The 56,416-nt window shown below is 34.3% G+C and overlaps 8 protein-coding genes across 14 annotated transcripts; 3 read left to right on the forward strand and 5 right to left on the reverse strand.

The window, feature by feature from the left end:
- Positions 1–333: 333 nt before the first annotated feature.
- On the forward strand, positions 334–5,590 carry LOC137815195 (E3 ubiquitin-protein ligase RGLG5-like). Of its 6 annotated transcripts, none has more exons than XM_068618272.1 (13): positions 334–513; positions 751–1,059; positions 1,957–2,041; positions 2,131–2,271; positions 2,372–2,485; positions 2,561–2,658; positions 3,234–3,313; positions 3,379–3,484; positions 3,576–3,703; positions 4,258–4,441; positions 4,956–5,012; positions 5,107–5,242; positions 5,325–5,590. In XM_068618272.1, the coding sequence occupies exons 1-12, from the start codon at positions 502–504 to the stop codon at positions 5,185–5,187; spliced, it is 1,395 nt and encodes a 464-aa protein (XP_068474373.1). In that variant the 5' UTR covers positions 334–501; the 3' UTR covers positions 5,188–5,242; positions 5,325–5,590. The 6 variants fall into 6 exon arrangements, with proteins under 6 accessions (XP_068474373.1, XP_068474378.1, XP_068474372.1 ...); XM_068618274.1 differs by having other exon boundaries at positions 409–662; XM_068618276.1 differs by having other exon boundaries at positions 473–659.
- Positions 5,591–5,871: 281 nt separating this feature from the next.
- LOC137815197 (mRNA export factor GLE1) lies at positions 5,872–13,089 on the reverse strand. Its single transcript, XM_068618278.1, has 15 exons — positions 12,902–13,089; positions 12,623–12,802; positions 12,392–12,544; positions 11,921–12,044; positions 11,624–11,772; positions 10,415–10,577; positions 9,959–10,199; positions 9,158–9,267; positions 8,812–8,882; positions 8,454–8,535; positions 7,383–7,457; positions 7,192–7,275; positions 6,574–6,705; positions 6,368–6,490; positions 5,872–6,294 (listed from the first exon to the last, which is right to left on the reverse strand). Coding segments are annotated over exons 1-15 (1,914 nt in total). The 5' UTR covers positions 12,904–13,089; the 3' UTR covers positions 5,872–6,069.
- A 2,038-nt stretch (positions 13,090–15,127) lies between these two features.
- LOC137815199 (protein SIEVE ELEMENT OCCLUSION C-like) lies at positions 15,128–18,369 on the forward strand. Its single transcript, XM_068618280.1, has 7 exons — positions 15,128–15,426; positions 15,599–15,706; positions 15,799–16,244; positions 16,403–16,515; positions 16,606–16,733; positions 16,973–17,461; positions 17,586–18,369. Exons 1-7 carry the CDS (start codon positions 15,223–15,225, stop codon positions 18,201–18,203), a joined length of 2,106 nt encoding a protein of 701 aa, XP_068474381.1. The 5' UTR covers positions 15,128–15,222; the 3' UTR covers positions 18,204–18,369.
- Positions 18,370–18,443: 74 nt separating this feature from the next.
- On the reverse strand, positions 18,444–24,435 carry LOC137815198 (putative multidrug resistance protein). The gene is made up of 7 exons (XM_068618279.1): positions 24,155–24,435; positions 23,951–24,005; positions 23,426–23,607; positions 22,883–23,340; positions 21,584–22,124; positions 19,318–21,290; positions 18,444–18,894 (listed from the first exon to the last, which is right to left on the reverse strand). The coding sequence occupies exons 1-7, from the start codon at positions 24,338–24,340 to the stop codon at positions 18,525–18,527; spliced, it is 3,765 nt and encodes a 1,254-aa protein (XP_068474380.1). The 5' UTR covers positions 24,341–24,435; the 3' UTR covers positions 18,444–18,524.
- Positions 24,436–29,895: 5,460 nt separating this feature from the next.
- LOC137815200 (protein terminal ear1 homolog) lies at positions 29,896–32,911 on the reverse strand. The gene is made up of 5 exons (XM_068618281.1): positions 32,072–32,911; positions 31,279–31,909; positions 30,817–30,936; positions 30,589–30,730; positions 29,896–30,491 (listed from the first exon to the last, which is right to left on the reverse strand). Exons 1-5 carry the CDS (start codon positions 32,631–32,633, stop codon positions 30,195–30,197), a joined length of 1,752 nt encoding a protein of 583 aa, XP_068474382.1. The 5' UTR covers positions 32,634–32,911; the 3' UTR covers positions 29,896–30,194.
- A 5,770-nt stretch (positions 32,912–38,681) lies between these two features.
- LOC137815201 (D-cysteine desulfhydrase 2, mitochondrial) lies at positions 38,682–42,609 on the reverse strand. Its single transcript, XM_068618282.1, has 7 exons — positions 42,512–42,609; positions 42,145–42,438; positions 41,832–41,874; positions 41,376–41,723; positions 40,711–40,840; positions 40,429–40,605; positions 38,682–39,153 (listed from the first exon to the last, which is right to left on the reverse strand). Exons 1-7 carry the CDS (start codon positions 42,539–42,541, stop codon positions 38,916–38,918), a joined length of 1,260 nt encoding a protein of 419 aa, XP_068474383.1. The 5' UTR covers positions 42,542–42,609; the 3' UTR covers positions 38,682–38,915.
- A 482-nt stretch (positions 42,610–43,091) lies between these two features.
- LOC137815202 (uncharacterized) lies at positions 43,092–47,996 on the forward strand. The gene is made up of 15 exons (XM_068618283.1): positions 43,092–43,686; positions 43,770–43,946; positions 44,142–44,266; positions 44,342–44,477; positions 44,815–44,964; positions 45,057–45,110; positions 45,242–45,337; positions 45,422–45,481; positions 45,628–45,702; positions 45,809–45,862; positions 46,103–46,204; positions 46,309–46,962; positions 47,042–47,158; positions 47,296–47,403; positions 47,561–47,996. The coding sequence occupies exons 1-15, from the start codon at positions 43,279–43,281 to the stop codon at positions 47,711–47,713; spliced, it is 2,469 nt and encodes an 822-aa protein (XP_068474384.1). The 5' UTR covers positions 43,092–43,278; the 3' UTR covers positions 47,714–47,996.
- Positions 47,997–48,959: 963 nt separating this feature from the next.
- LOC137815203 (oxysterol-binding protein-related protein 1D) lies at positions 48,960–56,076 on the reverse strand. 2 transcript variants are annotated; one of them, XM_068618284.1, is made up of 8 exons: positions 54,818–56,076; positions 53,675–54,031; positions 52,954–53,041; positions 52,137–52,606; positions 50,793–50,948; positions 50,155–50,463; positions 49,474–49,818; positions 48,960–49,270 (listed from the first exon to the last, which is right to left on the reverse strand). In XM_068618284.1, exons 1-8 carry the CDS (start codon positions 55,352–55,354, stop codon positions 49,088–49,090), a joined length of 2,445 nt encoding a protein of 814 aa, XP_068474385.1. In that variant the 5' UTR covers positions 55,355–56,076; the 3' UTR covers positions 48,960–49,087. The 2 variants fall into 2 exon arrangements, with proteins under 2 accessions (XP_068474385.1, XP_068474386.1); XM_068618285.1 differs by having other exon boundaries at positions 54,835–55,032.
- Positions 56,077–56,416: the final 340 nt, after the last annotated feature.

Below are 56,416 nucleotides of genomic sequence, written 5' to 3' on the forward strand. Positions count from 1 at the left end.
TATTATAATTTTTTTAATTTTTAGCCGGAGTTTGTTTGTGTTATTCGCTATAGATCACTATCAAACTACTCATAACATATATTTTCACACACCACAAACAAAATTAATAGTTTTAGCTTGAGAGGTATTGAAGAACCTATATCAGCTAGAAATTAAAATATTTCATTATTTGTAAATGAATGTAAAACTTATCTTATAAACAAATTTTATGAGATTAAAAATCATTCATCAATTAAAAATTAAAATATTTCATTCTTTATAAAATATTCTTTATAAATGAGTGTAAAGCCGATGAGATTGAGTGTTTTAAGATATCCTTTTCTTATATAGATAGTTGGATAAGGTGGTGTTTTTTTAATAATTGTTGACATAGACTAATCTTAAAGAAGTTGTTTGAAGTGGAAGAAAGGGGTGAACACAGTTGACTTGACCTTGCTAGATTCCTTGTCACAGCACTCTTCTTCTCTCTGTCATAATTGATTTGGTGTTCTTGTTCAAACAATGAATCTGGAGGTACATCAAATTCTCTCACTGTCTCTCTTGCTCTGCTGTCGGTGTTTGTGACCTCCAAATTTCGTTCACAAATTTTGAGCTGAATTTTGCACACCCAAAGTTTTTTTTTTCAGTTTCCCAGAAATTTATTGGTTGCTCAGTTCAAAGTTGTGAGCTTTTGTCCCTTTTGGTTATTATAGTTTGATTCCCTCACAAAGTTATATATACAAACATGATGTGTGCGTTTTGGAGTTGCAGATAGAGACTTGGACAGTTTTGGTTGCTATTCTGTGCATCTTGGTGTTTGTTGTGAAGGAGTTTGTTATGGGGGCCAAGAGTTCAAAAGAAAGTGGTAGGAGGTATGAGTTTGGTGCTTCTTCATCTTCCTGGGATCATATCAATAATAATTATGGTGGATACCCCCCACAATCACCATATCCTTCTTATCAAACACCTCGGCACCAGCATGCATCTGCATCAACTCCATTTTATGATAATGCTCAGCCAAAAAGGAAGCTTGATAGGAAGTATTCAAGGATTGCTGATAATTACCGTTCCTTAGATGAGGTAATTGGATCATTGCATGTAACAGTGCTTTCTGCTTTTCTTATATCTCATCATCATAAAATATAATCAGTATAGTGTAAAATAAGAGTTGAAAGTACTTCTGTGTTATTGTTCATCAGCAATTATTCAATCTCCTTTGATTTGCTTCATGTCATTATCATTCACTCTTGTGTTGTTGGGGGTTACAACTTACAACATTGACTTGAGTTAAATAAGCATACCCCTGTTATGCCAATCTGAACTCGATTTGGCACAGTTCACAGGAAAAATAGAAACTAAGATAAAAGGAAGGAACCCATCTAATTCATCTAGTTCTCCAAAAGGGTGTGTTTTGAATTGTTCTGCCTGAAATCAGGGTTCACTTTTCTGAGTCTTCTGCTATGAGAATGGAAATATTTAAGCTCTTAAGTAGTTTCTTTATCAGTTGGAATTAAACACATTTCAGAATGTTTACAACAATTCACACACCCTAAGTTAGACTCCTTTGAAAGCTCTTAAGTAGTTTTAACAAATAATTATGAGAGCAATCTGATTTAGTGTAATGATAAACAAGAGATCCATCTCTTTGTTACATCCAAGATTTTACTTTTTCCAAGAAAAAAGGCCTCTAGAAAAGAGAGGTACAGAAAAACTTTCAGTATGTGAGTAAACTAATCTAATTGTGCATTGAGGTTGGCTTCAGATATAAGGATGAAGCCAACTGTTAGATGCTTTATGCACTTTTCTTTTCTCAAGTTTCAGTATATTTGTTTAACAATTTCTCTATTGATTGTACAAGTAATCTCATGCAGAATTATAGATATATCAGACTAGCTACTCTTGAAATTGATAGAAGTTCTACAACTACATAGAGAAAATACACAATATTTTTGTCCAATAATGAAGTAATGAATATAGGTTACTGCTGAACTTGCAAATGCTGGGTTGGAATCTTCTAATCTCATTGTTGGCATTGATTTCACAAAGAGCAATGAGTGGACAGGTGTTATCTCTTACTCACAATTTTTTTCTTGAATATTTTGTGAAGAGTTTATAATGCTAAATGGTTATATATGTTACTCTGAAAACCAGGGAAGAGGTCATTCAATCGAAAAAGTTTACATGATATTGGAAGTTGTCAAAACCCGTATGAGCATGCAATTTCAATTATTGGGAAAACTTTATCTGCTTTTGATGAAGATAACTTGATTCCTTGTTTTGGATTTGGAGATGGTAATGTCTGAAAGGAATCTAACTACTTTTCCAATGAAGTTGTTCTGGTGTCCAGATTGCAAACATGATTTGTGGTTCTCCTTTGTCTATTTTCTTTCAGCTTCTACACATGATCAAGATGTATTTAGTTTCTTTTCGGAAGAGAGGTTCTGCAACGGATTCGAGGAAGTTCTGTCACGATACAGAGAAATTACTCCTCACCTCAAACTTGCAGGTATTGCATTTAGATATTATCTTAGAAGTTCTTTAATTAGGTTCATCATCATAACTCACAACATTCATGTGACAGGACCCACTTCATTTGCCCCTATCATTGAAATGGGCATGACTATTGTTGAGCAAAGTGGTGGCCAATATCATGTCTTGCTGATAATTGCAGACGGACAGGTAATTCTCTAGTTCATATCTATGTAACACAAACACTGACATAGAATACAACACGGACACATATAGGGAGATACGTATAATTTTTAAAATGTAGGACATGCGGACACAAATCTATATATTATATAAATTGACAATAAAGATTTATGTGCATAAATATGTTTCAATTTTGTTTTTTAGTAGAAAGATGTTTCTCATGACTGATTCAAAATGATTTGTTCCTTATTTTTACAATCATAATAAAAATTTATACAATAATTTTGAGTTTTTAAAAAATTAATGTGTTTCTCATTTTAAAATTGTGTTAGAATCGTGCTAGAATTGTCAAAATTCAACAAATATTATTTGAATTGGATACTTCACCGATACGTGTCCTACAATTGTCATACCAATATCGGTGTTTGATACAGACACACCATTTAAAAGGAGTGTCTGAGTCTCATAAGTTCATATTCTCACTATTGAGCTGAATTTAAGTACTTTTCTGTATCAGTCGTCTTAAGTTTCATATCATATATGAAGTTGTGGTTGTGCTCAGTTATAGGGCTTCAAAAACTGATGCTCGGTATTTATCACAGGTGACTAGAAGCGTAGACACACAACATGGCAACTTAAGTCCACAAGAGAGGAACACAATTGATGCAATAGTTAAAGCAAGGTAAAATTTTTGTTTTCTGGCTTGCAGAGTACAATTCTGCATTCTTAAATTCTCTTAAATTGCAGTGAGTATCCACTTTCAATAGTTTTGGTGGGAGTTGGAGATGGACCATGGGATATGATGAGGGAATTTGATGATAACATCCCTTCTCGAGCATTTGACAATTTTCAGGTTTGGTGTAATTCACTTGTCATTGTTTAACTTTTCATGTTCAAATCTTTCTGTCATACTGAAATGTGATATTTTATTCGGGTGAATGTAGTTTGTGAATTTTACGGAAATAATGACAAAGAATGTAGATTCAACTAGAAAAGAGACAGATTTTGCCCTTTCAGCTTTGATGGAGATACCTTCTCAGTATAAGGCAACCATAGAGCATGGCATATTGGGGTACAATCTTAATATCATTTCATTTCATTAAAAATGGTATTTGTAGCACACACGGACACTGATACGACACAAACACATAAATATATATAATCTCTAAAATCTAGGACATAGGGACACAGATTTATATATTATATAATTATGAATTATATAAATTGACAATAAAGATTTATGTGTACAAGTATGTTTCAATTTTTTTATAGCAAAAAATGTTTCTCATGACTGGTTCAAAAGAATTTGTTTCTTATTTTTGTAATTATAATAAAATTTTATATAAAAGTTTGAGTTTTTAGAAAATTAATGTATTTTTCCTTTTTAAAATTGTGTTAAAATCGTGCTAAAATTGTCAGAATTGCAACAAATATTTTTTTAATTGGACACTTCACCAATACGTGTCCTACGTACGAGTGTCGGTGTCCGATATGTGTGTTCGACATAAACACACCATTTAAGAGACGTGTCCAAGTCTCATAGATATGTAGCCTCTTAAGCTGGGTTTTTCTAGTCTATAATCATAACTAAACTTGAAAATTACATGTCTTCATTGATACAAATAGTGGAAGGAGGGGACATTCACCAGATAGGGTTGCTCTACCCCCACCTCTTTATGGTAGAACTTCTTCCAACATCAACACAAAATCAACAAGGTCCAACAGTTTTCAGCAGAGGCCACCTACACGTACCAGCTATGACAACAGTGTTCACACAGAAGCATCTGCAAGTTCTTTATATGATAACAAGGTCTTAAGTCGATGCTAAACGTCTTTCCTATTAAAATAAGATATACTTTATCTTTCCACTCTTAATGCCACATCATACACTATTAGAAAATTATTAAATAGAAATCAATTTTAAAGACAAAAAATAATTAGTTGTTATATTGACTAGATTAAATACTATTTCAGAGACTAAAAATTATTGATTTCTAAATTAGTTTTGATTGTTGATAAATAGTTTCTAAATTGGTATCTAATTAGCTACCAAGTTTAAACTACCCATTATTTAAATTCTAAATTTGGTAGCAAAAACTTTAGTAGCTAATTAGATACCAATTTAGAAACTATTTATCAATAATAGACACATTTTTTTGAGTTTCCAAAATAGTATCTAATTTAGTCAATATAGTAATTAACTATTTTTTGTTTTTAAAATTTGTTTTTATTTAATGATTTTCTTGTAGTGATAATGATAAATTTTCATTTCTGTATCCCTTTAAATAGTGGTTTACATAATAACATGGCTTGGTTTACTGAAGGTTTGCCCGATTTGTCTGACCAATTCGAAGGATATGGCCTTTGGGTGTGGGCATCAGGTGACCAATTAAGTTACATGCTGCTGCTAATTATTAATCTTGATTCTTGAATTGAAGTTTTTTTCCTTCTCCAACGCATTTACTGTTGTTGCAGACTTGTTGTGAGTGTGGAGAAGACCTCCAATACTGCCCCATTTGCCGGAGAACGATCCACACTAGAATAAAGCTTTACTAGTTAGCTTTGCTCTAGAAGTGCTCTCAGTGGAAATATAGCTCCTTTCAAGAATAAGGTTGGTCATAAAAGTTGCATGAAGTTAGAAGGTTACAAAGTGAATGTTCCATTAACATGCATTTGACTTGATTCATAAACAGGGCTGCAAAAAGAATGTGCAGAGTTGGTGTGGTTCTTTTCACGGATGGTCGAAACTTGTATGCCCAGCTAGGATCAACAAGTGTTGTTTACATAAAGAATTGGCCTTCCCCGTTGGTGGTTGTATATATGAAGTTCGTGTGTGTGAAGGCCTCATGTATTTAAATAAAGCTACTTGTTTATAGAATACTTGCCTTGTTGGAAAGAGTACGTATCATACAAATACTTGTTATTTCTTTATGGAAGAGGAAGCAAATTTAAATGTGTTCGGATAAGCTTTAAATTGTTTACATAAATTGTTATTTAATTAAGCTTAAAATTCAATTAAAATTCAATTCTTAACATGATATTAAAACTATTTGATGTTTGAGTTTATTAGACCGTGTGTCCCATTAACCATAACTGTTATCAGACTACTCATAACATATATTTTCACAAACAAGTTTGTAATTTTATTTTTTATAAGTGAATTCAAACATCGTCTTATAAATCAATTTTATAAAATTTGAATTTTATAAGATTATATTTGACTGAAAATTTAAGTCTTAATAGAAAGAAACCAAGATCAACTTATGCTTTTATTGTACAATCCCCAAATCACACACACAATTACTTCTCATAACGTCAGTTCAAATAATCTGTAAATGAATTCTTCCATTTTCAGTGTAAAGGAACTATTATCCGTTTATGAGAGTAAAATACATTAAATTAGCTCAATTAACCTATTTTCTACTGTAGTAAATATTTTCAATAATTAACATACACATTAGATAACAAATTAGACTGCAGGCTCCTTCCTTCTGGTTCTTGAAGGAACTTCTTATCTTCTATATAAGTCTGTATTTCCGTAATCGTCTTCGTCAATTCTGGTATATTCCGTGATTTCAAATCAACTAAAAAGTTCTCAGAGACGACGTTCAGCATCTTTAAGAATTGAGATTTATATCTTCTAAAGAGAGCGAATCCAGCCATCTGAGAGAGTAGAATTTGTTAACCTTAACAGATTTATACAAAAAAAAGTACCTCAAAATTCTAGATTGCTTACTTGCAAGAATGCATTGAGTGCAACAGCTGTGTATTGATTTGCTGGGAGTGCGTTCAAGAACCTTGCGAGCCACGCCCAACCTTCTTGCAAGCCGTGGTAATTTTGAACGTTTGTAGTTTCAGTCTGTTGAAACAAACAAGCACGGTCAAGTTCTCAGTGAAATCTGGTCAATGTAAATCTCTCAAAATTTGATATTCGTGACAGACCTGAACCAGTGCACCATACACCTTCATGTATGATTCTAACCGCTTTAAATAATCTTCTGTACTTTCCACCTTTCCATCGGCTTCTCGATAACCAATACTTCTGAAGTATGACTCCTTCGATTGGAAGACAGACTGACCACAGCAAAATTATTAATACAGATTCAACCCCAACTTTTGTAGATTATATTTGAAGAATACATGTGATCATTTATTAGAATAAATAATTAACCTCCATCAATGATTAATGCAATAAATTTAGTTGAAATATTTGAGGCAGTGAAGAATAAGGACAAGTACGAACTAAAAGAGATTTTTTATATATCTATATCCGACATTGCAAAATTATCGTTTCTGCCTGAACTAAATAATCGTTCTTTATGGAATGTCAACACTGTAGCAGTTACAGTTAATGCATAACCGTGTTGCTTATCTCAGAAAAATGGGGCCAGACCTGTTATTAAGATAAAATGTGATATAAAAAAGGACCAATAAATTAATTTTATGTAGAAAAAGATTTCCCCACCTTCAATATGACTTAAAGACAATTCAAGTTTACAAAATTCACTGCTTCCTCAAAACCACACAACCATATATACAATATCTACAACACGAAGGTACCTTCTTGTAAAGCAGGTGCTTTGGAACGGTATACAGGCAAGCCATGTGAAGCTCAGCAAGCAAAATATCCATTGCGGGTGAGATCTGCCTTGCAAATGATAAATCAATGAAAACTGAACAAACAACTGTTTTAAAAAAAATATCCATTCACTCTATGCTTCTCTGGATGCTAGGGATTGAACATGTTGTACCTGAGATGTAACAAGAACGATGACATAGGCACTTGCAAAGGGAGCATTGCCGGGGTTTTCACAGTACGAAACAACCTGTGAAGTATGACATCAGTTGGCAATTAACTTCGTCTACTAACATCCACAGATAGGTAATCAAATTCCCATTTTTAGCAAGATTTTGTACCTCATTTCGAGCATTTTAATGCCAAATTACATGGATTTTAGCCACATTATTTGATCATCATGTGGTTATGATCACGTGTCAAAAGAAAGGTCTTCACGTGGCTTACATCTAGGCTATACAAAGGTTCACTAATGGAGGCACGTATGAGGAGAGAAGATTGCATGTTTAATTCTATGAAAGGGGAGAGAGGGAGATCAAGAATGACAACAAGGAAGTTAAGAGGAACATCATGGTAAATAATATCTCTAAAAATTTGGTCTAACTGAGCCAAATAGCATCATGCAGTCAACCTCACCAAGCAGGATAAGCTTGTTTGCTTTAGTTGAACACTATTTTGCCTAATATCAAATTTTAGAAAATATAAAATCAATGAAGTAGGCATTTTTCTTGAATTAATTTACTCGTATATTATTACAAAACCATTCTCAATGCTGGAAATTATATACCAAAGAAAGGCATTAAAATATAACTCTCTTTTATAAGGATTCAAAGCAAAAAGGAGGATAATCATAACTTATCGGTAGTATTTTAACTGTCAATTGACATCTACAACAAATCACTGAACCCAGTTTAATATTAAGGCTTAACTTAATTATGTTTGTAGTTCTTGAAATTTAGGATAATTCTGATTTTGGTCCCGTTTTATCCCTTAAAATGGAAAGAAAATTATGATTTTAGTCCCTAAACACAATATTTGAAGGACCAAAAAGAATTTTTAAAACTGTTTTAGTCCCTCAAATTTAGGATTTAGGGACTAAAACCGTATTTTACTAAATTTGAGAGACCAAAAATGATTTACCACAAATTTTAAGGAGTAAAAACATATTTAATCTATTGTTACTGCCAGGCTGTGTTTTAGTAAAACAGAAAGAAAGAAACAGTAACGGTCAAAGATATGAAATTACCTTTTTAGCAAATATCTCAATGCTGATTGATTGAGGATATCGAGGATCATTCAAAAGTTTAATGAGTTCGGTGGCTTTTGACCTACAGCATGTTTGAAAGAGTAAACAGAAATGTATTACTAATACTGTGTTCAAGGATAGGGACTGCCTTTATTGCAAATAAAATCCTTGGGCAGTCTCCGTTTCTAAAAGTATTCTTGTTACTTTTAGGCACAGGTTGAAACATTTCTTGAACAGTTTTGCAACAGAAACAGATAGAACATAAAATTTTGCCCATTAAAAAGAATCGAAAGTACAAGGAACAATAAAAAGTTAATAGATAAAAGTATGCATTAGCAAAATTAAATATTCACTTTACCTGACATTGTCTCTTACACCCCTTATTTGCCTTATATTCCGGGAAATATTACCCTCATGACGGGTGTAATCCTGAACAAATGTTGACACAAACAAGTCACATGTCACAATCACAGTATGCTAGCTAGACAATAAAGTGAGATAGACAAGCAATTTTCTTGTGCTGCAGAAATTTCAAGCCTCAAATATGAAGGTGCATATAAAAGTCATTAAAAATGTACATTATACTAGAATAACATTGAATTAAAAAATATGACAAAAACAATCTACAAAAGTTTGTATTGCTTATTGCCTGTAGGTTAGAAAACCTTGAGGTAAATATCCCCAACATCTAATTTCAAGAATACCTCATTAGAACTTGATCTTATCACTTGGTTTTTGTCACATAGCTCTTTCAATTTCTGCAGTCTCCCCTGTTCTAGATTCAAAGCACTTGCTGCAACTCGATACATATTACCTGAAGATTGTGTATGCCAATGATTTCTTGGATGATAAAACATGTAAAAACTAACAATACATAGATGATAGATCTAAACATTCAAGCAGAGAATCCAGTTGGGGACAAGTTGAAGTGCTTGTCTCTCCCCCTACCCCCCTTCTCCAAGCAATCCAACATTTAGATATCAGTACACAAAAATTATTCTTTAGTTCATATTTAGTTTCATTAAGTATTTTAAACCCTGCAGTTTTGATACAATAAAAACAATAATCACGTGAACCTTTTGATTTACGAAAGAAAAATTAGTCATTGAATTGCATGTATATCTTATATAGAAAATTAATAATGAGACCGTGCATAAAGTTATCTCTTGCAGTTCAACACATCAATATTTTTATTTTCCATAGCAAAGCATCAAACCAAGAACAAAAGACGCTAAAGGTTTAAAAAGTAGGATGGGGGAGTGTATGAAAGGAAACTTTTGCAATTAACAATGTGGTAACTGAAGATTAAATAGAATATTCAAATGTCTTAAATCACACCAAATTATGCGCGTAGCCTCGCCAAATGATGTTGATATGACAGAAGAAAACTAATTTCTTTAGAATAGAAATATGGCAAGAAAAGAAAATTTCCAACCAAGTGATAGACTAATGGTCTGAAAAAAGGTATAATCAATATAATAGAAGGTAAAAAAAGAAACTAATACCATATTCCTTGGTTTCAGCATTTGGTAGGCTTGAAGTAGTATCTGTTGGATGCCCGGCAGCTTGTCGGGTTCCTCCAGAAGTAACCCTTTTGGAAATTTCATTTGCTTCCTTAACCGCTCTTTTTTCAGCTTCTGCCACTGCTGCTCTTTTTTCAGCTTCCATTGCTGCCTGATTTCTGGCTTCCATTGCTGCTTTTCTCTCAGCTTCTCGTTTTGCATCCTCAGCAGCTCTAAGTTTGGCCTGCACCCACAAAATTTGAAAATAATGAATGAAAGGGCATTTGGGCCAAAGTTTCTACTTTCTATAAGGAAAATTAAGAAAAAAGGTTGTAAAGATGTGCTAACTAACCTCATCAAGCCTTTTCAGCTTCATGTCAAATGAAATTTAAAATCATACATGCATAACAATTTGACAAATAACTAGCACAATCAACTAAAATATAAAGATTCTGGTACCTCTGCTTCAGCTTTAGCCTTTTCTTGCTGCAGCTTTTCAAAAGCAACTTTTCTCTTGGCCTCTTCATAAGCTGCATCACTTCTTATTTTCCTTTCTTCTATTTGTGATCTGAGTTCACGATCCCGTTGAACAGCTGTCAAGTGATTATCAAGTGCTTCTGCACTAAAAGAAATTGGAGAGTGAACAACATGATACTGTTTCTGGTACTGAATTACAGAACGACAATGTTACAAATGAATATTCAGTTTCTAACATGTCTCAGCTTCATACAGGTCCTAATGTTGTGTCTTCTCAAGAAATTGTAACAAGTAGGCCTTCTATGACAACAAGAGCTAAGGCTGATATATTCAAGCCTATAAAACCTATGCTGCTGCCATCAATACATAATATGATCATAGAATTGAATCTACCGCAGGAAAAGAGGCTTTAAATAAACCTGAGTGGTTTAAAGCCATACAAATAGAGAATAATACTCTTATGTCTAACAACACAAGGACTTTTGTAGATTTACCTCCAGAAATGCAAATAAAATTTTAAATCTAAGTACAATGCAGATGGAAATTTTCAAAGGCACAAGGCTATATTAGTAGCATAAGGCTTTCATCAAACAAAAGAATTTGACTTATCTAAAACATTCAGTCATGTTATCAAACCAGCAACTGTTCGTGTTGTTCTTTCTCTTGCAATCTCTTCCAATTGGCCCATTCATCAAGTTGACATCAATAATGCTTTTTTACACGGTGATTTAGAAGAAACAGTATCCATGCTACAGCCACCAGGCTTCACTTCAAGTGATAAAGGAAAAGTATGCAGATTAAATAAAGCTACCTACGGTCTAAAGCAAGCCCCTAGGTCTTGTTCCTATAAACAAAGTCAGACTCTTTATCAAATGGGTTTTCACTCGGCTAAAAGTGATACATCTTTATTTATAAGGTTGACCAAATCTTCTACAATTCTGATCCTTATCCACGTCGATTACATTATTATTATTGGCAGCTCTAAGTTGGAAATTTGTGTCATCATCTCTCCTTTACACAGGCTGTTTTCTTTAAAGGATGTCATTTATATTACTTCACTTTGAATTAGATCTTCACTTTGTTCAGAACACATTAGAAAGACAATTCATTAAAGTCTGCCAAAATGTAGAAGAAAGAAAGAATCATAATGCCTAGAAAGAAGAGATGAGTGGGGAGATATTGAAATCTTACATCCGACGCTGATATTGAGTGTCAAACTTCTTATCCAATTCCTGCCTTGTTTCTCTATATTTCTCAACTCGAAGGAGGGAAGAAGCAGAATTCTGAGTTTCATTCACCAAAGCTGTCTCCAATGCCGAAATCTTATTCCTAATTTCATCCTGTCAACCACAGAATAAAACAAACCATGAGTTTGATTCGCAATTTAACAGAAGTTATACAGTAATCCACCAGACAAATTATTCAACTTTCAACTGATCAGTCAAACAGGTAACAAATGCACTGACATCAATCAACACCATACCTCACCTTAACCCTAAGCTGGTGTTCCTGCGCCAACTCAAACAAGGAACCTTCTACCTCTCCCAATTCATCCATCAAGCAAGGTCGCACTTCAAAACCAGAAACAACGTCTGAATCGTCATCACTGTCACTGAGACACCAAAGGAAATGCAAACATTACTCTCAAAACACCCAATATAAAGACAACCCCAATTTTTCTAAAAATTTAAAAGATCCATATTGACATTTCCATTATTCAACAGACATAACTTATGCACGGTTCCCTAGGTACTTTTGCATTGTTCTCTGATCAGAATTATAGTTTCTCCTCTATAACCTGGATAATCCCTAATGTAAATCTTTATTACGCAAATTACCGAGGTGAAGGCCCAATTCTAATCTGATAACAAAAGAACCAGCACTTACATAACTGCAGCTAAGTTTTTCCCCTATTCAAAATATTTGAATAAACAAACATAGGGTTCAAGAAATACGCACCTCAGATAAAGTTCATCACAAGTGAACCGTTTGGCGCTGCCAGCTACTACCAATGCTTTGTCTACATGATCATCATCCTCGCTCTCTGAGTCCTCCATCTCATACTCATCGGCTCGCAATACGAAACCTCTACCCTTCTCGAGTTCTCTCCCACTGGACACGCCTCAACCGTCAACACAGTTCAAATTGGCATCAACCACGACAAAAAGTTGAAAGAGAGAAAAGAAGTACCGAGATCTGGTTTTTTCGAAAGGTATAGAACGCTCGGTGGAAGACGTAGAATTAGCGAGCCTCGTCTCCAAATCGTTGAGTTCCGAAACAAGATCGTCAAAGCTCCAATCAGGTTCCGGCTCGGCGGCAACGCCATCCACTCTTTGCGAACAATTACGAATATTCAATTTCACAGCTCCCCTACAAATGCCATACCAAATTGAAATTCATTTCTCTGGATACGAAACAAAACCACTGAATTTGAAATTGCAAAATCACTGAAAAGAAAACAGAATCTACATTGCTCGTTCGGTACTTGAAACGACGACGAGCGTTCAGCGGCGACACCGTTAGGGGTTTGGGAAGCTACACCGGCGACTGAACAACGTAGACGACACCGTTTTCAAATTTTGGGAGTAGAGTTTAGCCGCGATTAGGGCTTGAAAATATTATATTTGAAATCTTAAAATATGGAAGGTACTTAAAATAATTTATCAGTATTTGGATCGAATTTTAAAAATACACGAAATACAAATTAAAATTTTAAAAATCGAACTAAAATCAAATAAGAGAGGTTAATTTAGTTTGAATTTAATTAATACAAAATGATATTTAAAAAATTCGTACGCGGTTTTATTTTGTCATTGAAAAGGTTAAATAACATTTTTTAACTGTAACTACCTTTCTAAATAGTAACAAAAAATAAAATATATGTAATTATATTCAAATGTAATAATTAATTATAAATAAATAAATCATTAGTTTTATTCAAGTTATTGAATTTATAGATTATAAATTCAATACTCAAATCAATAATTATTAAATTAACTTATGTTAATAAATTAAAATCATAACAAGAAATTTGGTTTAACTATGAATAAAATTTTATGTTAAAAAAATTATATATATATTGAACTAATGTGATATTAATTTGATTTGGAAAGAAATATGCAAAAATGTTTGTCTTAAACATGTTTATGGGTATAGGAAGTTTTATATTAACCATCAAGCTTTAACACAATAATTAGTTTATTGAGGAAGAATAGAGACTCATGACAAAAATTGCATTAATAGTGGTGTTGTATTTTGTATATCACTCAAATTTTTTTTATTTAATGTAAGACTTTCAAATTATATTTACAAAGTCATGTAAATATGCACAATAACTTCATTACAAAATAGTAAAAAAAATATTTATAAAAGTGACTACTATAAGTTGACATTCTTTGTTTTTTTTAGTTGTTACTAGTGTTTTGTAATATGGATACTACAACAATAAAATCTTTCACACACCCATCAATAACAAAATTAAAAATGTTTAATAACACTTTTGTTCCTAAAAAACTATCCAAAAATTAATTTAGTCTCTTAATGGATGGGTTTGCAAAATCAGTATAATTCGTCTAATGGATGTGCAAGTATGAGTTTACTCATTAGATCAATTTGTCATTGTGATTTTTTTAATATTGAGAACAGAAACTCGAGAACACTCACCGTAAAATTAAGAGATTAAATCGATTTTTTATTAGTTGTATTAGTAATAAAATTAGTATTAAGTGAATTTTAAAAAATAGAAAGAGAATAGAAGTTGTGATCAATATGCACAACTTAAATAAAATAACAATATAAAATGTATAGAAAACAAAAGTTATTGCAAACATAACTTAATGAAAATAAAATAAAAATCAAATTCATTATAGATAATCACAACTTATACATAATAGGAAAAGAAAGTTCAACTCTTTGCTTGTAAAATGGTACTTCTCTTAAATATAAAGGAACGTTTTACAATACTAACTTATTAATTCTCATAATAATTTATAAGTTACTCATTATAATCATTATTGTGAGAAATTACATAAGATGATAAATTTTAATGATATACAAAACTTTCCATCTTGGAGCATGGAGTGAATGTCTTCACACGATTATCGTAAATAATATGAAAAAAAAAGGTTCAGAATACTCTTTGACATATTTATTTTATAAATTTCTTATTTGAATTTCATAAAAAATTGTAATTTTCATATCCGATTTAATATATATTTTTTATTTTGTAGTTTTTGATAAATTTGAATCAATAAAAAGATTAAAGAATATTTAACACCCTTATTAATTACACAGCCTTGGAGTGAAGAGTTGCACTAGCCATGATCAAAGGCAACAAAGTTTGTGTGTTGTGATGTGAGAAATTGAGAATCAATCTTTCCAAAAAGAAGACAAAGCTCTTTTTCTTGCCTTATGACAAGAGAAAAGCATAAGAAAACAACAGTTGTATTGATTTAACTGAATCCACTTTCACAATCTGAGGTTGTATTGAAAAAACTGTGATGGATAGGCACTTTCAACTACCAGGTTCGCATGCTAAGTAACACTAGTTACTTCACAAATCCAAGAAAAAGTTATGAGATACCAAAATAAATAAAGTGAAAGAGGAAAAGAAAAAGTAACAACACATTTTCCTTTTGAAGATCATATAAATTAGCATAAGCATAATAAGAATACTTCAGTGGCAGATTAGAGACATGTTGATGGTCCCCATTTAAGAACAAAACTAGTATTTGATCTTCTGTTTTGCCCAGATCAAAAGAATATAAATATACAGCAGCAAGAATTATCCAATGATAGAAGAACCTCGTAAATTTTCTATTGTGGTGGTGCATTTCAACCTTGAGTTCCTTTTTCCTTTCTCAGTTTCAAACATGCATCGTGAAAATCTTATAAAGAAGCTTCTCCTCACGCATGATTCAGATGGTCGTAGGTTGGATTCTGAGGCAATTCTTCTTGCTGTGGGCAACATTATGTTTCATTCTTCCAAAATAATAGTAATTTTTATGCCCCTTGATACGCCCTTCATGCTGTAACTATACACTCATGCAGTCTCATACCATCTTTAAAATTATTGGTAACAAGGAATTCATCAAACTGAGTGTGGCATAGAAAACATATTACCTGTATTGAAGCTTTCAGATTATGATTTCTATTGGCTTGTTTCAGGTGACTTCTGATTTATATTCTGCTTCCTTTCAGAAGAAGGATATAACTGAAATTGAAACCATTGGTTGTAGTGAATCAGTAGGATTCATCGTCACAAAAATATGCAAGGTACTTCTCATCTTCGTTGTTTTGACAATGTGAGTGCATGCATTTACAGTTATTCGTATGATTAACGATTAACATATCTATTTTATTGGCAGATGCTCTGCAGATGCTCTGTTGAAGGTGATATTAACTCAAGGGTCATAAATTTGTTTGATGTGATAGGGAAGTATAGCTGGGATGCAAAAGTAGTTCTAGTGCTTGCTGCTTTTGCTGTGAGATATGGTGAATTTTGGCAACTTATGCAGCTATATCGTGGTAACAATTTGGCAGCTTTAGTTTCAAGTATTAAGCAACTTCCCTGCAACTTAAAGCCACTGAAGCTACAAATCAAGGCATTGACCTTGTTGGTTGAGACCATGATGGATGTGGCTATGTGTATAATTAAGTTTGAATACTTGCCTCTTCAACACGTGGAGCATGGAAATCATATGTTCCAGGTCACAAAGTCTCAGATATACGAAGCTGCATACTGGATCGCCAGAAGCTGTTTAGCATGTTTTTCTCAACTCAAGAACTTCACAACCAAGCAACATGAGCAAGTGCATGTTTCTTCTCTTTGAGGCTCAGATCAATAGTGTCAAACATGCATAATTCTTTTATTTATTTGAATAGTGTCTCATAATTGTTCATAGTTTGAAATGCTTGTAAAAGAATTGCCTAGGATGATATTTTGATGTATTCGGTATTCACACATTTCAGGTACTCAGATTCAGCAATAATTGCTGCTTGGGAGCTTTCAAGTTTGGCTTATAGATTAAGTGGCACATGCTGCAATCTCAGAAGACAGGTGGATCTGTGTCGGGAAGAAATAGGTTACTTTTCAGCTTAATAATGCTTATATTGACAGGTTTATTAAACAATTCTGGTTTATGTACTAACATAAGTGATTTATAATGTTTCAGAGAGAAACTTGTATCAGAGGCTGTTGGATCTTGCTCGTGAGGAGCACATTGATAATCAGAAGATTCTCACTTTATTTTTTCCTTCCAAGAATTACTTGCCACTGAAAGATTGCTCAACAGAAGTAAAGGTATTATTGTCTTTGATTGTCTGGTAAAGATTTTGCCTTTATTTTTTGAAGAGTTAGATCAATAGGTATGTGCAAGCAACACCCACACATATTTTCCTAACCACAATCACTTTTAGAAGGATTACATTTCTTAATGGCTCTAGTTTTTGATTTGTTAAAATATTTCAAAAGATGCAAGTTGCAAATATATTCTTTCTAGCCTAAGCAATCTTGTAATCTTAATCCTCTTTTATCTACAGTTTGGTGTGTCTGAGCTGAAAAATAAGGTAGTTCTGTTGTTGATCACAAAACCACAGCTACTGAACCCAGTGGATATATTCTTACTTGTCCAGCAAACATGTGATCATCCTCTGAATGAGAGGCTGAAGAAGAGTTATAAGATTGTGTGGCTTCCCCTTCCATCCTCTGATTCATGGACTGAAGCTGAAGAAAGTAGTTTCAATTTTCTGTCAGATTCCTTGCCTTGGCATGCTGTCCGGAAACCAATGTTACTCAGCTCAGCAGTGGGCAAGTACATAAGGAAACAATGGAACTACAAGGATGAACCCATCATGGTGGCTCTAGATTCAAAAGGGAAGGTCACAAATTACAATGCTCTTGATATGATCAACATTTGGGGATCCAAAGCTTATCCCTTTTCAGCTTCCAAAGAGGAAGAGCTGTGGCAAGACCAGAATTTGACAATGCAACTTTTGCTAGATGAGATCAACCCTCTCCTTGCTTATTGGGTAGGAGTCTGATTCATAGCATATTTTCATGCAGATTTTAGCAGTTTTTTTATTATAAAAGCTTTCATACTATACAATTTAATTTCACGTGAGTTACTAGATTTGACATTGTACAATGTGTCAGGTTGAGCAAGGCAAAAATATCTGCCTTTATGGGAGTGAAAACTTGGTTTGGATCCAACAATTCAATGATAAGATATCTGAGCTCAAACGAGCAGGTCTGCAGCTGGAAACAATATATGTGGGTAATAGTCAATTAGGTGAATATGTTAAGCAAATAATGACAAGAAGTGGTGAAACGAGTCTCAGTGATCCACTTTCCTTCACAAACGTGCAATTCTTTTGGCTGAGGTTGGCGAGTATGAGAAGGTCTAAACTCAGACTAGGGAAGACACCAAGTTGTGATCATGTACTAGCAGAGTTGTCAGCTTTGCTTAAAATGGATGATAGGGAGGAAGGTTGGGCAGTGATTGGAAGTGGGGGTTCAACTGATATTATTAGGCTTCAAGGGATGCAGGTGATGGAATTCTCAAGGAAATGTTCTGAGTGGGGGGAAGAAGATATAACCAAGTTTGGATTGTGGGGTGCTCCAAGAAACATCCTAGAAACTGATTTTGTTGCAGGAAGTTGCACTCACTCTTACTTTGTTCCCTCAAGAGAAAATGAAGAACTGAGTCAAGGAACTGTATTTTGTCAAGTGTGCAAGCGTCCCATGAAGAAGTTTGTGGTGTACCAGCCATGAATGAGACACATACAATAGGTGAAATGACCTGTGTATTTGTTGATCGTGGCTCGTATTCTGTAGACAGAACAGATCTAGGGAGTGGAGTGGAACCAAAACCAATTCTATTTGATTTTTTTGAATCGATTTTGTCTCTATTTTAATGTAATTTTGAAGTGGTATGAATATCATGTCATCATCCTAACGACTGAGACGAATTACATTTTCGCATTTCATGTGTTTTTGTTTGTATTTCTGTTTAGTGAAGACATTCACCTATAACAATGATACATTTTTACAGAACTAATCTTTGGAATTCATGCGCATATTTTGCATATCAGCTCATGTTGAGAGGTCTTGTTGTAGCCTAGTCAAGGAGTAATAGGCCCCATTTGATCCAATTCTCAATAGCTCTGAGTGCGACCCTTGTTCCACCACCTTCCCATTTTTAATCACAACTATGGAGTCAACACTTTGTATTGTTGACAAACGGTGAGCTATAACCACACATGTTCTTCCAACCATCATTTTCTCCAATGCCTCCTGCACCAGATTTTCTGACAGACCGTCTAGAGCACTTGTTGCCTCGTCTAACAGAAGGATTGAAGGATTCTTTAGTACTGCTCGAGCAATTGCTATCCTCTGCTTCTGCCCTCCTGATAGCTGCACTCCTCTTTCTCCACAGTAAGTATCATATCCATCTTTCATTGAACTACATCACTTAAACTGTGTTACTAAAGGCAACAATGTTTTCTATGTTCTTATTGCAAAGAAAGGTTAAAAAGAGTAAATAGTACATGAATTCGCATAGAAATTACAAAGTGTCATCTATGTTAAGTTCATTGGCTTTTACTTGCAATAGCAAATCACTTAAGTTTGCTGATAGAGCAGTTATAACTTATGATTATAACTGGTAGAACAGTTATAACTGATAAAACAATTACAACTAAAAAAGTAATTACAACTGAACATCTAAAATATTATATGAGATCATATTTATCATCTAATAACTTTTACTGTAATGGTCTTAAATGTCATGCTAACAATGATTTCTGATTGGTTTAGTGAACAAATTTTAACAGGCTCAAGGCATTGAAATTACTTCTATTTAAAATAAAAAAGAGCTAGAGTCTACCTTATAAACTCATGAGCATTTGAAAGACGTGTGGCCTTTCTTATTTCATCTTCTGATGCATCCTTTTTCCCATACACAATGTTGTCACGTATAGTTCCTGCAAAGAGAGTTGGCTCCTGACTAACCAAGGCAATATGTGTTCTCAAACTTCTCAAGTTAAATTCCCTTATGTCACAATTGTCTATGGATATGGATCCCTTCATGGGGTCATAAAATCTTTCGATTAAGCCAATGATGGTGGATTTACCCGAGCCACTTTGTCCCACTAATGCAACTGTTTTGCCAGCTTCAATATCAAGATTGAGGCCCTTGAGAATCATTTGCTCTGGCCTTGTTGGGTATGAGAAAAAAACATCTCTAAGTTTTATATGGCCCTTCAAAGTATTTTTACACTTTCTATGCCTAGGATCTTCTGGTTCAATCTCACTTTTCCTATCAAGTATTGCAAATACTGAACTAATGGCTCTTCCACTTTTAGCTATGTCAGAAGTTGCACTTGCTGTCTCTGCAATTTGCCTACCAGTGCCCATCAAAATGAGGAAAACTTGCAAAAGATGTTTAGATTCCACCAGCCCTTTATTCAATAACCGGCCTCCATACCAAAAAGTCAAAGTTATAGATGCTGTTGTTACAAAATATGAGACTGACAAAATGGAACCTGAAATCCATGATTGCTTGATGCTTTCCTTCTTAGGGCCTTCCATAGAAGTTCTGAACAAGTTCAAAATCCTTTTCTCAGATGAAAATGCAGCAATAGTCCTGTGGTTAACAGTAGCTTCCATTGCCAATTGACTACCTTCTCTCTGAGCCCTTCTTGCTTTTCCTGCCATATTTTTCATGAGAATGTTTTTTGAGTAGAAACATGCAATGATCAAAGGCTGCATTGCAATCATGACAAGAGCCACCCTCCATGTGACAATTAAACTAAGAACAAAAGCCAATAAAGCCATAACAGAAACATTAACTAACAATGACATTCGTTCTGCAACAAGGGATCTAACCAAGTTGGCTTCAGTTGCCAAACGAGCACAAATTGCTGCACTGCCATTCTCCTCTTGGTCAAACCATCCCATCTCAAAAGTTAACACCTTCTCTAGCAAATTTTCTCGCACCCTTTTTAGCAAACTCTCCCCCATAATGGTAAAATTGTAATGCTGAAGGAGGCCTGAAATGAAGTAGACAACAGCTATGCAGCAGAAGATGGAGGAGTACAACCTGATTTCTGATTTGATGCGAGAGTCATCTTTTATGAAGTAGACAGATGCAACTATTCCCAAGCAATAGGAGTAAATTGGTTGGCATATTCCAGAGCCAATGGCCCCTAAACACCCAAGCAAAGCATGTCTCCACTCAGGGGAATTCATTCTTAGTAAATGCCATTGGGAGAAGTTTGTATGAGAAGATTTCTCAAAGTTTTCCATGTTGTAGTCATCAAAGCTAGAGTCTACAACACTGATTGAATATATGGGACTAAATGGCTGTGTTGAGCTAAATGCATGATGAGTTGGGCTACTTTGCCATCTCGAATTTTGGCTTCTATGTGTACCGGTAGAGTGCTGGTTCCAACCCACAGTAAGATTTTCCATAGCTAAGGGACTCTTGTTTATTGGATGCAATGCAATTTCGTTTTGACTTGTTGCTTGTTGAAGCTGTAGCATTTTTCTGTAAGCCCCTCCTTGTCCATTGTTCAGTTGGAGTAATTCATCATGGGAACCACATTCAAGGACTCTTCCTGATTGAAGAACTACTATTGAATCAGCATTGCGAATTGTTGAAAGGCGATGTGCTATGATGATTGTTGTCCTTCCTCTAGAAGCCTTATCAAGGGCCTCCTGAACTAGTCTTTCGGACTGTGAATCCAAAGCACTTGTGGCTTCATCAAGTAGTAGGATTTTGGGTTCTCTTATTAAAGCCCTTGCAATGGCAATCCTCTGCTTTTGCCCTCCAGACAACTGAGCACCGAATTGTCCCACCTGAACAACAAATTGAAAAGTCCTAAGCAATCAAATTGAACAAAATAAACAATGTATGTATAGTAAAGTACAAAAAGTTTAGATGTTGTCATCGAATTACAAAACTAATATGCATGACCATTTTTTTTACTTTGATAATAATTGCCTCAGAAGTCTTATCTATCAAGATTTGTACTTAGTTATCAGTAAAAGCTTTTATACTCAAGGCTCATAAAATTATTGTCTAGTTAGGATCTTGCTGATAAAAATCAAAGTGATGAGAAGTATGGAATGGGACAGAACTCGTAGCTTACTTGAGTTTCATATCCATTAGGAAGTTTGACAATGAAATCATGTGCATTTGCTGCCTTTGCTGCGCTTATAACTCCATCCATTGAAGCTCCTTCCTTGCCAAATAGAATGTTCTCCCTTATGGATGTTGCAAAGAGAATTGGCTCCTGATTTACCAGTCCCATCTGGGACCTTAACCACTTAGGATGCAGTGTCTGTATATCATATCCATCAAGCAATATCTCACCATAAACAGGATCATAAAATCTTTCAAGCAAAGAGATTATAGTAGATTTCCCAGAACCACTCCCTCCAACTAGACCCAGTGTTTTACCAGCCTGCACTTTCAGATTGAGTCCTTGGAGAATCAGTGCATCTGGCCTTGATGGGTAACTAAACTCAACATCTTGAAATGTGATTTCTCCTCTTGCATGAGTTAAGACCTTTCCTTTTTCTATATAAGAATTTATGCTTGGCACTCGATCAATCATCTCAAAAATTCGGGTAGAAGCTATTGTTGCCTCTAATATGAAACCAAGATTTGGGAGTGCACTCATCAGAGACCTGTCCATTTTAAAGTTAACAGACAAGGAAATTAGCAAATGAAGTCCCATGAACAAGAGAAGCACATATTTCTCCAATTCAACATTAGTTAAACATCATATAAATTCATTTTCCTTTTAGTTTTTGGATTGGAAGTGACATTAGTTCACTTATGAGTAGGCTCGTGAATATATAAGGGACCCACACTTATTTTGTGTCCAACCATGTTATTAGACTATTTTTTAATGTGTTCAACAAAGTTTCTGCATTTACATCCTATTTAGCATAAACACTGATACGGATACATACATGTAAATATGTATAATCTCTAAAATGTAAGACACGAAGACACGGATCTATAGATTATATAATTGTGAATTATGAATTATATAAATTGACAATAAAAATCTGTGTACACAAGTATGTTTCCGTTTTTTTTAGCAAAAATATGTTTATCATGACTGTTCAAAAGTATTTGTTTCTTATTTTTATAATCATAATAAAATTTTATACAATAAGTTTGAGTTTTTAGAAAATTAATGTATTTTTCTATTTTAAAATTGTGTTATAACCGTGCTAGAATTGTCAAAAATTCAATAAATATTTTTTAAATTAGACACTTCACCGATACGTATCCTATAAGTGTCGGAGTGTTGATGTCTGATATATATGTCTGACACGGACACACCATTTAAGAGGCGTGTTCGAGCCTCATAGCAGATATCAACATGTTCTCCCAATAACCTGTTAAAGTTTGAAAAATTATTGATAATACTCACAGTCCTCCCCAAATGATGCATATTTCAGCACAAAACACAGGGCCACCACTTTCTCCTTTTGTCCTGACAAGAACACTACCAACCCAGGATTGGAATGCCCAAGTAGCATATAGCAACCCAATGCTACCGATTATCACTCCCTTGATTTGACCTTGTTTTATGCCAATCTCCATACTTTTTTCAAGACCCAAGTTGAAAGCTTTTATTGTTTGCTTCTCACCCACATATGAATAAACAGTGCGTATTGATGAGATTGCTTGTTCAGCTATGCTGCCAGCAACTCCATATGCATCCTTCATTTTATTTCCCAGCTCTTTCATGGCCTTCCCAAATATGATTGCCGGCATGATCATCATGATTGAAAATGGAAAAGCAGCCACTGCAAGTCTCCATGAAAGGAAGAGTGCCACTATGAAGCTAGAGAAAAAGGCTGAGAGGTGACCCAGACAATTGGGCACCTGCAACAAACACACATAAATGATTTACCACTAAGAGTTCATCAAAACAAGGTGGAAGGTTCTATAAATAATTGAGCATGCATACCTTATCAGCTATGGTATCTTGGATTGTTTGAGCATCAGAAGTTATGGTGGCAATAACTTGGAAAGTTGTGGAATCAGTTTGCTTGTCGAAGAAACCAACCTCTTGCCTTAGGACTGATTTAAGATACTCAATTCTCATGCGGGAAGTTTGTCTCTCTGCAGTTCTTGTCCAACACACCCCTTCTGCAAAATAACATAAACACATGCACTCTCTTGAAATCAATATTCAACTCTTTCTGTTTTTTTTCAACCAATATTGAGCTCTCATTACATCAGACTTTAAGCTTAATCAACCTCATAAAAACAGCTTATAAAATAAGGTTTACATACTCTAATCTACAAAAAAGTGGAACATGAATTCTGAAAATTTGAAAAGGGGAATAATTACTTTAGCTGTACAAGGTTTTTTTCACATAATGTTTTACACATATCCATGATTTGCTACACAGTAAAAAGCACAAAGTTCAAAAACCCTAGTTATCATTAACAATGGAAACCAAATATCTAGAATTGCAGCAGTGCTTACCTATAAAGGAGGATAAAGCAACCCCAATTGCAACACCAAGCAGCCTTAGAGCGTACTGAAAGAATGATGACAGAACTTTGTCAGAAGCAAATGAAAGATTTGGAATATAAAAAACTCTATTCATGCTGTAGAATGCCATCATAACTAACAGCAAGAGAAAGTAATGCAACCATGGCTTCAGTGATGACCTCACACACTAATTACCTTGTCTATAACATGGTTGGACACAGAATGTTCAGATCCACCTTCATAATCATCTATCAAACTGCCAAGAACAAGCATTGTCATAGGGGTTTGTAGGCCACCCCCAATGCAACCCAATGTCCCAAAGAGTAACAGAAATTTGTCCACTCCATCTGCATAACGAAAGAATCCACCTTTGCTACCCATATCCTGGTGGGATTTCTATGCATGCCACAAAAATCTTAACTTCTTCAACACCCTATTCTGTATAATACCTATCTTTGAACTTGTTTTTAAGTTATTGTAATTTTCTATTTAGAATTATGGCCACATGGATTGAGCTACATACATGATTTTAACATTTGCCGGCTGCACTTGTTTTCTAATTGCGGATTCCTCAATTAATTCCTTGTCACTAAGAGACATCATGTTATAGTTTGATTGAACAAGACACTATGATTATATTATTTTTGTATAGTTTTAATCACAAGAGACACATATAATGTCCACACACGAAAGACGAGGAAGATGGGTTACAATTCTGCATAATTTTGGTTAATTAATAGAGTAGGAAGATGAGTTAGAATTCTGCATAATTTTGGTTAATTAATAGAGTGCATGTAACATCACTAAATTCATAGTACGTCATGTTAATCATACGAAAATAACCATTATTTTTTCACTTTTTTTCAATGAATAATCTAATCAATCTCACTTACACTTTTGTGTTATGCATTTCCTTTAGCTTGGAATGATGAGAATAGAAAAAATTAAACTACATAGGACAAATGAAAAAATAGGTTAATGTGTCCAATGTGGGAATAAAAAAATATTTGTTATCATAAAAATCTCTAACTCCCAGGCAATAAGAATCTTATGAATATTTTGTTCTAAATAATTTGTTTTTGGAAGTGCAGGTAAACTAAATCACCTTGAATCTAAAGAACATTAGGAGAACAACATTTAGGTGCTGTTTTAAAAACAAAAATAATATTATGAATTTCATAGAAAATATTAATAGTTTTTGATACATTCTTTATTTATTTAATTAGTTATTAATTTACTCTAACCATGTTTTTAATATTTATTGATTAAGTATGACCTTGAAAAAAATGTATCATGGATTTTGTAAAACGATAAGTAATTTTAAATATACTTTTCTCGAAAACGTAATATATAAATTAAATCTTTTGGGTAGCCCTCAGTTTTGGGTTGAATTTTTTGAATTTGGTCATCGAATACAATGAACAGGTTAGGTCATTTGTTCTGATTTTTAAAGTTGTGAATTGAATTTGTTGGTGAGATATTTAATTTTATTAAAATCACTATTTAAACTTATATTTTTTTATCCATAAAAATTAAATACATGTTAAAAAATTTAGAACAACAGTGAGTTGTCGTACTTTGTGACAGAAGTAGATTCTCCAAAAACATCTATAGCAGGGGTTTAGAGAAGAACTAAATGGATTATGGATTATATAAATAAAAGTGATTAATTAGAATAAGGTTTTCTACGAAGGAAGACGCATAAAAGAGAGGGTGTCCGTACAAATGGTGTTTCCAATGAAGTTCAGTGTCCAACTATATAAAGACAAATGTTTATTAATTAAACATTATGATACTATTTCTACTGAAAAGTTTTAAATTTATAATATAATTTGTTATATAATTGTTATCGAATCATTTATAAATATATATAAACTGGTTGGTATTTGACGAGTTAGTCTCGGTGATCGACGATATCAAAACATATTTCAAGACACTTAATAAATGACATTAATGATAGTTATGAGAATTTTTTTTAGTCATGTCGGGATTATGCGGATAACATCTCTTCAAATATACAAACATATTCATATACCAATATACCTCCCTATAAATCTTATAAATCAGGGAGCACATTACAAATCAATGAACAACTGATATTCAGTCTATCACAAGTGTCAGTGACTAAACACTATAAAAATAAACTCTTTGCAGAGTTTAATCAATTTACAAATATACACTTTTTACCCAGATTACTTACTTGAGCATCGAAGTACTTTTTCATATCAACTTCGACTCAACGTTAACAATTAAGAGAAAAAACTCGAAGAATAGAACGAAGAGACAACCGACACGCCAATAATTGTACAACAAATTTCAGATAATATTTAACTCACTTTGTTTATGTAAGTACAATATAATTTTACGTATGAATTAATAGTAAAAAATAATAATGAAAATTCTAAATTAACTAAAAATTATATACAATATATAGGTGGAGAAACTTATTTTATGAGTTAATTATTTTACAGTGTTGAGATAAATTTCGAATAATATTAGATATTATATATAGTTTAAAAATTTGTGAAAGAATTAGACATAAACCGAAAGGTAGAGAGAAACGTATATTTATGTAAAAAGTATTTAGTTAAAGGAAGTGATACGTGTAAGGGGGCAACCGTGTGACCTTGATTGCATCGAAAAGTACATCCACCACGCATGTCTTCTCCTCATTACTAACAAATAGACAACCAACCATTTTAAACCCTAAACCAACATCTATCTTCAAAAATTAATACCTTTTCTTCTCACTATTATATAATTTTAAAAATGTCTTAATATTCAAAAGAAATTCCCATTCATCCACAATTTACAAATTTCTTCGTTACAAGAGAAGTTTGCATCGTCAGAGCTTGTGTATGAGAAAAATATTATGGGTGGTTCGATAACAATGTTTTCGTCGGTTGACCTGGGTCATTTTTATGTGTGGCTTGTCTTCACGAGCTAGGACACCTTCGTTCTGCTCCGTTTGTGAGTACCTGAAAAGAAGTGAACAAAGGGGCGCCCTCGCGGTCGTTTGCACTCCGACGATCAAGTCAGCTAGTGAGAAACATCAGAGGGTGACACATGAATAATTAGTACTGTGTTGCCCTAATTGTCTGTGCGTACAGTGAGTGCATCGTGAAACAATTAGGGTTTTCGTGACTCTGTGTCAACTGTGAGAATTATAGCGGGTGACAGGATATATCCAACAAACATTCTTTAGAATAGATTTTAAATGGCTTTGATACTATATTACGAAGTGAATTTTAAGTTTAACTCAATCCCATAAAACTGGATGAGGTTTGCATGCACTTATATACAATGCACTTATATACAATGAAATATTTTTATATAGATGTGGGATCTCCAACATTATATAAAATTGATAATAAAGATTTATATGTATAAATATATGTTTTAAATTTTATTTTTGCTAAATTTTTTATTTTTTTTAACAGAAAAATAAAATATTTGTTCCGTTAGAATAATGAAAGTGTGGGAGTGGGTACAGAAAAAGTCATATAAATTCTAGAATTTAAAAAAAAAATATGTGTTTTGAATATTTTGGATTGAGTTGGAAATAATGTGCAGTTAATGTGAGAAAGAGAGAGAGAAAGAGAGACAGGATACGAGGTTTAAGATGGGAAGGGGAGTGACGTGGGAAGCATCAGGTGGTCCAGGTGTCAAAACCCCAGAGAATCAAATGAGGAAAAGAACAGGTGAAAAAATCTGACAGAGATGTGAAGGTGGTGGTGCTGTTGAGTTCTTTCTCTTTCTTTTTCTTCTGTAACTGAAAGCTACACAACAACATTAAATGGTGTGTCAAAAATATCATGCTCCACATTCACCACAACACAAACAAAAAAACACCACACTACTAAGGATTTTTTATCAATCAAGTTTAACTTATCACAACAAATTATTAAAATAAATAAATCTTAATAAAAATAATTATATTATTAAAAAATTGTCTTATTAATTTTAATATAATCAAATTTCAATTAAAGTTGAATCACCTTTTATTTTATTTGTAGAAGTTGTCACCTGAGACTCGGACATGTCTTTTAAATAGTGTGTCGGTGTGTTTGTGTTGACACACGTATCTGAAAGAGAAAAAACAATTTTATTTAAGTCTTTATATTAATGAGTAAGTTTAGTTAGAATTCATCAATTATTATTATTTCATGTTTTAAATATTTACTATATCTTTACATGAATGATACAAGGGTCATTGACGATTACTTGTCTTATTAACGATTGATATGACTGTTGACTGTTGTGTGGTTTTGTTCCTACACAATAAGTCATCAAGACATTGATATGACTATTGACTGTTGTGTGGTTTTGTTCCCTACACAATAAGTCATCCACACATCTAAAGAATATCATTGATAAGTATACTATAAACTTAACTTCACATGTTACTAATTAAATATCTACTAACGCGATTTTTTGTATTAATCAGGTCATAGCGTGAATATAACATCCTAAAAGGTTGATCCAATTTAAATTTTTAAAATCTGAAGTGGATGACACTAAATGTTTGTAATTTTTGTCTTTATCTTTTCATACGATATTCATAAAACATGTATTAGTGAAATGTGTAATTTAAAAAATACATTTAACACGATTCTAACACTATTAAAAAAAGAAAAATATATAAAACTTTTAAAAATTCAATTTTATTGTATAAATTTTTATTATGATTAAAAAAAATAATCTTCTATATATTATTCCAGAGAAAATAAAAACATTTCCAGGCCTATATATATATAAAAAGGAATATAGAAATAACCATCAATGGCCAAAACACAGTTTTCTATTTTATTTTACCTAAAAAAGGCTCTTGATTTTTTTAAACAACAATCTCGTTAAGAAAATTCAAGTTAAATTAAAAATGTTTATGTATGAATTACTGTTGAATCGAATAGCTATTTTTCTTTTTCAACTTCAGTTTTAATAATTTATTTATAGATGCAGCAGATCTTAAGAGACCAATAATTATATTTTAAGAAAATGTTAATTAATTAATTAATTTATTTATTTATTTATTTACTCGAGGCGTAATAAGCAATAAATTTTAGGTTTGTCAGCAAAGTCTTTTTCACGATTCACAGTGAAAAATTAAATCTCTGCAAGCATAATAAAAGACCCAGCTATGCCAACGATTTGACAGTCATGTTTTCACTGTATTAAATAAAGGTAAACCTTTATTTGGTACTAAAAGAATTTGAAAAACTAAAAAGGAAGAAAATAAAAAATAATCTTGCAATTCATAAAACCCATTTTGTATTTTGGTACTAAAAGAATTTGAAAAACTAAAAAGGAATAAAATAAAATAAAAATTTACAATTCATAAAACCCATTTTGTATTTTCTTTAGTTCCACCAATTAACATCTTCAATTTTACATAATTCTATCTTTTTCTGTTCGTTTAGCTTAATTTCTTCTCTACCAAACATTAAAAACTAGCTCATTTTTACCTTAGACTTAACACAAACTACAAAAACTTCATTAAATAATAATTAAAATAAAATAAAATTAATCATTACATTAACTGAATTTAATTTTAAATCTTAAACTCTAACCAAAAATATTATTTATATTTAAAGCAATTTCTGTGTCTCTATAATGATTTCTAATAATAATTAATTATTTTAACTTTTAAAATTAATTATATTTTGATAATTTTCTTATAATACACCTACACAGATATAATAAAATTAATTTAATTTGATGTTCTTTTTAGTGCACATACACGAACGTAGTAAAATTAATTGTAATGTGATGATTTTCTTTTTAGTGCACAAACACAAACTTAGTAATTGTGAAAAACAAACAGCTATGGTTTTCTATGTTGTCCATGATTGAGGTTTCTGTGTTGGTAAATAGTTCATTCCAAAGCAAAGTAAACACACTGCATTTTAGTAGCAGAAGCTAGAAGGGAACAGAAGTGATTGAAAGAGCAGAAAAAGAAAGGTAAAAATGAAATATCACTGGAAAGAAAAAGAAAAGAAAAAATGAAGAAATTGGAGGAAAGGTGAGCAGTGAGCAGCAAGAGGTTCGTAGGTACGAACACGAAGAGAAAGAGAGAGAAAGAGAACACAGGTGTGGCTCGTTGCTCAACCACCTTAAATGCTGTCTGTCTGTGCTACCTAGCTGATGCTAAATTCATTCTATCACACATTTTTTTTTTCTTGATTCATTCACAGTCACAACACTACAACTACACTATACTATGCTGCTACCCTTCTCAATTTACTAGGCTTCCTCCACCACCCACTTCTGCACCATTCGTGTCATCATCATCACACACGCCGCCGCTTTTGCTGCTCGACACGTCATCACCGCCATTATCATCGCAGCAGCTTGGAATTGAAATGGGTGGTTGGTGCTGCTGCTGTTTGTTGCTGCTGCTGTTCCCCACTAATGGAAGTGGCTCAGTGAGTTCCCTCCCATCTCGAGGTGGTGAAAACACCACTGGCAGGTAATGCTCCATCTCGCATGGGAACTTTGAGTTCTTAAAGTGCTCCTTCAATGCCTCCAAACCCTTCATTATTGTTCAAAACCATTCTTATGACAATCTACCGTGCCCCATCTGAGTAAACAAAACAAATTTGAATTCTTTTTAGTATCATCATACATACCTGAACTCTTGCATAGGTGACTTCACAGATTTTTCTTGAGTTGAAAACCTCCCAATGCTGAAGGTGGAAGGCCTTGTAGAGCCTGAGTGTGGCCTCCGAGGATGTCATGTTCACGAACCCATATCCCACGTTGCACTTGTTGCTGTTCCAAAACACAGAAAATCACATTTGCAGGGTGGTTTGATTAATGGGTTTTGGTTTAAGGAAAAAAGATTAAAAATTTTATACTTGAAATCAATGGGGAGGTACACGAAGTCGTAGGAGGATAGAGGCTGCTCATCGCCGTCTGCAACCTGCTCGTTGCAGTGTATGCAGTGATTATCCAGCATGTTTAATAGCAACTTCTGACTGCAACATACACACACACAGAATATAAAATGCTCAAGAATTTCAAATCAAATCAAAAAAAAAAAAAATAGATAAAATACTAATTCATACTTTAACTTATTCAATACTAATTCATACTATCATTATACTTTACACAGTACATCTCACTCTCTCTCTCTCTCTCTTTCTTGATATGCTTTTATATAAACACTGTTTACATGACTAGAAAGAAGAAGCTCAATTGGTGATCTCTCATGGTTTGAGCTGGTCCTAGCAGGTAACATAAGATAACATGAACAGGAAGAGAAACAGAAGAAAAGGAAGCAATGGAGTGTAATAAAAGTATAAAAAAGAGAAACGGACCTGTACTTGTTGGGAATGTTTTTGATCATGACAGTAGTTCTAGGATCTTTGGGACCAGACTCGACAATGGCATCCTCTTTTATTAGAAAGCGAGCTTCGTGTTTCTTTGCTTGCTTTCCCTTCCAGTGCCTACTTCTAGGTAGTTGCTGTGGTTGTTGTTGCTGTTGCTTAGTGGTTGCTACCACTAGCGTGGTCTCGCAATTCTGCTTTCTGCTAAGATTCCTCCTTGGGGGGCCACCACCATGTGAGTGCTGCTGCTCTTCAACCCCATTTCCAACATCCCCGGTCAAACTCATTGACCCAATTGCCTCATCCACAGATTCTTCAACCTTGACGGGACTCTCCAATGATTTCTTGCGAGCCAATTGAGGGTGGGAGCTGTGCAGGCGAGGAGCATCAAAACGGCGTGGTGGGGCATTGAAATCGAGAGGAGTGGCTTTGGATGAAGCAGAGTGGTGGAAGAACTTGCGAGTGTGACCACCGGGTCTGCTGAACTCGATGATGATGGGTTTCCCGTGAATTTGCTTGCCGTTCATGTGCTTCAAGGCCTTGGCAGCGTCTCTGGTGTCGAAGAACTCCACGAATCTTTGGTTCTTCTTCCATGGCGTATCTCTCAATTCCTTGATGGGACCTATGCATTCACCCAAAACAAAAAAAGGAGACACAAAAAGTCCAAGACAAAGACATCTCAATCCCATTATTTATCAAATGAGGAAGCTGAAGCAAAAGTTCTCATCACACAAATATTATAATAACAGGAAAGTGCAGAGAGAGAGAAAGTTTGCAGAAATACCAAAAGGGTGGAAGAGTCGACGGAGGTGGTCGGTGGAGAGGTGGGGGTCGAGGTTGAAGACGACGAGGGTGCCTTGGTTGTGGGCGTCTGGGGTGGAGGAGGAGGAGGGGAGGACGTAGTGGGCGGAGACGGGGCGGGCGGAGAGGAGGCCGGGGGCGGCGGGGGCGAATTGAGGGAAGTGGTGGTGCATGGAGCGGATGGCGGCGAAGGCGGACTCTGCATGGCGGAGGTCGTAGAAGTGGACGATGAGGATTCCGTGGCGGAGGGCTTCCGTTTGGAGGGCTCTGACGTCGCCGAAGGCCTGGAGTTCGGCGCGTAGGGCGGAGTCGGAGGTGAAGGGGAGCGGCGTGAGGAGGAGGGAGCGGGTGGAGGAGGTGGAGAGGTGCGGCGGCGGCGGCGGAGGAACAGGGTGTGGGAAGGGTAAGGGTAATGGTAAGGGTAGAGGCAGAGGAACAGGGTACCAATGGCATTGAACAAGAGGGTTGCTTATGGTTGGTCTGAACTCTTCAGCTCTTGGGTCCAAGCTTCCCTCCAACCGGACAATGATTCCGGTTTCTCCCATTAGATCAACAACACTCTTTTTCTTCTTTCACTTTGCTTCTTCACCTCTGTTCTTATGTCTCTCTCTCTCTCTGTTTTTTCTGTGACAGACACAGAGGTTTTTTTGTGTTCTGTCGGAGTGAGCCCTCTAAAAAGGGTTACAAAAGAAAAGCAAAGAGAGAGAATGGAGAAGAAGAAGAAGTCCGAGTCACACACTCACTCACCAACTCACTAACTCGCTCTCTCCACTGTTTTCCTCATTCTCCACTTTCCTATTGAACCCAAAGTTGCCAAAAATGTACTTTCTCTCACACCTAATGCTATCTTATGCTTCCACCATTTTACTTTTCTACCCCTCTCTCCCTCCATTACTCTATTCTTCTCTCCATCTTAATCTATTCATTCATTATTTCTCACAATTTACACTGTTCAAGACCAACATTCAATGACCTAATTAAAAAAATTACCATTCAATTTGGTTTATTTAATATGTTTTTGACTAATCTTCTCTGCATAATCTACTCTGCATACATTCTGTCATACCCTTATGGTATGTGTTTTTTTAAATACATGCCCATTAGTTAAAACAATATAAAGTAAGAATCTTTAGCATATTCAGGATTAAATTTCAGTGTTTTTTTTATAGACTCATACACTGTATTGTAACTGTTATCTCTTGCAATGTTATGACATAAATGGTCAAACCAGAATCCAATAAATGAACCCTTTGACCAGAGTGGCATCTTCCATTTGAGTTTTTGCAAAGAGTGTGATTTGTTTGTGAGACCTTTTCATTCACATAGTGAAACCATGATGCTTGATTGATTAAATATTAATTAAGGTTATTGATTCTCCATTGAAGGTTGTTGTTGAAGTTGCTTTGCTGCATAAAACAAGATATGCCAAAAGAGGACAGCAATAAATGGCTCCAATGCCTGCTTGAGTACCGTACTATTTCATGTTTTTGTATTTTCTACTGCTCATTATGCTTTTTCTGTGAACACTTCCTTACACCTCTGATTTTTGTGACACTCTTTTTCTTAGCTATTTTCACTTCTCTCCTTTCTCATTCATTCATTTCTTCTATAGGCCCAAACACACAGCCCATAAGCTGCCTCAAACTCATAAACTCAAATTATAAAAACAAAAACATCATGGTATTCTGCAATCACACAAAACAAAACCTCTCATGAACCATGAAAAACTCTACAAAAGACAGCTGAAAAAGAATGATGCATTATTATGCAGAGACAAGGGTGGATGGTTGTTGTTCTGTAAATAGTGGTTGGGTGGGATTATGAATAAAAAAATGGAATTTGAGTTACCATTGGCACTGCAATAATAAGTTTAATAATTGTCTGTTTCATTGAGTTAGGATTCCAATCTGCTGTGAAAAGTGAGATTTCTGAAGTGCTGAACCTATTTTATTCTCACCATTTGATTCTTTGCATCACACTGCCTCCATCTTCCACGTCTCTCCCATTGTCCTTTTCATGTGTATATCCATGCACCATTTTTTTTTATTCTTCTTGCAAAAGGTGATACAAGAGAGAAGCATCTCTCAGTTCTACTACCATGCAAGTTTTGTCACTTTTTTTTCAATTTTAGTTACAAAAAGTCCCTTTAAGAATATACTAATCTTTCTTTAACAGTGTAAAAATGATGTGTGAATATGATTTTTGATGAATAATTGTTGTATTTATGAAGGAAAAAAAAGTAGAAAAAAAATAGAAAAAATGGTGGTGTGTAGGGCAGAAGATGAGAAAGAAAAGTGGCGCTAAAAGTAGGTGAAAGCGATGTTTCCCTGTTTCTTTATTCACCATTCTTAAGAAGGGAGTAAGTACTACGTTATAACAAAACCATATTTACATTCTCATTTATTTCCTTTGCAATTTTGGAAGATAAATTTCTTTATAAATAATTTTTATAACCATTTTTAGGATAGAAAATAAAAATAAATATTTACAAATTCATTTTTTGGCCTCGAGTTCTAAATATTAGGAAGTGGACTTTAAGCCTAACTCAACCCCATAAAACTGGCTCATAGGGTTGAGATTTGCACCCAAAATGGCTCTGATATCATATTAGAAAGTGGACTTTAAGCCTAACTCAACCCCATAAAACCGGCTCATGGGATTGAGATTTACACCCACTTATATATAATGAAAGACTCTAATCTCTAGTCGATGTGAGATCTCCAACACTAAAAGATATAGGGCTATTGGATTATTCTTTCCTAAACATATTTATGAAAATATCCTCAAGGATTTTCTTTTATCTTCAACCAACCTCTTTTTTTTCTTAACAAGTTAAACTTCAATTATAATTTTATTTGTTGAATCTAAATGTTAACTATTTTATTTTCTTGTGAGAGGACACTAACACAAGAGGCTTGGTAACACAATAATCTTTTCAAGAATTAATCATGCACTTTTAAAATTATAATTTGTACAAATCATAAATTAGAATGCAGAAAATGGGGAAAGTAAGACTTCATTCTTCTTAGAAAAAGTTTTATTTTCTCTATTTTGGATATGTATTTCACAAATCTCAACTATATCTTTTTTAAAAAAAGTTCTCTAATTTAATTGTGAATAAGTTTTAAGAAATCTCATTCAATTAACATATATGAAAATTTGTAAGAAGATTCCACTTATATGTTTTTTTATTATGTATTGTTGCACTACTTATCCAGGTATAACATTCTAAACACTTGAGTCCAAACACCAGTACATCATTATATGAACATTGATTTTGGGTCTTAGTTCTTGAAACTGTAACAAAGATGTGATCTTATAAAAAACAACAAGTGATACATGATAACTTGAATCAGTGTACAACATTTTTTTTTTTACATAAAATTACAAAAATACTATTTTTTTTTATATGAATCGCAGATTGTATACTGGAACAGGTTGTCAATGCATCATTATTCCAGATACAAGTGATACATTGATAACTTGAATCACTTTACAATATTTTATTTTTTTACATAAAATGACGAAAATACTATTTTTTTTTATATGAATCACAGATTGTATTCTGGAACAGGCTGTCAATATATCATTATTTCATGTACAAGTGATACATTGATAACTTGAATCACTCTACAATATTTTATTTTTTTACCTAAAATGACAAAAATACTATTTTTTTTATAGATGAATCACAGATTATGTACTGGAACAGGTTGTCAATGTATTATTATTTCAAATTCAAGTTGTCAATGTATCATTATTTCAGATTATGTATCATTATTTTATAAAAGAATGAAGAGAGGTTTGTAAAACGAGACATTGGTGAGCAGCATAAAGCATTGCACTCATCACAAGAACCAAAGTGCATGGGATGAAAAGAAAAGTATGAAGGAAGAGTTGATTAGAGACAAAAAAAAGTGGGATTTTGAACACAAAACCAGAAGGAACCATCCTTGTTACCAGCAATGTTTGCTGCAACCTCCACTAACCTATGCATATCTTCCATCATTTTAAATTAATCACCATAAACATCTCTCAAACAGATTTAACATTCTCAAATAATCATTTTCACTTTAATCCTTTTTCTCTCTCATTATTCAAGATCTTACATCAATTAAAAATTAAGACATTTCAAAGTATATAAACAAGTATAAATTTTATCTTATAAACTGATTTTATGAAGTTGAATTAAACATAAAATTTACCTTTTTAACATGGTATCAGAGTTATTTCAAACTTATTTTAAACGAGTTATAACCTCAATCTTAATACTCATTAATCCAAGTGGAAAAACATGATAGATATTATAATGTGATAAAAAGATATAGAATTTTGAAATGCGGAGTGTGAATGGAGAACCTTGGGGAGTGGTCGCGTGGCGCGGGACCACGGACCAAGATGTCATACTACAATGTCTGTCGGGTCACTGTGGCAAATCGTTTCGCAATCTTCACGTACGTGTGGCCAAAACCTTAGATTTTTACTCTCTTTTTCTTTCAACACAAAGTGCCAATTTTTTAATTAGTTCAACCTCTTCTCTTTCTCTGCTCTTTCACTGTTCAATCATAAACAAAACAAAAACCTTTTAAATATACAAATCAATGTAAACCCTATTATTTTAAGATTTAAGATACATGGTAGCTTGGATGAACTTCAACATAAATTGAATTCACTTCACCCGTCACAATTTCCTCTTTTAAAAGAAATCTTGATAGATTAAAAGAAGAATATGTATTTAAATTATTCTTAATTTCAACTCTAATGACATTATTGTGCATATCGAGACACACTTACGTAATTAGAGAAAAAATTGCACTGCACCCAATACATTGATATGAAATGTCTGTTTTGTCCTTAATGATTTAAAAAGTTGTCACGTAAGTCAAATTACAAAGTTTTGAATATGCAAGTCCGAAACTAATACATCTCTCCCAGATTTTGCCATCTGAAAGCTTACTTGAATAACATAAATGACCTTCCGAATATCAAGATCCGTAGACAAACATAAATGAATACTGGATCTCGATCTTCAATACCATTTACAACACAACATTCTAGATATGAAAATTCAGAACTCATAAATCATTTCCAAATATGATCATCCGGAAGCTTAAATGAAGTACGAAAATGACCTTCGGATATTAAAATCTGGAATATATAACAACCACTTCCGAATTTTTGCATCCGTAAGCAAAAATGAAGTGAAGGGCAATGTTGGGTTTTAAATTTTGTGTTGGGTGCATGTGTTAAATGAAATGGTGCATGGAGAAATTGCCCTCATTCGTTAGTGTGATTATTTTTGTTGGGCCTTTAACCCTCCTTGTTTTTAAAAATGGTGAATTTAGTAACATGGAAAGGCTTCGCAACATTGTAACATGGTTTCATTTTGATAAATAGAACAGACTCTGTAAGATCTAAAACTTTTGTTTTCTGACTTTTCTAATTGCAGAAGCAAACAAATGATAGCACATGCGTTTGTGGCAGCTAGATTTTGGTCAGCTTCAGGAAGTTAAGTTTCTACTTTATTTACTGTGGTCTTCAACCAGTTCATGGTATTATTACTATTAGTTTGAGGATCAGAAAAGGAAAGTGTTGCATGTCCCAAATCAGACTGTTTTTTCCTGAACCTCCATATGTTCTTCTTTCATTCCATATACAACATGAAAATATCTTTTTAACCTTCCTGTGCCACTCTCATAGAGTAGTTTTCGAATTATGTAATCCAAACACACATTTAAAAAAAAACTTCCGGATTACATAATCAAAAAACTAATCATACATATGAAAAAAGACTTCCGGAGAGGTATTTTTGGAAATATGAAAATGTATGGAAGTGAGAGAAGAATATATGGAGGTGCAGGAAGAAACAGTCCCCAAATCAACGTCACCAGATAATGATTGCAAACCCTCATCTTTTATTGGCAATTGCTTCCTGCACCATATAATTGCACCCAATCACAGGGGAAATATCAAAAATACCCTTAAGAAAATGGGGTACATATAAAATTACATTTCGAACCCCCTTTTCCAGAACACAATAATCTCTTCTGGATAATTTTTTCCAGAATATATTATTTTCAGTTCTGGATTTTTTTTTATCCGGAATGGAATTTTGATTTTCTTTTTCCAGATTTTTATATCCGAAACACAAAAACCTCTTCTGGATTTTTTTTGTCCGGAATGCATTATTTTCAATTCCGAATTTTTATTTCTGAAATAAAAGGTATTTTTGGAATTTTTGAAATTATGCTGGGTGCAGGTTCAAAAGAGTTGGGTGCAGGGAGCATTTGCCTCTTTTATTTTCAATTCGGCCCAAATAATTATAATTAAATATTATATATTGAATTGTTTCTGTTTCCTTTTCTCTTTGACTTGTTAGTATATATAATATTATGTATGGAGTTCTCTTTTATAAAAGATAGAGATCTTCATGACTTATTTTATTTATTTGAAAAAGAGTAAAAATGTCATATTTTTAATTGCAGGAGGTGCATACCAGAACCACAAACTTACATTAATAACCTGTGTTTGGAATAGACCAGACACTTTTAGAAAACGAAAAAACTTTACAAAAACCTCAATTGCTTACTATATTAAAAATCTAACAAATATAATTTATTAAACAATCTTTAGTACAACTTTCAAGCTATCTGTTTCCAAGCACAATAAAATTTATCATCAGTGTCACATTAGAACAAGCACCCATCAATCCAAGGGGACAAATTGAAGTCAGGCTCTCTTTGGCTGCAGTTCTATGGTAAAAGGATAGCAGCTGAACGAATTTTCAAGATGGGGGAAACACAAAGCATCTCAACCTGTCATCTAAACTACAACACCCCTTTTTTCAGCTTGCCAAAATAATTTTTGTACCTCTGTGCCAGTCCAAACATACCCAACGTGCCCCCAGTGTGAAGCAACACCACTTCTGCTTCTTCAGCATTGTTGCTGGAGAGAAGCATTGCTGTTTCCCAAGCAGCTAATGTATACACAGGATCCACCAAAATTCCAGTTTGTTTAGCAATTTGTTGACACTTTTCCACTTCTCCCTCCAAAACATTACCAAATCTACAAATTCAAACGTGTGACTGAGAGGTATTATAAAATAGAACATAGATGAACAAAAGAGAATAAGAAAAGTAAAAGATATGAGAAAGAATATTTATTCTATTTTATTTTCCTTACTTAGATAATAAAGAAAAGACAAATTAAAGGCTATACATAAGTAGAAAAAGAAACATCTAAAAACTAGAAGAAACAAAATTAATATTAGCTTCCTTCTAGAATCCTTGTATCCATATTCTTTGTTATGAGGGAGTAAAACAAAAGTCGGAGAGATCAACTATAAATTGGCATCATAAGTTCCTTACAACAACTACCTTTTGCTCTTTAATATAAAGATATTTAAGCAAACTCCTGTTAAGTGGCTGCAGAAGAACCGAGTCACTTGGCTATTGTTACAAACATGAAAACTTTATTAGCTACAGTTGTAGCAACTAACACTAGGAGTTAGTCTTTTATATGGCAGGGTGCTTAGTCTAATTGCCATTTTTGGAGTATTTATCTGTATATTTACTTCTATATAAAGCCTTCTTCAAGATTTTATGTATAGTATGAATTTTGCAGGGGTGAATGTATGACCGAGCTGTTAATTTTTTCAGCACACAACAAGATGTGCTACATCATATGGATCAAGATGTTAAATTTTTATACATAACAAAAGTTCGACATAAGCATCTATAGTAAAGCAAATGCTTCAGGACCTATATGCATGAGCAAAATGAATTCAGCACCCCTTCAATGCAAATGGTAACATTTAAGGAACAAGTTGAAATTGAACTAGTTTGCAGACCAGTCCAAGAGGTCCTTTAGCTTGAAAGTTGGGAGAGAAAGGAGGAAAGGACATCTATCTTCTCTTCATAAATTTGTTTGTTTGACCATTTTTTCATCATATCAATTATTTTATGCAACAAGTGAAGTGAAACATGAAAAATTAATGAAAGAAGAGCAGAATTCAGCAATCAACTTGACCAAATTTGCTCATTTTTTGGTGGACATTTTCATTCACATAAAAAATCACTGAAACAAGTAACAAAATCAGTAAGCATACATAATTAGTTACAGAGTAATTAGGACACCCAAATTCCAATAAACCATATACTGATAATGATGATTTAGTAACCAATAATCAATAACAATTAATTGAAGGCACTATCCTCTCTCATAATTATTTTTCAATTATAGGCACAAAACTGGGTTTATAAAATTAAACAAAGTGATAGTTTCAGCTTATAAATCTAATTATCAATATTCTGCCAAAAACATAAGTGTATAACATCTTACTTTCTTGGACGGCCACGTTCCACCCAATTCACAATCCCTGCATCTTCTCTATTTACAATGTGGTCAATAAACTCAATGTTAAAATGCTTCTTGAATTCTGAAATCAAACGTTTCTCCTGTTTTCTGTATCCTTCAATTTTGTCAGCCAGCATGACAGCATATACCTCCCATGGGAGCCTGCATGGAAGAAAAGATTACTTTTACAATGATTTAATGCTGTTGTAGGAAAAAGTATTAAAAAATATTTTCAATTAAAATGGCATGCTCCAAGCTGAAGGGCACCCTAAACACTGGGCTGCAAGTCCTAAACCAATAGCCGTTGTGCCAGTACCAGCATCTACAACAAATCTCATGGGCCTTTCTTTTCCAAGTAAATGATTCTGTGATAAGTATTGCACTAGGCGAATAACACCTACAACAGGGAAAACTACTTTCATAAGTTATTTAATAACCAACCATAAAAGTTAATTAAATTCAAACACCAATAAAAGTTTTTTTTAACCAAAAAAAGGGACAGTAACACAAAAACAATACCAAGATGAAAATTCTCAGAAAAAGTACAGCCATGCATAGAAAAGTCAGTTCAATAAGCACTTTTTATGAGAATTTTCATCTTATTACATGTCAGGTAGAAGACAGGTTTCACATTATTGCTTGCATAGATGCATATGAATTTACTGTACTTTTAAACTGATCAAATGATCATTTTAGAATTGGTGTGTAAGTAAGATGCTTGTTTCTCTGTGATTATGCTAGGATCCAAACCTCACTTGTTTGTGACAATCCATAAGATATGTATGTGTGTATATATATATATATAGGTAAGCACCACCTAACTAAGACTACTGATTACTCAAGCTCAATTCTATCTGAATTTTTACCTAGTTAAAAGAGAATGTTCCTGTAGATATTCATTGGTTGTTTTTGAAACTCCATCTTCTCATTACCTAGTAGAGCAACAGAATCACCAGCACCTTCATTGACAACTAAAATCTTCCTTTGATGGTTTCCCTCACTTCTACTCACATCCATTTGCATTAAATTTGGAGAAGTAGACAATTCAGTCGCTGAAGAAGTTTCAATGATATCACCAAACCATAGGACATAACCATTGTTACCAGCCACTGACTCAGCATAGCTCTTCAGCATCTCTTCCCTGTTGGCATAAATAGTTCTTCCAACATACGTGACATTTCCATACATAGAAGACATCAAGTTATAGCCAGTCAAGATTTCCGGCTGCTCTCCTCGTAGAAGCAGATGTGACACAATTCCTCTCTCAGCACACATAACCGCTTCAAAATAGTTAAATCATGGTTTACAAAGTATAGTATTACAATTAATACACTTCACCACTAAAACCTCAGCAGTATTATAACCATAACCAGAAAGTAAGTACCTACCAACAGCAGCTGTATGAGCACTCTGACAACCTCCACATGTAACCTATAAAATGTCCCTGTTAAATGTCATTTGATCTCAGAAAATCCTAATATTGAGAAATTGTGAGGTAAAAAGAAATCTTCAAATTTAGTACATTAATTTGCAACAACTTGAGAAGATTGCAATTGAAATACCCTATACCCTATACCCATATGACTTCAGGAAACAAAATTGAATAATCTAGATGCAAAGAAGCCAATAAAGTCATTTGTGATTTGTGAAAACATTAGTGTAACAAAGAGTAGGTGAAATACTGCATTTTTAGTAGTGTACCACATCAGTGACAGAACAATGTTGAAGAAGAGGAAGCAGTCCATCGAGTTTTCTTGCTTTGTTTCCATTAACAAGTGGGTGCAACAAATCATCCCGAACCACATAAAAAGAGTTCCTTTCTTTACTCACACGATTGGCATCACCAAAAGATGGGTGGGTGTTCAACAGGAAATTAGGGCCTTGTGTGTGTACAAGTTGGTGAATTTTGGTTTCAGGACTTGGCAATGTCCATCTTCTGTTGTTAAGCACCTTCTGCAGAAACTCCTCACCTCCCAGTTTCAGCTTTGTAACAATCTACCAATGAATGAACAATGGGTAATATAGTTAAACTAAAATACCATGGATTGAAATTTGCAACGGAAAAAACCTGATTTTGAAGAGGGTTAGAATGAATCATGGCGACTGAACTCAGGAGTGGAAGTCTCTTAACAATCTACCATATCCATGGAGCCAAGAGATATAAAGAATGGTTTTTTATAATATTCTTGTCCAAATTTTTTATTCTAATTTATAATCAAACATATAATTATATCAAATGAGAGAAATTTATTATTTAAAAAAAAATCAATTTGAATTTTGAATTGAAAGTAATGGACACTTACCAACTTTTTGTGAAAAAAAAACACAGTTCAATTTTTTTTTTGACATAAGTGAAAAAAAAAGAAAAAAAATATTGAAGAGAAAAAAAGAAACATAAGAAAAGAATGGAAATCATCACTCTAAAATTAGTATTTTTTATTAAACCAATCTTATTATTGTTTATTTTGCTCTATCAATCATGTATAAAATATATTTAATTGCAGTATAATTTATATATTTAAAACTTCTTATTTAATATTAATTTTAGTTGTATAGAATAACCAATTTATTGCGTTATGTTAGATTAAAATTATTATACACTAGAGAAAGATTGAATTTAAATATAATTGGAATGGAATTTATTGCTTAAAGTGATGAGTATAATTTTTGTGAATAAATAAATAACTCTTTTACAGCAACTAAATAACTTTTTAAGACTTTACAAATTTTTGGGCTGAAAACAAATACAAAATAAATAATTAGGGTTTATGTTAGGGTTTTCTTTTTCATTCCTTCGTGGTGGGAAACCCAAACAGAGTAACGAACAGAGGGAGCATGGGTCCCGACGGCATGGTGGCGGCGGCGGAAGCGCTGGCTCCTTCCGGTAGGAGCGCGGAGAAGCTGAGTCTCTCGTCACTCCAATCGAAAATGAAGTGCGATCCCGAAGGCTACGAATCGGAGCTACTTCTGATTTATAACCAATTCAATTCCTCCCTCGAACTCTTTCAGAAACAAGCCGCAATGAACTTCACCTCCGTCACCGGCATCGGCAGCGATCCCACCGTCGCCAAGGACCTCGGCGACAGGGCCATGTTCCTCTCCCACGTCACTCCTTTTTACCCCAAATACCTCGTCGATTTTCCTCGCAAACTCGCCGATTTGCTTCGCTGCGCAGCGCGCACGTTGCCTTCTGGACTTCGTTGCCAACTCACTCACGCGCTCATCCTCATCGCTAATAGAAAGGTTTGAGTTAATTCGGTTCGTTTCAATTTCGGTTCGTGGAAGGAAGTTGTGTCGTGGTTTGATATGATGTTGCATTTGTTTAGATTGTTGATGTTGGAGAAACGCTGTCGTTGTTCATGGAACTTCAAACCTTGGGTGACAGGACGCTGAAGAAGCTTGCCTTTGATCATGTTGTTCATAGTATAAGGCGCATGAACCAAAAGCATAAGAACGAAGCCAAGAACCGCGCGCTTCAGAATATCTTGTTTGGATTGGTTCAGGTTTTTGTGGATCTTTTCTCATCATTTGCTTTTATTGTTATTTGTGTTTTTCTGTGTGCATATTTGATATTGATGAGTTTTGATGAAATAATTGCTCTTTTTTTTTTTTTTTACTGAAAGTCGTTTAAAACACAATATAAACCAATGCAAACACGCAGGTATTCTAACTGGTAAATGAATTTGTCTTTTTAATAGAAAGAGGAGGAAGAGCTGGCCAAGAGGGCACTTGTGACCCTATGTGAGCTACATAGGAGAAAAGTGTGGTTTGATGAAAGAACAGCAAATGCAATTTGCACAGCTTCCTTCCATCCATCATCGAGGTTTTTCTTTTATCTGTTGTGTTACAGTATCAAAATTTTATCGCACTAAGGATTATGATTTTTTATCTCTTTCAGGATTATGATAGCAGCTTTATCATTTCTGCTTGATTACGAGAAGATTCAAGATGATGATGATAGTGATGATTCAGGCAGTGACGATGAAGCAAAAGAATCTCCTCAAGTTGCTCTCAGCAGACAGACCCTTTATAAGGTGATGTCAAATGATCACCATCCAACTAACTTTAAATTTGAGTTTCACTTTTAATCAGGGGATTTCATATATAACTGTTGGGGTAGTGTTGCTACAAATGTCATCCTTTATTTTACTGATTCTATTTTTATTGACTACTTTTTTTTTATGATATCATCTTCCAATTATGGGCATTTGAAGAATGAAGTTATTTTCATTTGACATTATTGAAATTGAATACCGTTAATTGACTATTTTAGTTAGTGTGTAATTAATTGTTTTTGCTTATATTTGAGTATGGAGGTAGTAAACTGCACTTAATTGTCTAAAATTATTGGTCATTCTAACAAAATTTTAGGCAAGCCACCAAGGTACAGCAGCGAGCAAGAAGAAAAAGCAAGCAAAACTACAACGCGCCATGCGCAGCATGAAAAGGCAGCAGCGCATGTCGTCTGAAAGGACCAATAACAGTTATTATTCACCACTCAACCATCTTAAAGATGCCCAGGTTTGTCAAACTTTTATATCAACATCCTATATACATTTTGGGTTTAAATTTTGTTTTATTAAATCAACATCTTGATTCCAAATGATTTACAGGGTTTTGCCGAGAAGCTGTTCTCACGTCTAAAGAATTGTAATGAACGTTTTGAGGTGCATGCTCTTGTGTTAAAATTAAAAAGCATTCCTATAATTGAATTAAATTAAGACTAGCAATTCCTTTCAAATCTGCTTGTGGTTATTAAGAAATACATATTGACTTGGTTCTACAACCTAACTTTTAGGTTAAGATGATGATCTTGAAATTGATTGCTCGAACAGTTGGACTTCACCGATTATTTTTGCTAGACTTCTATCCTTTTCTTCAGAAATATATTCAGGTATCATTTTATAAGTTAGGAGAAATTTGGTATTCTTTTTGCTACTGAAGTGTGACAGTTGTGATATATGCATCATGTAATCAGCCACATCAACGTGACATTACAAATTTGCTTGCAGCAGTTGTTCAGGCTTGCCATGACATGGTACATTATGATTTGTTTTCAATCTGTTTTATTTTTTTAAGTATAGCTTTCTTTCAGAATTTGACTTTTTTGTTAGCTATTGTGTATTATTTTGTTCTACATTTTTATGTTTATCCAATCTCATTCAATGTGTCATTTGGATTTAGGTCCCTCCTGATGCAGTTGAGCCCTTGTTCAAGCAAATAGTAAATCAATTTGTACATGATCGTTCACGTCCAGAGGTATTATTTTCTGTCTGATTAACATTTTATATGCTGTTATATATTTTCATTTTATTGCAGGGACACTCAACTTTGTTTTCTTGATGATTTTGTTTCATGTTTTTAGGCTATTACTGTTGGAATAAATGCAGTGAGGGAGATATGCATGCGCATGCCATTGGTAACTACTGCAATCTCATCGTCCTAGGGATATTTGCATGCAACTTACTGATTTATGTTTCTACGAAATAAATTGTGCCACCACTATGGTTTGTACAGTGTTCCACCTTCGGTAGATCATCCTTTAGCGCGCTTTGTTATGTTTTACAGATGAGTGCTATGGATGGTCTAATGAGAGGAATGGGAGTTATTTGTGACTTGTGAAATACAGCTATTCTGATATTTTTATTTTGGACTGTAGTTAATGAATGAAGACTTGTTACAAGACCTTGCACTATATAAGAAGTCACGTGAGAAGGCAGTTTCAGTGGCAGCTCGATCTCTTATTGGGTTATTCAGAGAGGTAGTTAAGGCTCCTTTATGATTGGGTGTCTCCTTGTGTGCTAAAGCCCTGTAGCACACTCATGTACACTATCCACAATTTTAATTAACATTTTTCATTTGCAGGTTTGCCCCTCACTGCTAATTAAGAAGGACCGTGGACGGCCTCTTGACCTGAAGGCAAGACCAAAGGCATATGGAGAAGTCACTGTTGCGACTGATGTTTCTGGTGTTGAGTTATTGCAGGCTGTTGACAATGATGATCAGGATAGTGATCATTCTGATGATTCTGCATGTAGTGTCTCGGACAATGACCAGCAAAATGATCTGATGAGTATTAATGATGATGATGATAATGAGAGCCAGCTATTTGGTGATGATGCCGAAAGTGATGATGATGATGATGAAGCGGAAGGTAGTGATGTTGTATCAGAAGATGAAGATGAGAGTTCTGGTTTTGAAGCTGGTGATAGTGATACTGATGAAGATGTTGAGGTTAAGGGGGATGGCAATGATGAAGAGGATGATGATGTTTCAGATCATGAAGAAGATGGTGATCAGGATTATTTAAGTGGTGACGGCAATGTGGAGACAAGAAGTAAATTGAAAGACTCAGCCAAAAAGAGGAAGTTTACTGATTTTGATGGTGGAATTATTGCTGCTGATACAAGTCTTCGCGCTTTGAAGAAATTGGCAGGGGCTAAAGTGGGGGATGTCCTACCAGAATCTCAAGATGGAATTCTTTCTAATGAAGACTTCCAGAGAATCAAAGAATTAAAGGTTTCTTTCTTTGGCTTATTCAGCAAGTTCAATTTTTAACATATGTAGCTTTTGTTGAATTTATTTATGCAAATTATAGGCAAAAAGAGAAGCAAAAAATGCATTGGCTCAGCAAGGACTAGCGAAGTCATCAGGAATTAAAGTTCCAAGCTCTGATCAACTAAGTCTAAAGCGAGTGGATGGTGCAATGCTGGAAGTAAGTAGATTTAACAGTTGATTATCTCCATACAAACTTTGTTTAAACGAGATACATTTCTAAAGTTGCTTTAAAAAAATATTTCATCTTATACACGTCTGTAATCAGGGCTATCTATTAATGTTCGCATCTTGTAGGTTCATGTAAAGAAAAAGATGAACAAAGAGGAAAGGTTGGCATTGGTTAGAGCAGGGAGGGAGGAAAGAGGAAAGTATCATGCTCGAACTGCTGTAAAACAGAATAAGGTATGTTAGTTGCTCTTTTTTTACTTTGATCCATGGCCTAAACATGAAATGTTTTATTTTCTAAGATTGTGTGAATTTGAATTGAAAGTGGAAAGAACTAGTAATCATTTAATGACCATGCTACTTGATTTGATTGTGTATTGTTTCCTGTGAGCAGACGGGTGGTCTAAGCAACCGACAAAAGGAGCACAAGAAGAAAATGCCCTTGGCTGCAAAGAGAGATAAGGTATCAAGAACCCGGATAGAGAAAAAGAGAAAAAACCAGCGATCTGGCAAACAGTTCCGTGGAAGGAAAGCGTGGAAGCAATAGATGCAATAGATATGGTGTCATACAATCAACTCAAATTTTGTTTTGGAATGAGCCCTTTTTGAGTCCCTTTTTTCCCAACCTCATTTACTGTTTAAATTGGTAATTGATGATTTTTATTTTCCAACCTCATTTATTCCCTTTTTAGTTTCTTTAAAGTCATGTAATAGGTATTAAAAAAAACACTATCTTGACTACAATTTAATGTGTAATTTTAGTATTAAATTATTAGTAAGTATGCCTAGGCAAATGATTTATTTGAGTGTATGTGAAAGTGGTTTATTCATATTCATGGGTAGCAGATGAATTATTGATTGTTTTAAGTAAAAGTTTAATTTTAGACGGTTTTATTGATAGGAAATTTTTTATTTATTCCATTATATGAATAGAATAGATTATTTAGTACTTTCTTTTGTTGTCATCTTTTAATTAGAGAATTTTATTTATTAATAAAATAAATAAATTATTTTTGTATTTCCAAGTATTTTAAAAAAATAATGACTGTTTTTTTAATATTATTTTTACAAAAAACAAATATATACAACAATCATGTATAATATTATATACAACAATCATGTATAATATTAAAATATAACTATGTTAACTTTTATAGCAGTTATTAATTATGTTGAAAATTATATAGAATATATATATATATAGAATATATATATATATATATATAAAGGATTCTTATTTGGTATATAAATTATCTTTCTACTTTAGCCTTAACATTTTTTAGTTATAATATAAAATTCACAATGAAGAATATCAATTTAAAACAAGAATATAGGGGAGAAAAAAGAAATAGTAAAAAAGAGGCAATGTAAGTTTAAAATATAAGTAACTCATGTTTTTAAATAAAATAAAATTATGAAGTGTTCTGAATGTATATAATAAAACTTCTTATTATAACCTAACTTTAGTAGAATATAAAATAGATAATATGTTTGATTATTTTTATTTAGTAAATAGAATCATATAAAATAAAATAAGAATAATTATTTTAAAATATTATAAAAGGACATAATAAAATAAATAAGTACACAGTGTAAACTCTTACTATAATAATCAAAACAGTATAAAACCCATTAAAACGGAAAGTGTATGAAAGTATTTATGCAGGAGTATGCAACTAACATCTGCAGTTATAAAGATGAAGATTGTTGGAAGGAGAGGGTGATGAAAAATATTTGTTAGTGAGAACTTGGAGAGTTCCAAGTAAGCATAAAAATATTAATGAGAAAAGGCGTAGGCAGAAAAAGAATAAACACTTTTGGGAGGATCTTTATATAACTTACAACCTAAAACCAAATTCACATTTAAGAAAACATGAGATTTTGAAAGGCGATGAAAAAGAAAAGAAAAGAAAAGCGGTATTCAGTAGGATAGAGTCTCTTCGGAACATGAAGGTAAATCGCAACTCTGTCCAAATACATCAGGGATTCCATTCCAATTGTTCTTTTCTCTTGTTTCCCAATACCCACCAATATATCGGTAGCAACCATCATCATCCTTCTTAAACCATCTTGGCTGCCATCCTCTTTCTTGCATCTTTCTTGCCTGAATTATGAGAATTATGAATCAACCATTAGTTTAGTTACAAACATTTTTCAATAAAGAAAATCTTGGTCTACAAAATAGCATGGTTCTTAGGCACCCAATAATTCTAACAAATTGCTATTATATTATTAATCATTGTGAAGGGACCAAAATGAGTGGGCCTGATCTGGAATGAAATCAGGATAAAAGATTTTGTGATTTACCTGTCTCTGCAACTGTTCAAGTCTTAGTTTCTCTGCATTTGCCAGCTCATATTCTCCATTTTCTAAATGTCTTTGATCTGGTCTCAACCTTGAGTCAGTGGGAGGCAACTTGTCTACTAAACCAGGTAATATTTCATTCAAGGAAATTGCAAAAGGAGAGAGGTTGTATCTTGTCTTGGATACAGAGCTGTCCCTTTCCCACAATATCGCAGCTTCTGTCATCGGATCATAACCTTTTGGCTTGGTGGTTGGATCTCCAAGTACATAGTACATTGCTTCATCCCACTTCCCAATTAACATTGCTACCTTCTCTCCGGTTCTGTTGTCTTGAACAAATCCATGGACCTGTTATATATATATATATATAAATATATATACACACACGATTAAAAGTTATAAAACTCAGAACAAAAAAAGCAGATCGATAAATCCACACTACTCATCATCTGAATTGCCAAGTTTATACAACATACAATAAATTAACTGACATGGTACTTCCATAAACACAATTTTTTGTTTGAACAATAAAATGAGGGGAAAAAAGGATAAAGAAAAAGGTTCTATCAAATAAAAAAATGTTAAAACATAATATATTTGAAAAAAATGAAGTTTATAACTCATCAAAAGTAAACAACAAATAATTCCTGCAGTCTCTATGTCTAGTAGCATTTATGATCCTACCTGATGTGGATTTCGGTCTATAATAGATTGCTCCTTGAATTTCAGTTTGCAAGAATAGTTGCCGCTGCCCCTGATGTGCATGGTACCGTAGTGGTCACAATAAATTTTACCTAATATGATATTGTATATGGAAGTGGTGACCTTGCTCCACTGAAATGTTTCACCATTCTCAAATTGTAGAGTTAGGACTCCCACAGGATCTAACTGGATAGAACGCCCCCAGAATTTTCCTTTCAAATTAGAATCTGCCCAAAACTTCCACCCCCTTCCCTCACAATGACAGGCAACAATCATTGGATGATGACTAACCTGGAGAAACAATCATTAGATGAAAATTAGCAAACACAAGACAGAGAGGAGGCTTAATTGTACTTTTGGTTCCCCGAGTTATCATAATTCTGCAATATAAGTCCCCAAAATTTCAATTGCGCCAATAGGGTCTCCAGAGTATGACATATGTGCAATTGATCAAAAGCATAATTAAACCTAGACACAAGTCACTCATTTTTCAGATTAAATGGACAAAATGCAATAATGAAGTTTTCAGATTAAATGACAAAAGGCAACATTGAAGCAAAGGGAAATTCCACGCATTCTCATGAACCTTGATTGAAAAGTTAAAGGGGAATTCCAGTTACCTTTTCAGAAAAAAACTTAAGTCCTTTATCTGGATAGTCAGCTTCGTAAGTCTCCCCAAGTAAAGGATTAAAAGGTTTACATTGTCTACCTTCAGTTGATGCATAGCTGGATACAGCAAAAGCTGCAATATTTAGAATTCTCATCAAATCATTCCCCTGCACAACACAACGCAAAACATAATTTTCAAACAATGCCAATTCAATAAACTAGAAATATATAAAACATGCACTTAGTTCGAAGCTGAATATTCTGATCATTTCCCCAACTTTGTTCCACGATAGTTAAATTGGATAGTTGAATGATACTACGTTTCACATTAAACTAAATTATATGGGGCAAAGCACAATTTGCTTATACAGAACTAGTCTTGTATTTGCCAGTATCAAAACCTAAGAGTAACTATCTACACAAGCCTCAAATATTAGAGTAGAACATGGCAATGTCTAGTTAGCTATAAAATTCTCATTCAAGCAAGATGTATCAAATTGCAGAAATTGTTTTTTCTTTTACAACTATGTTCTTCTAGGCTCAGTAGCAGTTTTAATCAATGCACTCCTTGGGGATAGTTGATTGCCCGACACAATGCAACAAAACTATATTTGGCTTCTTTCAAGCCTATACCACACGAGTGAGCCATTTTAAAATAAAAAAAAAGCTTAACAGTAACATTTAAAACAGCTAATTATATCACTAATAGAGTTTAATTTTTTGTTCATAAACCCCGTCTAGCCAAATATCATAATTTGGAAGGCAATGGTCACAGCCAAGTGCTAACCCTCAGACCACTCCTGCCATTATCTATCCACAATAACCCATAATTAACAAATTTACACCCTTAATTTACCCAAGAAAATCCTAAATCAAACCAATTAATCCTAATGTTTTGGCGGGATTGAAGCTGAGAACAATTTTGAATCTATATTGAAAGACATTTACTTATCTTAAAAAAAACCCAGCTTTGTGAAAAAAAAAAATACAGATAAAAGAAACATCGTTCACTTTTGAAACTAACACAGACTTTCTTAAAATTTAACCAAGCATATTATCTACCTTGATCAAGCGCAGACTACCTTGATCAACAATTTTGAATCTATATTGACATACATTTATTTATCTTATAAAAACTTCAGTTTTATGGGCAGTAAAAAAATGCATAACAAAAAAGTATTGTTCAGCCTTGATCAAGCTCAGACTATCAAGTTACTAAAATGTTGAAATCTTTATAAGAAGCAATTTTCTTAAAATTAACCAAGCATATTATCTACCTTTTGATAAAATGAACCTAGGAGATCATGCTTTTAAAACTGCTTTGTGACAAAAGTAAGCACAGCTGAGGACCTGACCTGCTTTCCCCATTCCAATGCTCTATCAACCAGGTATGAGTACTCTAGGTCTTCAAAACACTTTTGCAATGAAGACAGTGGTTCATTAAAATAAACAGGGAGACAAACTCCTGAAAGATCCTTCCCAATATTGTCTTTAATAATTGACCACAGGCCAACAGGCTTCTCTTTTTCTTTTGGCTCTGGTAAGTTATCCCTTCTTTTGACATATGGATACCTAACATCTTTGATCTCCTTGTCAAACCCATGCACGCCATCATAACAAATATAATCTCTATCATATATACTCCCATTGGTCATACCTTCCCTACTTCGATAGGATGCACTCCTCAGGGCATCAGAGTACAAAAACTCGTTTGTGTCAAAATATGTTCTATCATCATCATCTGTTTCAACATCTGCTCCATCTTGACTTTCATTATCCGCCACTGAGTCAGTAGCACTACCCTCCGACATGACAGAATAAAAATCTGAGACAACAAAGGGACAAGGAGTGAGTAGAGTGCAACTGACATGGAAACTTCATAATCAAAACAATCAGTTTGTCAAACAAGAAAGAGATTCTTCATTAACATCCTAATGCTTCATGCATAGGAGATAAAACTACCATAAATAATGTTGTAAGAGAATGTTTTAGACTGTTGGTAGTTATTCATTCTCAGAATTGCGTAATTGTTTAAATATCTGGATTTGAATCAGAATATGTGATCAGAATAAAGACAAATCCAAAATGGAATTCATATTGACTTCTTTGTAAGTACAAATTTTAATGGTAATTCACGGAAAAAAAGACTTGACAGAGGACATTAATACTCACCACTAAACCTTCTATTTCCTTGCCCACAATATGATTCCCGTTCCTTTGTTTCATCAACTACAGTAGTTTCCAACTCTATTTTCTCTGTCTGCATGAATTACAAACTTGACTAGTAAGAATTTCATAATCTAATATGGCACTGACAGAAAATATAAGCGTTAATGAATTAAATAAATTCCATGACCAACTCCAAAACACACCAACAGTGTGCAAGTTGGAGAGACAAAATTGCTAGAGAAAACAAGTCTTCCAGTTTGCATTACTATAAAAAGTAACACTACTTTTTCTCATGGTAAGCGGATACAGTGGTTGACTTAGAGGCTAGAAAAATCTAAGTAATCCAGGTGAGGAATGACTACATCAGTGACAAAAACATTACACTGAATTACTAAGGGATGTTCAAAGAATATATCCTAATCCTGCAAAATGCTTTATATGGAATAAACATGACAATAATCTTCTAAAGTCCCTCTGCACACTTTTAATTACTTAAACCGCTAGAAAGTAGAAAGGTAAGCCATGTAAATATAAACCCCCTATGCTTCAATCATTAGGTTATTAATTCCTACAGTCATATTTAAAATCTTAAGCCAGAGCTAGGAAAACTTTAAAACTGCTTCCATGTCCAGGCCATGCAATCATTTTAGTGTTCATAACCATCTATAATAAAACTGCAGCTTATTAGCTAGAGAGGATGTGATTAAAAAGCATAGACTGATACCTCCAATTGTTTTAAGGTGTCCAGCAGCATAACATGTTTCTGCTGAAGATACTTCAACTTGCTTTGGAGATAAGATACTTCGGAAAGCATAATAGACTCGCAGTCATTAATGGTTGCTTCACTTATGCCTTCCTGTGACAATCGTGATCGCAACTTCTCTGTGGAAACCACAATATCTTCTGATGTTGCAAGATCACTACTTGTTAGAGTTCTGGGAAAAAGATCTTTTGCAGACTGCAAGGCCTCAATCCACATGGCTCTGTCTTCTCTACATACACACCGCAAGTGGAGAGTTTTTGTCCCAGTAAATATGGAAAGCCGCTTATCATCAGACTTGCTGGAACGAACTGAAGAAACCTGTGAACAAGACATTTATATGCAGACTTAGCACTCACAGGAACAGACAAGCAAGGAAAGCTTATATATGTCATTAAATTTTAAAAAGTATGCATATCAAAGAATCATTTTGACCATGATCAAAGTGCAAGAAATAATCAGAACCTCGTAATACTACATCCAAGGATATCAATTCAGCAGCTGCTAGTTAGAGACATTGTAATTGCAGGACCCAAGCATATTTAACCAATAGTGAATTACTCAATTTAACACAAATGTCAGTGATATTCCGAAACAATGAAGAAATGTTTGATCAAAATTACAAATTCAACACCGCTGGACTGTGGTTAAAAAAAATTCACCGGTAGAGAGAATACATATTTTAAAAATATTTCAGAGTGGATGCATATATGCATGCAAATGCAAAAAGAAACGTGCATATTTTCGGGCAAATTTGATGCACAGCATCGACAAACTCATAAAACTTCGCTTCGAACAAACATTCATAACTAAAGCAGTGATCTAAACTTGATAAAGTTCAAGCAAAGGGGCTTGTTAAAATACAATTACAAACAAAACAAAAACAATAAAAAAATTGCATGATACAGATACACAAAACAGCAGGAAAATCATAAAGTAAAAAAAGGCACTTCAATATTTTAGTGCAAGAGATTGGGACCAGAAAAAAAAAAGTACATTCATGATGGAGCTTAACTACACTTATGGTAAGTAAGTGTTGCAAAACATACATACACACACATACATATAAACTTTGTCGGGGCCTCTGATAATATCATTAGAACAAACCTTCAAATGTATCTCACCGAACGGTTTGCATTGCTTCCCGTTGTTACTATTCCCTCCCCCTGCTCCTCCAGAAGGTGCTCGATTCAGATTCCAATTCGCCTTCTTCACGTACTTCGACGACTCTTCTCCGATTACCCTCACGCTCCAATCCCTGGCCGGACTCATCAAGATCTTGTCCGGTCCGTGAATCTTGTAATACGAAAGCACGCCATCTTCCAGCACGAACCACCTCGATCTCCACCCCTTCCCGTAATTCACCCACTTGTACAGGATCCCGGCGACACTCCCGGCCACGCCGTAAGCCTTCGAATCGCGCGGCTCCTCCTCCTCCTCGAGATCCGCAGCAGCAGCGGATGCCTTGACGGAATCCGCGCCAACGGATGAATCCAGCGCGGAGAAGCTCGATTTAGAAGCATAGTTCACCGTCCTGACGGCCGCATCGAGCCCTAGCTGACACTGACTCGGCGATTTCGCCACCACAGAGTTCGCCCGCTCCCGATCGATCGAAACCGGCGCAATGCAGCACAGAGGATTCATCGTCTCTCTAAATCAACTCAATCAACACCACACAAACTCGCAACAACAACAACCGCAACACATGATCAAGCACGCAAGCAAGAGAGAGAAGCTAAACTCACTCAACTCACTCACAATCTCACTCGCAACCGCAGAAATCTCTCAATCGCCTCTCTCAATCAACACCACACAAACTCGCAACAACAACTACAACACATGATCAAGCACGCAAGCAAGAGAGAGCGAAGTAAAACTCACTCACTCACTCGCAACCGCAGAAACCGCAACCGCAGAAACCGCAACCGCAATCGCAAGAATCTCACTCGCAAGCGCAATCGCAACCGCGCGACGCTTCGCCAACGGTTCCGACGGCGATTGAGATCGAAAGCGGAGAAGGCGATCGGAGATGGAAGACGCTAACGGAACGAAATGCGGTTTAGCGTGAACAGCATGAAATGAAAATGTGAGTTTGTTAGAATATAATTATTCGGTTACGGTTTTAGTTAGAAGAGAGAGTGCAGTGTGGTGTGTGTGTGATGAGATGAAATAGATAGAAAGGGAGTGAGTGAGTGAGGTACAGTTGTTGTTGTTGGGGTTGTGGCAGGCTATAAAGAGCTGAACCACTGCTCACACACATCCATTTAAGGCACTGCTCAGTCACGCTAGTACATGCCACCATTCCCCCATTCATAGCCCCTTAAGCTAACCTCTCTAATAAATGCACGCTAATTCTGCCAAATCGAGCTAACGTGCGCACTTGTGCGCAGAGGAGCCTAGTGGGGGAGGCCGTGTCCGTTGGCTGAGGGGAAAACGCTTCTTTTTTTCTTTGGGCCAGGCCCATGCCCATCATCACAAGGAGGAAACGTGAAATGACGTTTCTGCACTTTCATGTCTCTCTGCGATAGCGACGGAAAGCGATTGTTGAACAACGCTCTGTTTTTAACTCAACTTTTCAATGCTAGGTCTACACATCACATACCAACATAGATACTATACTCCATAGATATAAAAATCCGTATAAAAATAAATATCGATTGTGTTATAATTGTAATAGTGTAGGCTCAGTAGGATAATTCAAAGGTA

Source organism: Phaseolus vulgaris, chromosome 1 (assembly GCF_000499845.2).
Source record: "Phaseolus vulgaris cultivar G19833 chromosome 1, P. vulgaris v2.0, whole genome shotgun sequence".
In the NCBI taxonomy this organism is placed as follows: domain Eukaryota; kingdom Viridiplantae; phylum Streptophyta; class Magnoliopsida; order Fabales; family Fabaceae; genus Phaseolus; species Phaseolus vulgaris.

Bases quoted from the DNA above. Each gene is read 5' to 3' on its own strand.
- LOC137815195 (XM_068618271.1), top strand. The intron at 2,659-3,233 runs GTAATTCTCTAG...TATTTATCACAG, and splicing joins TGATAATTGCAGACGGACAG to GTGACTAGAAGCGTAGACAC. The intron at 3,485-3,575 runs GTTTGGTGTAAT...GGGTGAATGTAG, and splicing joins GAGCATTTGACAATTTTCAG to TTTGTGAATTTTACGGAAAT.
- LOC137815197 (XM_068618278.1), bottom strand. The intron at 7,458-8,453 runs GTAATTTCATAT...CATACTTCACAG, and splicing joins TTGAGATATTTGCTAAAAAG to GTTGTTTCGTACTGTGAAAA. The intron at 6,491-6,573 runs GTCTGTCACGAA...TTGTTTCAACAG, and splicing joins TGTATGGTGCACTGGTTCAG to ACTGAAACTACAAACGTTCA.
- LOC137815199 (XM_068618280.1), top strand. From the start codon at position 15,223: ATGATAGAAGAACCTCGTAAATTTTCTATTGTGGTGGTGCATTTCAAC. The intron at 15,427-15,598 runs GTAATTTTTATG...GGCTTGTTTCAG, and splicing joins TTCATTCTTCCAAAATAATA to GTGACTTCTGATTTATATTC. The intron at 16,516-16,605 runs GTTACTTTTCAG...ATAATGTTTCAG, and splicing joins TCTGTGTCGGGAAGAAATAG to AGAGAAACTTGTATCAGAGG.
- LOC137815198 (XM_068618279.1), bottom strand. From the start codon at position 24,340: ATGGGTAGCAAAGGTGGATTCTTTCGTTATGCAGATGGAGTGGACAAA. The intron at 23,608-23,950 runs GTAAGCACTGCT...GTTATTTTGCAG, and splicing joins TGCTTTATCCTCCTTTATAG to AAGGGGTGTGTTGGACAAGA. The intron at 21,291-21,583 runs GTAAGCTACGAG...TTTGTTGTTCAG, and splicing joins CTAATGGATATGAAACTCAA to GTGGGACAATTCGGTGCTCA.
- LOC137815200 (XM_068618281.1), bottom strand. From the start codon at position 32,633: ATGGGAGAAACCGGAATCATTGTCCGGTTGGAGGGAAGCTTGGACCCA. The intron at 30,937-31,278 runs GTCCGTTTCTCT...TGTATGTTGCAG, and splicing joins AACATTCCCAACAAGTACAG to TCAGAAGTTGCTATTAAACA. The intron at 30,492-30,588 runs GTATGTATGATG...ACAATAATGAAG, and splicing joins TCACCTATGCAAGAGTTCAG to GGTTTGGAGGCATTGAAGGA.
- LOC137815201 (XM_068618282.1), bottom strand. From the start codon at position 42,541: ATGATTCATTCTAACCCTCTTCAAAATCAG. The intron at 42,439-42,511 runs GTTTTTTCCGTT...ATTCATTGGTAG, and splicing joins CTAACCCTCTTCAAAATCAG to ATTGTTACAAAGCTGAAACT. The intron at 41,724-41,831 runs GTAGGTACTTAC...ACTATTTTGAAG, and splicing joins TGCTCATACAGCTGCTGTTG to CGGTTATGTGTGCTGAGAGA.
- LOC137815202 (XM_068618283.1), top strand. From the start codon at position 43,279: ATGGGTCCCGACGGCATGGTGGCGGCGGCGGAAGCGCTGGCTCCTTCC. The intron at 45,338-45,421 runs GTATCATTTTAT...TCATGTAATCAG, and splicing joins TTCTTCAGAAATATATTCAG to CCACATCAACGTGACATTAC. The intron at 46,205-46,308 runs GTAGTTAAGGCT...TTTCATTTGCAG, and splicing joins TTATTGGGTTATTCAGAGAG to GTTTGCCCCTCACTGCTAAT.
- LOC137815203 (XM_068618284.1), bottom strand. From the start codon at position 55,354: ATGAATCCTCTGTGCTGCATTGCGCCGGTTTCGATCGATCGGGAGCGG. The intron at 54,032-54,817 runs GTTTGTTCTAAT...TCTTGTTCACAG, and splicing joins TCGGTGAGATACATTTGAAG to GTTTCTTCAGTTCGTTCCAG. The intron at 53,042-53,674 runs GTATCAGTCTAT...TAATTCATGCAG, and splicing joins ACACCTTAAAACAATTGGAG to ACAGAGAAAATAGAGTTGGA.